Source organism: Bactrocera dorsalis, chromosome 5 (assembly GCF_023373825.1).
Source record: "Bactrocera dorsalis isolate Fly_Bdor chromosome 5, ASM2337382v1, whole genome shotgun sequence".
Taxonomy (NCBI): Eukaryota; Metazoa; Arthropoda; class Insecta; order Diptera; family Tephritidae; genus Bactrocera; species Bactrocera dorsalis.
The window spans coordinates 9,125,323-9,188,040 of record NC_064307.1 but is presented as its reverse complement, the minus strand read 5'-3'; the positions used below and the strand labels follow the sequence as shown (position 1 = coordinate 9,188,040).

Here is a 62,718-nt window from a genome sequence, read left to right as displayed (position 1 = left end):
ACTTTCAAATTTGTTGTTGTACACTTATCGGCAATATGTTGTTTGGTAGCGCTGAGTTCTTGAGTGCATAATTCAAAGTAGACTAAAATTATTCATAACAAGAACAAACGTTAACTTCAGTTGCACCGAAGCTGTTATACCCTTCACGAAGAAAAAAGTTCCCGCACAAGAACTAGATTTGATGAACCGTGAATTTACATGGCAGCTATACGAGTTTTCTGTACTGGTTCAATAACGGTGGTTATGACAAATGAGCAGCTACTTGGACAAAAAAAGACAGTTGGATATCTCATAAACTGTGGAACTTCTATATACAGTGAGACAGTTATGGTTAAATCGACTCAGCTAGTCACGCCGATCATTTATATACAGTATGCTTAAGGAGTTACATGGATTTATTCCATTAAAAACCAGTTTTTTTAAATTTTTTTTTTTGTAATTTTGGCAGACACTTTTACAAAATTTCCCGACATTATTTTTTCAAATAGTTTTAATCGCAAAAAACACGTCTTTAAGCATTGCATCTCAAAGACCTGTGTAAAATTTCATGAAGATCGAAGATAACCGACTTTAAAACACACATTTTTGAAAAAATTGCGTTAAAAGACGTCGAAATCAGCCTAGCTAGCCTCGAGCGCACAAGTTATCAAGGCTGTATCTCCGAAACTATTACTCGGATCAACTTGAAAATTTAGGTTAATATTCTATAGATGTTTTAGAATTTAATAAGACAATAAAAAAATTACATTTTTTGAAACCCGCAAGCCCATGTAACCCATTAAGGTGCAAAACGTAAACCACTGAAACAGGATCCAAGCAATTATATATGTATATGTATAACTCATACATTGACCGACATATTCGACATATGATTTGTTAGAAAAACGAGGTTTCGAAGATTATATGTATGGATTATACGGGAGTTGGGGATAATATTAGGCCGAATTCATCCATTTTTTCCAATCTACATACTAATAATATGCCTAATAAAATGTTCCCTGAGAAACATTAAGATACCGCACATCCATCCATCACCAATCATTTTCATTGAGATAACTCACATGTTTGCCGATATAAGTACTTGTATGTGATATAAAGTCAGCTGGAAGTTCGAAAATCTTTATATTAAGTATATGGGAGCTAAAGGAAGCATTAACCCGACACAAACCATTTTTGATACACACACATACCATTGTCAGGAAAGGATTTTCTCTGCATTTCAATGACATACCTCACACATCGCCCGATATTGTTGATCAAAAGTCAACTCTAAATACTGAGAGCTCCAATTAGTTCAACATATTCGGTACCTAGAGGCTTGAACAGTTTTCGGCCAATTTGGATTATATCTGGAAATAGTGCGGCATACTTAAAAGTCACTATTCGTACAAAGTATTATCTTGTGATATTACCTACGTCTGGATTTATATACTAGAAAGTGAGGGAAGCAAATGGAATTTAAAATTGTGCTATGTGGGAAATAAGCGTAGTTGCAGTCCGATCAACTTCAATATGTGATTTTACCTAAAAGTGGGTACAATTTTGTCGTTGGTTCCTTAAAGCTTTCTCGTACCATCTCGGAACTAAAATTGTATGCCTCAGGAGTTTTTAATTATTGATTTATCGCTCTTCTAGTAGTTTCAATAGTACCGATATTTATGTCTTTCCACAATTCCGGCCTTTTTAGGCGGATAGCGTTACGCAAACGACGCATAACGTTCAAATAATATTCCTTGTTGACTCTTTCACCGGTTAAAGGGAATTCATAATGCACAACACCACGATAATCGAAGAAAACAGTCAACATGACCTTGATTTTTGAGCGACTTTGGCGCGATTTTTTTGGTCTCGGCTCTCTTTTGGCACGATATTCGCTCGATTGATCGGTTGTTTCGGGGTCGTAAGCATAGATCCAAGTCTCATCACCAGTTATAATGCATTTCATGACACCCTGGTAGTCGGAAAGCATCGTTTCACACACTTCAACGCGACCCCTTTTTTTTTTAAAATTCAATGTTTTCGGTACCAGTCGAGATTTGACGCGCTTGAGGCCCAAAACATCCTTCAAAATGATATTGGCTGAGCCTTTCGATATGCCAACTTCATCAGCAAGGTCTCTAATTGTTAATCGACGGTTTTTCAACACTATATCTTTGATTTGTTGAACGTGAGCTTCGTCGGTTGAGGTTGATGGTCGCCCTGGACACTCTTCGTCTTCGACACGTTCACGGCCAGCTTGGAACTCACTTTACCACTTGTAAAAAAATTTTTTTAGACATAGCCTCATCACCAATGGCTTTGTGCACCATCCTCAACGTATCCAATGCAAATTCTTTGCACAACAAATTTCGACATCGCAAAAAACGAAAAACTCACTTTTAGCTACTCACAAAACGACACGTATATCAAACACTAATGAATATTTTGACAAGAAATTTGACATAAATGTGACTGACAGTACTACAAATCTTTCGACGCGCGCAGTTTAAATTCAAATGTCACCTTACCCTTCATCCTGTCACCCTTTTTTGGGCACAGTAATATTGGGAGAGTGCGGAGTTATCATCCGATTTCATCCATTTTCACACTCTTAATAAGAGTTCTTTGAGAATGGTCTCAAGCAAATTAGTGGTCTAGAAGGATTTAAAGGCGGGGCCACGCCCACTTTTTCAAAATTTTTAGCTTACAGGTGGCCCTAGCTATAGTGATCCTCTGTGCCTATTACAGTTGTCTTTCTTAATTTAGTGCTTATTTATGGCAATTCATATGTTTTCCTTTAAACCTTAAATTTATAAGTATACAGTGTAACATACACATTTGTCCTTTACATAATAGTACGTACAAAAGAACCACTCCTCAATTAGCCCAACCCAAGCTTGTTTTATGCTGCGTTCACGTGTTTCCCGAACCACGCCTTTAGGGTTAACACGTGTGTGAATCACGTTAAAGAAATATACAAGTATATATCATATAATATTATGCATACTTGGAAGAAAAATTATAAATCAAAGATCATTTGCGCTCATTAACAAATGCAGATAAAGATGCAGATATGAATATAAATACATATATGTATGTACATATGTATGTACAAATATAAAAATATGTATATTTATGTGCAATTATGTGCGCATTTATTATTTTATAACTAGCCATCCTGTGACACTCCCTAATAACAGCAATAACAATTTTTTTACCAACATACATACATACATACATACTCGTGTGTTTTTTGTTATCTACAATAACTTTAATTTTGTTTATCCGCTATGTGAGCATATAGCGTAATATATTCAGCCATGCCTGGTACATACAAAGTAACAGAAGCACACCTCTAGCCACACATACATACATACTTATGTATGTCTGTGTATGTAGACACAGTGTGGTTAGTAATGAAAGCGAAAGTTTATTTGGACTGACATCGCGTCGTCGCGGTTAATTTTACGCTGCGCAGTTGCTATCTTTGTACCATACATACTTATCGCTAGTGTGGCCCGCTGTGCGATAATTGACTAGTTGGCACTAAATAGATGTAAACAAAGGAAAAGGTAGGCATAAGTTTACGCTTTGACGTACTTATTAGCATATGTGTGTGTGTTTTTATAGCCATAAATATTATAAAAGTAGTATTATCTATAAGCACTCGTATCAAATCTCAATTAACTGTCTAATTTAACGCTTATACATACATACATACATACACATAAATAATATGTAGATAAACTTACCGATATAAATTTTTAAGGAAAGCATCGACGATAAGGAGTTCCAAAAATAAATATCAACTTGATTTGACCCATTATTGGTTAATGCTATAAATCTTTTATATACTATTATATTATGTACAATATTAGAATTATATAATGATTCATTAAACATACACTAACATATGCAATAATAGAAATTTACTTTAAATCATAATTCGACCAAAAATTTTAAGTGATTACAATACATTTAATCTATTCATCCTATTATGGTTTATCGATAGTATTCATTGCATTTTTGACTTTCAATTTGGTCACAATTGTGAATCTGAATTCAATTGGCAGTTATAATTCTCTACATAAATGTAGGATCGGAATTCGTACGGAAGAAAGGCCTTTATACCCAAAGTAGCCACTAAAATCATTCGAGGGCACTAGTCAGAGATACTAAGCTCTCTTGCCTTCCCTTAAACACTTGCCTGACGACCTTCAAGCACCATATCCTTAACTTTTTTCATATTTTCATAGGCTTGTGCTTTTTTCAACATTCGCAAGGATCCCGTCACGAAATTTGGTTAGACTTGCGACAAATTCGTTGTTCGATATTTTTTATGCATTGTAAAAATCGCAACGCACTACTCAGATGTACCGACTTAAGCAGCTACTGTAAACAAACTAGTTGACAGATTACGGTCATATCAGGCGTAGTAGTTAAGGACGGTCCTACCAACTTAGCAAAATACATTTTTTTGATATTTCACTTACGCGGGAAATTTAAATTACAATTTCTTGGTACTTTTTTCTCAACGAACTTCTCGAGCTCTCAGTATACAATTTCCGATTTTTATAATCAGAACAAATTACATATATTAAGTTTACCACGAAGTTTAGAGACTCTATAAAAATATATTTGAATGATCAAGGTGACAAGCTGAGTCGATTTATACTCCTCCTATCTGCCGTCTGTCCGTCTGTACATGCGAGACTAGTCCTTCAGTTTATGAGATATCGATCTGTAATTTTGCACACCTTTTCTTTCCAAGTCCACCAGTGTGTATACGTAACTTAATTAATATCTCTCTAATAGCTTCAATTGCTTTGTTCTATAATTAGACACAATGACTCCTATGTACATGAAAAGGTGATAACAATTTTGTAAATATTGACACTCATGCGCAATAGTGAAATTATGTATTCATATGTACATATGTATATGTATATGTGTACTCACGTATGTTAGTCAACATGCTTTTAACAATTACAGGTGATTATTGAAGCCGATAACTACGGTAGTCATAGTATTGTCATGAGTAGATCAACATTCAACTTTATCTATGTTGCTTACTGTGCCCACTGTTTATCAACATTTTTCTAAATTTTTTTTCTTTTTAGAACAAGCATTGTATTTGTTATCACTCGAATTGTGTTTGCGAAAATGTTGTTTATTTACTAAGTACATATTTTCGAGTACCTGCAAGATTATATCTATTTAAAAACATACGTGCATAGCTTCACCAGTATATTCTGCTGGTAAATGCGGAAATTGTTATTCTAATTCTGACACTAATAAATGGAGATGTTTAATATATACATATATTATTTCATTTTATATAAAAGTTCACTAAACATTTAGGCGTAAAGATCTGACCGATTCCGACATATCTACAGGGTAGGCCATTTAAAGTTGACGCATTTGTTTCTAAAAAAAAAGAACAAAAGAAAACAATGTTTTTTGTTCATTTCAAAAATAATTTATTTTGGTCCAAGGGGATTTGTTTCAGCTAATATTTAAAAATTAGATCGCGTAAATGGGCACCTTTAGCTTTGACAGCTAAATGCACTCTTTTTTCGACATTTTCCATGACTTTGGCCAATGTTTCGGATGATATGGCGGCTGTTTCACGTCGAATGTTGGCTTTCAGTTGAGCTAAGGTCTTTGGCTTATTAGCGTATACCTTGGATTTCAAATAACCCCACAAATAAAAATCTGGTGGCGTCAAATCTGGTGATCTCGGTGGCCAGTCAACATCACCATTTTTCGATATCAGCCATTTCGATGGCCCATTTGCCAAAATTAAGGCGTCGCGGATAATCAGCTGGGTTTAGTTTTTGTGCCATTTGAATTTTATATGGAAACATCTTCAAATCTTTATGAATTATGCGTCGGAGAGTGGTGCGAGAGATGTCTAATTCCTGAGAGCGGCGATAACTCGATGTCGATGGAGTCTCCTCAATACTGGCTCGTACAGCTTCGATATTTTCATCAGAACGTCTTGTGCGTTGTCTGGATGCATGACTGGCATTACTGAGATTACCGGTGTTCACAAATTTTGCGTATAAAGACTTAATTGTGTTCTTAACTGGAGCACTTTTCACTTTATTTTTTTTGCGAAACGCACGTTGAGTTAACACAATTGAAAAGTTATTTTGAATATAAAGCTGAACAATTTCAGCGCGTTCTTTTGGAGTGTACTGTTCCATGGTATAAATTGTCTTCGAATGACGCTTCTAACGCGGTATGATATTAGCCGATTTGTCAGCGCTGTTAAAAGTTACAGCGTTGCCAGATGGGTCAACTTTAAATGGCCTACCCTGTATTATAGTTTTGTTCACATAACGGTTGTTTGTAAGTCCTAAAACTAAAAGAGTCAGATATAGAGTTATATATACCAAAGTGATCAGGGTGACGAGTAGAGTTGAAATCCGGATGTCTGTCTGTCCGTCCGTGCAAGCTGTAACTTGAGTAAAAATTGAGATATCATAATGAAACTTGGTACACGCATTTCTTGGCTCCATAAGAAGGTTAAGTTCGAAGATGGGCAAAATCGGTCCACTGCCACGCCCACAAAATGGCGGAAACCGAAAACCTATAAAATGTCATAACTAAGCCATAAATAAAGATATTAAAGTGAAATTTGGCACAAAGGATCACATTAGGGAGGAGCATATTTGGAAGTAATTTTTTTGGAAAAGTGGGCGTGGCCCCGCCCCCTATTAAGTTTTTTGTACATATCTCGGAAACTACTATAGCTATGTCAACCAAACTCTACATAATCGTTTCCTTCAGACATTTCCATATACAGCTTAAAAATGGAAGAAATCGGATAATAACCACGCCCACCTCCCATACAAAGGTTATGTTGAAAATCACTAAAAGTGCGTCAACCGACTAACAAAAAACGTCTGAAACACAAAATTTTACGGAAGAAATGACAGAAGGAAGCTGCACCCAGACTTTTTTTAAAAATTGAAAATGGGCGTGGCGTCGCCCACTTATGGACCAAAAACCATATCTCAGGAACTACTCGACCGATTTCAATGAAATTCGGTATATAATATTTTCTTAACACCCTGATGATATGTACGAAATGTGGACGAAATCGGTTCACAACCACGCCTTCTTCCAATATAACGCTATTTTGAATTCCATCTGATGCCTTCTCTGTATAATATATACATTAGGAACCAATGATGATAGCGGAATAAAACTTTACACAAATACGGAATTTGAGCTGAGGTATCCCTTGTGGAAAAATTGTTGTGATCGGACTATAACTTTTCAAGGTCACTGATATCGAACACGAAGAACTCAGTGCCTAACCTAACCTAATTTTTTACCGAAAATATCGGCAAATCTCTCAGAATTTAATTCTAATTAATTTTACAGCAAAATAAAAAAAATATGTAAATGACGGATAATGAAATCTCGATTATCATTTTATCATGCGAGAGTATAAAATGTTCGGTGACACCCGAACTTAGCCCTTCCTTACTTGTTATAACACAATTTGTTTTAAGCCGAAAAGTTCACTGGGCTGACTGTCGATTTGACTCCGGTGTGAAATGCTGCAGCACTGTTTCATCCTATCGATTCGCTTTTATTTCGATAGAACAGCTTCAAGCACTCCACAGAGTCATCAAATCGTTGTTGTTTTGTTGGATTGTGAGCTTGCGCGGCATCCACTTTTGCACAGAGCTTTCGTATATCCATATACATACGTCTGCTTTTGAAGTGTCATCATTTATAATTTTGTAGACACTGTGGTAATACATTGCCTTCTCCAACTGATCCCTCCAACGGAGTAGCGGTCTTCGTCTTCCTCTGCTTCCACCGGCGAGTACTGAATCGAAAACCTTCAAAGCTGAAGTGTTCTCTTCCATTCGAATGACATGACCTATCCAACGTAGCCGCTGTCTACAAATTCACTGAACTATGTTAATGTCATCGTTCCAACGACAGCCATAACTCCACAGAACCATTCTCTCGAAAACTCTTAACATCGACTCATCAGATATTGTCATCGTCCTAGCCTCTGCGCCATATAGCAGGACGAGAATGATGAGGGACTTGTAGAGATTGATTTAAATTCGTCCATTTTTTCAACGAAAATGCAACTAACTCTCTAAAAATTTTTAGAATTAAATGGAAGCTAGCAACGAAGTTCACTAACTCGTGAACACCTAATTAACTGCATTAACCGGATTAACGCTGCCGTCTGTCAATGCTTTTATAGAAGATTTTATTTTCCCTATTTATCTCTCGAATTATTTTATCCAGCAATAGATTGAAGAAATTTCACGGTGGGGAGTCTCCTAGTCTGAAATCTCGCTTGGTATCGAATGGCTTGGAGAGATTTTTCCCGATCCTTACGGAGATTTTGGTGGTGCTCAACGTCTGTTTACATAGCCGTATTAGCTTTGCGAGGATACCAAGTTCAGACATAGTGACTGGCCCTATAACAGCTTTTTTTCGTGCTGTACAAGGCGGCTTCGCAAACGACAAAGAAGGGATGTGTTCGCGGATATTTTCCAAGATTTGACGCATGATGGTCGATACTAGATTTTCATGATCTAAAGCCACACTGATGCGGTCCAAACAGTATGTTGACGGTGGGCTTCAGTTTTTCACACACTTCTTTCGATAAGACCTTGTAAGCGATATTAAGGAGGCTTATATCAAGGTAAATAGCGCAAAAGGGGGTTGGAGTCCCTCTCATTGTAGATTGGGCAAAGCACACTTAGGTTTCAATCGTCGCGCATGCTTTCACCCGACCATATTTTGCAAAGAAGCTGATGCATGCACCTTGGCAGCTCTTTGCCGCCTTATTTGAATAGCTCGGCCGGCAATCCATCAGCTCTTGCCGCTTTGTTGTTTCTAAGACGGGTAATTACTATTTGAACATCATCATTTTCGGGGAATGGAAAATCTATTTCATCGTCATCGATTGGGGATTCGGGTTTGCCAACTCCTGATGTTATGCCTTCACTGCCATGTAGCAGGCTGAAAAAGTGTTCCCTTCATAACTTCAGTATGCTCTGAACATTAGCCACTAGCCACTAGATCACCATTTTGGGACCTATAAGAGCATGCCACACCCCTGAAATTATTATTTTTCCTCTTAAATGCTTTCACCTGAGCCGCAAACCATTTCCTAGCCGCATATAAGAAATAAAACAACAAATTTAACACATTAGTAGCACTGGAAGTATTTTCACATGTATGTACATATGTATGTATGCAGATACGAATTAATGTTAATTGCGGGCGCCTAAACACGCCACAAAGCACAGATGGGTGGATGGGTAGTAATGGGCAGAAACCGTGAAATGTGAAATTCAATGCTCTACTTCCTTTGGATGTTAAGCGAATGCGTTTCGGCGTGTAATTAAAAGCAAAATAATTGTTTGTAATTTTAACAGCTACAGCTACTTGCCACACGCACTTGCGCTTAACACAAGCAAAATACCAAAATTTCTGCATACTTGCATTCGAAAATGACAAAAAATTCCGCATTGAAAAGCAAAAGCAGGCAAGTCGAGACAATTTCTGCTTTATTTTCTGTATAATATCTCGGTTTTAGTGAAACTCCCACTCAAAGCTCAAATATATTTACATATATACGCAGTTTATTTGTATGTACATATATGCGAGGCGATAGTGAAAGTACTTTCGAGTTCGCTCTTTCCTCAGTACAAATGCTGCATATTGATGGATAATGGCGCGCAAGGCAGGTAAAAGGCTAAACTCTGTTGCTCCATTGCTTAGCCATACACACACACACACACCACCCTACATGCATATGTAAGTACTCATGTCGGGTTTCTGCTATGCAGCCGAAATATCAATAACGGATATGCAAAAAACAAAAAAGCACAAATCAATCAAAAATTTTATTTCGTCACAGTTTCGTATTAGCATTCGTTTTCGATTAGTTTCATTTTCCGTGGTCAATAATATTGTATGTTTGGCGCCACGATGGTCAATGAACTGATCTCGCTTGTGTTATTTAGTTTTGTTTTTATTGCCTCTATTTCATTAGCGCAAACAACAAATATGATCAATGCAGTAAACTTTAGATTTATATAGGTGCATATAAGTTTATTAATGGTGTTAAGGCTCATATATTATTATTAACATTTTTGGTTCTCTGTAACAGTGGCGGAGGAGGCACATGGGGGACATTTAAGAATCTCATTTTGTCTAGGGGCGATTTCACTTCCACTGGATGCCAGGCTGCAAAACCATCGAGGGCAATGAGATGGAGGACGAGACTGCAAAGAGTGGTGTACGCCTGTCATTCGGAAACATCATTGACATTGGTAGAACCATCCATTGTGTTTACGAGGATCTATACAGAAACATGGCAAGTAAGGTAGAAATGTGTTGAAATGATCTACCGGGGTGCAAAACTACAAAAGTCATTTGTAAATGGTAGTTCGGAATTATATAAAGTTCCTGCTACTGATGGAAGGGACTGTAGGAGCACGATTGGTGCACTCACTGGTCACAGTCTAGTGGTGGCACACGTCTACAGAATGAGGCTGATAGACTGAAATTAATGCAGGAAATGTCAAAAGCGAGGTATCAGCGAAATAAGAGCACTTGTCGTGCATTAGCAATGCAAGACATCAAGCATTTGGGGTTCAATGGTATGAAACATTGGAAAGGATATCCATAGTTAAGCTGCAGAGCTTTCATTTCCAGAGCTGACATCCTAACGTATGACTATTTCTCATGGACTACGTAACATCAATACAACTGACTTCGCTAAGGATCAAAACTGGTCTGTACATGGCTCTTTACCTTCCCAGACTAAAGTATCCTTACGCGCTGCTTTTTTGTCTAAAATTCTTTTTGTAAACTACAAAGTTAGCATTTTAAATTCTTACAAGAGGGGCTACGGGCCCTCACTCAACTGGTTTAAACGTAATTTTCAGTGCTGCCAAGTTTTGGTATAATTTGTTAAATTTGCTACTCTGCAGCGCTGGGCGAATCGAAGAGAGCTATAATATGTTTCGTATAAACAAATTTAGACAAATTATTTTTAATTACCTAGTTCTCCAAACTATATTCTAACCATTTTCGATTCATCTCATCTCATTTGGCTTAATGTGAACTCACCTCTCTGGTCAAAATATCAGAGCATGAGTTGCTTTTAAGTATAATGTTATGAAGTTGATTTCAAAAAAAGAAAGTATTGGAATACCGTATTATTATATTATATAGCTGTCTGCTATTGTTTCTCCATTTGCCTAATCAGTTTATTAGATTTATAACAGTTGTGCGTTCGTTTCACTACTCTTTAAAGCCTTGAGCAACGGAAACTACTCATGTTCTTGTATTCGACTTTACAATTCTCCTTGAGAAAATATGGTTAGAATAAATTGTCTCTAACACTACATGTCTCCATATATGTATATGTTTTGTTTGTCGGAACGTGTTATAAGACAACTTAGATTATCTTCATCAACTTATATCAAAGCATGTGCGAGGAATATTTTGTTTTTGTTTCAGATTTTATTATAACCGAATATATTCCCTTATAGTTGTTTTTTCTGAGAACTCTAATAAAATCTATTATCAGAATTACAAAACTCGAAACGACTCGTATCAAGATCCGCATGTTTTGTTTCGTTTCGAAATTGGTCGTTTTTGAGGGATATTTGCACACTTTACTTATTTTACTCTGAAAAAATGTTTGCCCTCACAAAAACTATTGCATTTTCAACAGCAATTTTAATGAAATATGTATTTATTTCCGGGACAGGTTTTCAAACAATGTCACTTCATGCAATCGATCATTAGATTGTAAGAATATACGTCGAATATAGTCCACAGCGATTGTGTAGTGATAAATATTTCACACTTAAACACAAAAGAAGTCAAGTAATTGTTTTTTTTTTTAACGAAAAATTCGTTGAAGTTAATGACCTAAGCTGATATTGTCAACTCAAAGTCATTTTTATCTTTCTTTCAATCTTTTTATTACCTTCATCCAATGTTAACGGAAGTTTAATTATCCATACAGTCGCTGGTTCAAAAATTGAATAACTGAAAAAAAAGTTTTTATTTTACAGTAATATTATTCAAAGTATTGTGTCTTTTCGGTAATCCAACCCAAAAGAATTGCGCCGAGTGAATCATGCCAATTTTGAACCTTGATTTTGATTCTGATTTAAACCGTCTTCTAGTGAGACAAGGGTTTGTGCTCTAGTCGCAATTTTCGGGCGTTTTTTTGCCAATTGCTCGGTTCAATTAATGAGTTGTTGTCGGCAGCGTAACATTAACCCATTAATGCTTTCACATGGTTTTAAAAACTCAAAATACAGTATGCCTTTCTGATCACACCAATTACAATGCATTATCTTGGCGTCATGGATACTCGGGCTTTCTCGTTGCGTTTAAGGTCGTCATAATGAGTCCATTTTTCATAATCCGATAGAAAAAAACTTCATTTTATGGTGATCAAACAGCATTTCTGACGTGCAAAATCATCTTTCTAAGCCTCTAGGCTTCAATTCATATGGCACCCAATAATGTTGCTTTCGCATGTTTTCAGCTGCTTTAAGGGGTTACATAGGTTTCCTCGGGTAAGAAACAGCATTTCTCAACAATTTTTTCTCATATAAAAAAATTAAATATTTTATTAGAATTTTTTATTGTTACAAACATACACTATTAACAAATATTTCTGAAATTTTTGAAAAAAATATTTTAAACTCTACCATTGCGACGCCATTTCCGGTGACCCCACATCAAAAAGATGCGCCCGCGTTGGCAGGATAACTCCTTACAAGATCATCTAAAGTGACAAAATACGTGTTTTAGTTAAAACCTTAACATAGAACTTAGACAAAGAAAAAAACTTAAAATTGGATCTTTGGCAGACATTTTTACAAAAAAAAACAAGAAAATTTCAATGAATATTTAGCGACTTTTATTTCAAATAGTTGTAATCGAAAAAAAATCCGTCGTCCAAGACCTGTGTAAAATTTCATTAAGATCGGTTGAGTAGTTCTCGAGAAATCTTGCCAACCGACTCCAAAAACATAGTTTCGAGAAAAATACGTTTAAAGACTGCGCACATAGCCTAGCTAGTCTCGAGCACACAAGTTCTCGAGGCCCTATCTTCGTAACTATTATTTGAAAATTTATGACAATATTCTAGAAGTGTTGTAAAATTTAATAAGTCAATAAAAAATCGATTTTTGAAACCTCTAAACCCATGTAACTCTTTAAAAGTGGTTGCTGGAGTGACACTTAAAGATTCAGTGAGCTATTCTTATGATTGGCAACAATCTTCAGGGCAATCAGTTCCACATTTTCAAACTTTGTAGGCCGCGCAGGACGTTCTCCGCCTTCCGAGATAAAATCATTTATCACGTTTTTAAGTCCTGCATACCACTTGGGAGGTTCGCTCAGCAGGATCATGTTCACCATAAACTGCCACCAAAGTACAATGGCTTTCGGCTGATGTTTTCTTCAAATTAAAGCAATGAAGTAGAACTCGCCGCAAAAACACTTTGATGCGTAGTTCTATACAAGGAGACTCCTTCAAAATTCATTAAAATAGTAGATGAGCTTTATTACCAATACTTTCGTGTCAAAATTGTGTTAGCTTCAGAGTGCTTTGCCGATATACATATTTGGGTTTGGATCCATTTCCAGGAAATTTTGCAGCATGCCAAAGCACTTTAGTTGTCCATACGATCACCGTTGTTGTTATTGTTGTTATTGTAGCGGCAGAATTCTGCCGACAGTCCTTGGCCGGATAAAACATCCGGGTGCGTTTCGGTTACGTAGACCCGAGTGTCGTCGCAGCAGCTAACCTAATCGAAGCCTAAAATCGTTACCTATCATTCGAAAATGAAAAAAAAAACACTTAATTTTTGGTAGTTTGAAACTTTATTTGTAATGGTTGTGATCTCGTTCCACTTTTACAGTTCCACGTACTTGAACGAATCGATCGATTTAACGACATTTCGATTTTCTGCTTACAATCTCGTTTACTTTGTTGATTATATTGTATCGTATGTATTACATTGTATGGGCGTATGTATGTGTGTGTATGTGTGTATTTGATTTTCTATTTTGCATTTTGCTTCTGGCATTGCATTTCGCAGAATTAGTTTAACTTTTTCTCCTCCCCCTGGCGTGCTTAACCACATTTATGTAAGTTACTACTATTTCTTTTTCGTTTTTTGTTTTTGCATTGCAAATTCTATTTGTTGCAACAATTATGAGACATTTGCAAATACTGTTTATGTCTTTATGTCACCAGCCGTTCACCACACATTTATGTTTACATTCTTATCATTTTTTTTATCTAAAAGTGCATAGTTTATGTTTTCAAATGATTTGCATTAGAGTTTTTGAGTGATTTCAAGTAGCTAAGTTTGTATTTAAGTGAGTATGAGTTTGTAATGACAAAACTTTTTATACTAGATTTGCTTTCGTATGTGTAATTCATTTAATTTCAACTTCTTCGTGGACACACACTTACAAATATACGAGCAGGTGTCACAAGTAAAATGTGTTATTGAAGAGAAAGCAAAATGAAGGGGAGAAAATATTATTATTTTTATTTTTATATTTAAATTTATATTGTGTATAATAGTAATATAATTTTTTTTCATTTTTTATAGCACGCTATAAAATATTTCTTCTACAATATTTTTATTATAAAAAAGACAAGTTCAAATCAAATCCAGTCACTTGAAATCGGTACGTTGCAGACAGACAGGTTTACTTAAGTTTAAGTGAAAATTAAATGCGCACAACAAGTAACGGGACACTTGCCATGTTTCCTATAATAATCTCAATAAAGTTGTATATATATATTTTATAGCAAGTATAATAAACTTTTTGCTTGTCTTTTCATTTAATTATGACAATAGAACATTCATAAGTATATATTTCATGTGAGCATACCAATTTTTGTGTGTCTTTTGAACTAGAAAACAAAGTTAATATTGACACTGTAAACATTTTTGTTTTTTCTTTGTTTAATTTTTCTTCAATTTTTATTATTTATTACCTTTTTATTCATTTTTAGTTTAGCTTAACATACATAGCGTATAGTTTGTAAATATATACCGCAAGTGTGTTTAATAATAGATAATCATATTGATAACATACAACAGTTGCGTTATTTAAAATGCATTTTTCGCATGGGTTCGTGTTCATTATTATATAATTTTTTTTTTTTATTTTGTTACAACTTTTCTTGGACAAAATCTATTTTAGTTATTATTCAAGTATTATAATATTTTTTTGTTTAATTTTAAATGGCAGTTTAAAACCTTCCAACATGCTCCTTAAATGCTTACTGTATATTACTGCTTTCAATTAACTCGTTACGGTACTTTTGTTTAATATTTTAATGCTTTTTGTTGCAGCATTTTATTTGAAATTTTTATAATATTCATTTATTCTTTTTTCGGAATTTTTTATAACCTTAAATTTTGTTTAATTAGTTTGTATTTCTAAGGTTTTTATATTGTGTTAAATGGCGGACAAAAAATAAACACGGCAGTCATTTGAAAAAGCACCTGCATTTTTGTATTTACTACTTGAGCAATTTCATGCAAAACACAAAAAGTGAAAATTATTTATTTAAAATTTAAAAAAAAAAAATACTTCTTCGTAACTACTTAGCATGCTCACTCGTTTTTAAAGCCAAACGCTATGTTTTAACCCACGAAAACAACCTTTAAGTTTCCACTGATATATTTTTACTCTAAGCACATAATTTTTTGAAGATTATTAAAGAAAAATCTGCTGATTTGAAACAGCTGTTTGCAATTAGACTTTTGACTGCAGCTCACTATTATTTTTTTTTAACCAAAAAGTTTTGAAAATACTTTTGTGAAGACTTAAAAAAGAATTTACACATCTTGTTTAAAAAAAAATATGATGATTTATTATTTTTAACCTAAAAGTTTTGAAAAAATGTTTTTGAAGATTTAAAAAACAATTTACATTTAATTTGAAGAAAATGTGTTTGAAGATCCAAAAGACCAACTAACATAATCCGTGAAATTTTAAAAGTTTTTGGAAATTTTAAGAAAAAAATTAAAATCTTGTATTGTCTGATGAGTATTTGAAAGTTGAATTAATATTAATTTTATTTTTTTCTAATTCTCAAGTACTTTTTGTATGGAATGGTTAAAAAATTTCAAATTGCATTTTAAATAAATTCAGCAAACTTTTAGTCGAAGTTAAGCAGCTGTTCGAAAATAACCTCTAAACTTCAAAGTTAAAATTGTATACATTGCTTCTGAACGAATTTTTTTTTATTTGCACTCAGATATAAACATACAAGCTAGCTTCCCATTCTACTACGTATTTCTAATATTTTCGTCTAATTTTTTTTTGCTTTCCGTTTATTGTTTTTGCTTATAAATATCACCCTTAAAATTTACGACTGCTTTCTTTTTAATTTTTTTTTTACTTTTTAATTTTATTAATTATTATTAAATATTTGCTAATTGAAAAACTCCAATTTCCTGCACATTTTTTCCTGCCCTCTCTTTAACTCGTTCTCTATCTATCTGTCCCTCTCTCTCCATAGACTAAAAATGCAAAATACTTTAGGCGTATATAATAATATGCTCGCCGCTGTATTATCTAAATACACAGTTGAGTCGAAGCAGCTTGGACTATGTTCACACGAGGCATCTTTTGTCGCCCAAAACGGTTTTTGTAGGCGAGGAGAGACGAAGCAACCATGTCGCTCGTGATCGTGTGGCACACTTTACTACGCAATTCGTCACACCTTTTCATTTAAAAATTCAAGGTTGCAATAACGCTCGGTTCCAAATGAATATTTGCATTATCTTCGAAAATTTTAATTTTAACATCTATTTTTATATGTAATATGCAAATATGTATGTAAATATGCATAACACAATAAAAATGTTCTATAAAAGAGTGAGTAAGGATAAAAATTAGTTAACCAACAATATTTGTGAGCACCGCGTACCAGAATTTGGGCATGTGATATGGAAGAAAATGCAAAAAATTGTTCGACTCAAGTCGTCGGATTTATTTTGCGCATATGACGATTTCAAAAGCGATTTGGCCGATAATGAGCGACAAAAGAGTGCTCGTGTGAACACAGTCTTAGAAATGTCTTTTATAATTCCTGCAGTTTCGCAACTGTTTCGAATTTTAGCTGCTATTGTTATTATATTATGCTGCAGCATGCTTTATAACACCTTAACTCACTTTTAAATGCAAAATTATTCCTCGAAATTCTACAATTATTTGCTACGCATGCCAACATATTGCTTCTTTGCTTGTGGGCTGCAGCAAACTCCACCGAAATATGCGTTTGCCGGCTGCATAATTAACAAATTACAACTTTTGTGACATTTATTATTGCAAAAAGCAACGTTGCGCATCAAAATTGCTAAGAAAATAAAGAAAACCGCATTTTTAAACTTAATGTAAAAAATGATGTGCTTGCAACGTCGATGTGTCGTCTACAGCGTTTTCATTTATTTTGTAAATATAAAAAACATTTGGTTGTAATAATTAAAAAATTCGTTCATTTCATTATAAATGGTTCATTTCACAATTCAAATTGTTATTATTTGTTTTTTCTCCTTTGCTTGTACATTTATGTATACATAAATTTAATATATATTTAAAATCTAACACACTTGCAATTAATTGAATGGTGTACACATACAGTTTATATAAATGCTTATAATAAAATTTATGAATTCAATATTAATGGTATTATTTATTATTATTTTCATTATATTACTAAAATTGAAATACACGAATCGTGGCATGTTTAAAAATAATGTTGTGTGTGTGTGTCTCTGAGTACCTAGGTAAATATATATATTATATGTAGCTAATGAGACATGAACTCATCAACTCATTAAAAGTGTTTACAAAATCTAACAAATACAGTCTCATTTCACATATACAATACATACACATATATATTTTTGAATAACACTTCAATATAAAACTAACTAAAATACTTGAGATTATCGAAACTATTTTCGAGTATCTACTACATATGTGTGTATGTGTGTCGGGGGCGCTGGAATGAAAATGCATAATGGCTGTGTTTTATTTTCGTTTTTTCTCCTATGTTCTCTTTTTTGTTTTATATATTTATGTAGCTATAACTTTTCCACACGCTTTTCGGTTTTTGAAACCAACAGTATTTTTATGTGCAATCAAGAAATTGTTTTCACTTGCTTTTTGTAAGTTCTTTAATGTTCTTTTTTTGTATTATTCGCTAAAATATGCTTCGTTTTTGATTGTTTGTTTATAGTTTTCGAGAGTAGAAAAACTGTTGTGTTGTGGGCAAGTGTGCCGCGGCTGCCGCAATCAATTTGAATTCCACAAGTTTTTCAAAGTAGCAAAATCAAAAACAAATGCGTTTTAGAAAATACGCTATTAATAACTTTTGGACGCACGCAATGTGCACCTCATGCCACATTATTATGTTTTGTTATTGTTGCTGGGAGTCGTCTCTCGCCTCCGCTGCAACGGCACAAGCATTTCACAAGTGTTCAATTTGTCTCTGCTCACTGCTTTTGTTGTTATTGCATTTGTTGCTTATGTTTATGTTGTTTTTGTTGTTGTTGTTGGTGCTGCTTGCTTGCTTTACTTGTTTGTTGGCGACATTTTAAAAATGTATCTCAATCTGTATTACTTAGTCTTGCTCCGTGGCACCCGGATAGTAATATGGCGGTGGGCGTTCGTACTCGGAGGCAGGTGGTGCCATTGGTGGATTCTGGTATCTCGGTGGGCCGCCATCCCAATGCCTGCAAAAGGTAGACGCAAAAGAAAACATTTGAGTAACAATTTTATTCGAAATTCCAAAAAACACACACATATGTACATAGATATTTGTACAGTTTTATTTGGAGCAAGAAAATTAAACACAAACTTATGAGTTGCAGCGTGTCTGCAGCTAGATGTAAGTGGCTGTGGCGAAGAATGTTTGAAATGTTAAATATTAGTCATCGTGTGCGTGTCGTTTTTTATTTTGCGACACATACATACATACATATATGCGTTGCCATAAGCAGAACTGACAGACAAGTTGTAAAATGTTAATACAAAAAGCCTTAAACTGACAGTTTACGAATACATTAAGGCTTACGCTAGGCAATTTGTTGTGGCAGAATGAAAAATGCTTTGTCTAATGTTGATACTAATGTCTAGTGTTAGTTTAAGCGCATATTTGAAATCAAATATTTGCTTATTTTTGACGCAAAAGCGCGTATATTTTGATGATGATGATGGTGGTGGTGAGCTGATGATGATGATGATATCGTGGACACGTGAGGAAGAGTATTTATTATGTTTGTGCAGTAAGCTTTCTTACAGGCTGCTATAAAAACGTGGATTAGTCTAGTATTTGGACTATGTTTAAATTTAGAAATTTGAGCGATGAGTACAAATATTATATTAAAAGAAATAATTAAAATAAAATATTTTGCTTATGATACATAATTTAGAATAAAATTCATTTTCTCATTAATAGCCTAAATCAGTCGGCTTTGGCAAATAATTTGTTTTGTTTGCCTAACTGCGGAGTTCAACGAATAAACTTCAAGCATTTAGACTAAGTCTCATTTATGAAAAATTATAAGAATTAAGGAAAAATCTATGTTAATATGAATAAAACGTCTATTAGACATTTCGAACCCGCTAAATTTAATACTCCTACATATATTTTTTATTATTTTTTTTTAATTTTTTTTTTAACTTTTTTTAACTTTTTTTAACTTTTTTTAATTTTTTTTTTTAATTTTTTTGTTTAATTTTTTTATTTTTTTTTTTATTTTTTTATTTTACTTACATATATCAAATACTATAATATTTCAAACATTATTATAAGCGATATGAAACAACTTAACTTAACTTAACTTAAAATTCTGGCATAATTTCCATATTAAGGGACACATTTAGTGTGACATTAAAAAAATATATATTAACTTCAGTTGTACCGAAGGTAGAATACCCTTCACAAATAATAAAACAAGTTTTCCAATCAAGGACTTGATTTTGATCAGACATTCGTGCATTGAAGCCGAACGGTCATCAGAGGGTAGAGGAAATCATTGATCCATATTTCTTCTAAAATGAAACCGGCCATAATGTTACAGTCAATGTGGAAAGTTATAGAGCTTATTAATGACTTTTATCGTGCCTGAATTGGAAGAAGGCCCAAGCGATTTAATAACGCTGGACTACTTTTTTGGCGCTACGTGACATCGCTTGTCTATACAAATAAACCCGAGACGGTTGACATCTTCACTTGCACGAAATTATTTTTAAAACCTAATGGCAAAACCTTATCTTTATAATTAAACTAAATTCTTATATTATATGCGTTGTACTACTTCCCCCATGTCTAAAAAAACACGGTAGAGATTTCTTAGGTTTCAATCACGGAGAAAACCGGAATCATTGCAGCGATGAAAGATATTTTTAACGCCGTTAGAGGTCACGTGTATTTTGAAGAAGCTTTTTTCTTCAACATTTTTGTATATTTTTTGAAATATGACTAAATATGTATACCCGTAAATTTTAAAACGGTGGATACGGTATTTTTATTTCCAAAAATCGCCTATTTGAGGCTGTAACAGCTGTGCTTAATATGTATAAAAATACAGTCTACAACTACAGCCAATTAGTTTCTACCTATTACTAGCAAATAAATTCAAAAATAATGGTTTTTAAATGTGAACTTCCATGCTTCAAAACCTTGTTCAGTTAAAAACAAAACTGATTTGAAAACTTTTGTGTGTTCCTAAACGTTATTTTCATACATTTTTCAACTCAATTTTTTTCGCCCTAACGGTTGTGCAAATGTGCATAGCATTGATAAAAATAATTAAAATAATAATAAAAGTTACTTGCTGAATTAAAGGAAGTGGTTTTCTGACCACAAAAACCACAATTTCAAAAGAAATTTTTGAGTCCAAAATTAATGATTAGCAATAAGTGTACGTATGTATGTTTGTATGTAATAAGCTCACGTAAGCATTAGTAATAGCAGAAATAGAAAGAAAAGCAAATTTGTTAGAAACTAAGCTAAGCATATTCATTTGAATGTTTCGCACGCCGGTTACGAAACGTATAAGACACTCAAAGAAAAAAGTTTTTAAATTAACCAACGCACCACTATAACATCATCATCGAAAATCATCACCAACGTCAGTGTTATAGAACCTAATAGAAACCATCGCCCATCAATGATCTTGGCCTCGTATCAACAGAGCCAACAATACACTTAGCTCTAAGGAAATTAAGATAAAAAAATAAAAATATTTAAATACCAAAAAATTACAAAATAATAAGCAACTAACATATTAAATTACTAAATATGTAAAAATGCCGTACACGCGCATACAGAGCAAAAAAACATTACAGTTATGCATAGCAAATTAGCACTAAGTCAGCTGTTTAGTATGACAGCAGCCATTTGGAACGTTATATTTAACTATATTTGTAAATATTAGCTGATATAAGCGCACAACAATATTATTTGCATAAATTTATGCATTCAGCAATTATGTATATAGAGGAGTAAGCGGAAAGTAATGCGTTTAAGTTTAACACTTACTTGGGTGCCATGTCGCTGTAACGCGTGTCACGCACACCGACAGTTGGTGGCACGCCGTGCGTCGTGGAAGCGACTGGATCCTCGTAGTATTCACGACCGCGTCTACGGTCTTTGTTCTTTCGGCGCTTGTTCTTTGGCCCACTATAAAAAGTTAAAATGAAAGTGTATAGTTTTTTTCGCAAACAAACGCAAGAAATATGTGCTCAAATTGTAAATAAAAACGAAAAAAGTTTTCAAGCTAAAAGAAACAAAATAAAATTATAAAAATTTTAGCTAAAATATATTTTGTTATTCAAGTTAATAAAATGTTTATTAATAGTAGGTGCTAATGAATAATACGATGGATATCAATTATAGAGATACGATTTTCATGGTTTCAATATAGGTAATTGTTTAAACAAAATATTTGCGGCAAGCTAATTTCTTTCGAAATTATTGAAAAATTGGATAGCAATGTAAAATTAAATTTAAATTCAAAGAAGTGGAGATCTTTCTAATCTCAATTTCTTTAAACTTCAATAAGGGGTAAAAATTCATATTGAATAGAAATAGATACAAGACTAGTTATTGTAAAAACATCGAAAATATCCTTTTAGTTTCAAGAAATAATGCCACAATATAAATCCTTGAGGAGGAGCATAGTATATCATGTTATTTCTGACAAGCGGATTAACATAACCTAAAACCTAAATTTTTATTTAGTTAAAAAATTAAATAAATTATTACAGTTTGCACTTCTGTACGCTCATAGCTGCTCGTTGTTCTTTCCCCTAATCCAATACAAAATTGAAAATTTTGTTATATAAAGTGACAACATTCAAAAAAAATAACCTCAAATTTTTAACAAGCAGAACTTCTTGTAGACAATAAGTTACAAAAATTAAATTTAATTACATAAAATACAAAAAAAATTATATGCTAAACAAAAATAGACGAACAGAGGGCAAAATCACGATATATACAAAAACAAACAAATTGTACAGAAAAACTAAAGCAACAAATGTAATTAATATGTATTAAAACTGATGATATATTGAATAATTCACTTACTTTGCCAATGGAATATGATCACGTTCACTATATGCGTCATACAAATACTCCCTGAAAATTGGTAGTTGCAAAATGTTTATCAAATGTAAGACACAAACATTGTGAAAAGCAGTGGGCATGCAAGAGAGGACAAATGTGAATTAGAAGTCAAAAATAATAATAATAAAGAGATTTTAGTTTGGTAGTATTTTTTATTTTAGAAGATATATAAAAATATTATTTTTTTCATTTTTAAAGCATAAATAGCTAAATACATGCTACAAAACTAAAAAAGGAATGGTAGAAAAAATATTCGTTTCTTAATTATTATTTTTTTTTTTGTTTACTTCTAAATAGAAATATTATAGTGGTTATATTTAATTTACGCTAAGAAAATTATTATTTAATTATAATAAATATATAACAAAAGTTAGTTGGTGAGGTTTTCACTAGATTTTTTTATAAAGTAGGGAGTTAAAAGGGTTTAATAAAACCTAAAAAAAAATTATATTTTTGTTAATATATTAAAATAAAATAATAAAAAGTTAGTATGAAAAACTAACGGCATAATTATACACAAATTATCGCTACATATTAGGATTTTGTGTAAGCTTTGGCACTTACGATTCCACTAGTGGACCGGGATATGGGTCAGACTTCTGATATAAACTAGCCAATTTGACTGCCACCAGCAGCGTTGGCAGAAAGAGTACAACACACAAAGCGGCACCAGACCAGAATCCATTCTACAAAAAAGAGCACGCAAAGCATTATTGCAATTTTATACTTAAATTTGACCAACTACTAGCGCTTACCAATGGATCTACAATAGCACTACACAATCCCACCACACCAGAGTCATAGACATTCGCTAGCGGCGCACACAAGCCAATTTTCTTCTCCACTGCCACCACAACCATTCTCAAGTAGTTCTCTATTTCGCTGGCAAAATAGTGCGTCAAATTTACAGCGGTATTCTTAACGAATTGTCGTCCGTCCACGCGGAAGAATAACTGCGCACGCTCAATCTCACTGACCAACAACGGTATGGATTCGTGGAATGGACGATCCTTATAGCGCAAACTATGATCTAAATCATTGGCCAGCCGTATAAGTTCCACCGATTGATTCTTCATTGGTATTACCCAGTTTTGTTCGTAGGTCTCCAAATGCAATGCCTGATTGCGCAGACTAACCTGCACATCTTTCATATCCTCACTTTTGTCGATTTTCTTCGCGGTCTGACGCAATTCTTGAGCAATTTCTGTTAACGAATGTTTGGTGATGGTGTCGTTCAGATTGTCTATATATTGGGCGGAGTCGAAATTCTTCAATGCGGAATCGGCCAGATTGAGTATGCGTTGCTTATCCTCCGCACTTAAAATCTCGATATCGCTGTCGTCAAATGATATGCCATCTACCAGATCATCTAGTGTCTGATTGATTTTATATTGTGCTGGATAGTCGTTAATTTCGTGAATGTCAATGCGATTATGTATATGCAACACTTCGTAGATCGTTTGATTGCGTTGGCAGGCGGTGATCACGTGTGAAATGCGCAGTGGTGGTAAACCACCCGAGGTTGGTTTGCCTTTGTGTTGCGGTGGATAAAGCACATTATTTAAGTCGATCGAATTGTCGAATTGTGCGAATATTTCGTCATTTTGAGGGTCCCTAAAATGAAATGGAAAAAAATGTTAACAATCACATACTATTTTGTGTTTATAAAAAAGTAACTTACTTTAATGGAAGACATACGCCGCGATAGGCGATAAGACCGATCAAAAAGTGCACCAGTGTTACCAAAGCAATCAAAGACATAAAGAGGAAAATCAGCGCTACAGCCCTGTGTAGAGAAAAAAATCATACATATGTTAGCACAAAATATACATAAAGATTGGTATGATCTATCACTTACATCATCAAGAAACGTGAGCCCGAGCCCTTATTGCAGCAGTCATCGCCATAACCGTCCGGCCGTTTGCCACAAATGCCGCACAACAAAGCAGCCACCACGCAAAGCAAAATCTGCAAAAAAAAAAAAATGAAAAATCATAAGCGTGATAACATTTATTTTTATATTAATAATAAACAAAAAAATAACAAATGGTCCATGTGACTCACCAGTAACAATATTGAGCACACAGCGATGCCAAAGTAAAAGCGATATGGTCCATATTCCTCCAAATAGTCATCGGCAACACCGGTGTACTTTTTAGTATTGTCTTTAATAACTTGAGAAAGTTTGTTAAGCTCTAATTTGATTTCGTTTGAGGCGTGTTGGAAAGCATGACCTACGAAAGAAAATGTGTTAATTAGCAAACAAGGCATGAGTAATGCTTGAGAATGGCTTAAGTTGTTAAATCACACACACACCTGCTTTATTTATGGAATCAATTATTTTTGGCGTATATTTTGCAATTGTTGTATTGAGATGTACGCGCATTTGATTCAGTATATCACGTCCACGCTTGCCAGCCGAGGCTATGTCCTTACTTATCAGGTTATCCAAATTGTCGATGATTTCTGTTACATCCGGAAGCTGAGGAAATTTTAGGGCATTGATGATTATTTAAATTTATGTTCAATGGTACACATAACTGTGCTTTTAGTGTACAGGGTAAATGAAATTCTTAAAATTATGAATTTAGTTTGCTTTTAAAATTGTTTACCTTCGGAAAGTAGCGGTCTACCATCTGATAGCATTGAAATATTTCGGTATTAAAATTTCGAGCAAAAAAGTATTCTCAAATTCAAAGATATATTTTAGATATTTTACTAATATTTTTTTTTACCAAAATGATGAAATAAAAATATAAATATTTATAATTAATTAAAAAAAAATCATATTTTTTATTTACAAATTTGTCTCATTGATTTTGATTTATTTATAACAATATTTAAGTGAATTTAATTTAAAAAATAATAAATAATTTATATTTCATTATCAAAAAAATATTTTTTTAATTTGCATAACCTTACAAAACTTAATATTCTTTAATTGCTACATGTTTCCATATTTATAAAAAAAATATAATTAATTGATTAAATTTTCTTTTTATACGAAGTCGGTCTGATTGAATTCGCAGTGGAAAAATATAAATAAATATTTTCCTAATTAATTATTTAAGCCAAATCTATTAACAATATAATAAAAAATGTATATTTAATCATTGTTAAAATGATTTTTTTTCACAAAACTTTATAAAAATTAATATTTATTTAAAAAATATAAAAAAAACAAATAACACAAAACACTACTAGTTCCAAATATAACTAAAAAAATTTAAACATTGTTAGCAATAAACAAATATAAATTCGTTGCATACAATTTTTTATTCATATATATTTGTATTTTTAAGTTATTTGCTTTATTATTTTTATTACATTTAATTTTTTTTTTGTAATTTTTATATATTTTTTTTTGTTTTTACTAAAGTTTATTAACTAAGGTGGTTTATATTATCTCGCTTACCTGATCGTAGTGTATACCGTTAGCATCAAGCTTTCCGATCTCATACTTGTTGAGCACATCCTGACATGCTTTGTTGTTGCATTTGGTCAACATAACCAACAAATCACGCTTTACGCCACGCAAGCCTTATAAAAAAAACAGAAACAGATTAATTTATTAGTTTTTATAATAAATGCATACATAAATATAAACATATATACAAAAAGGCAAATAACAGTACAAACACAACATACCATCGCTTAACTGTGAAGCGTAAACGCGCAAATCGTTGGTGATGCTCTTCATCTTCTGTAATTTTAGTCTAAGCTCTGGCAGTTTTTCAAGAAAGTCTGTTAGATAGATGAGCGAAACAGCCATTGATTTCTGCTCCAACTCTTTTATGATGAAACTCGATGTTTCTGCATAAAAAAACAACAAAAAAAATTTAATTTAATATTAATTTAATTTTAATTTTTTTATAAGCAAGTTAAGCAAATTACCGCGCATAATATTGTCCAGCTGAATTGACAATTGTTTGTAGTTCGTGATGAGCACGTGATCGACCTGTTCCGATGTGGATTCCAGAAATTTGCGCGTGTCAACGCTGGCATCACGTACACGATTTGTGCTGTTCTCAATACCCTGTTGCATATAACTGTTCGTTGCGAATGTGACTATAACACCGAAACTGTAGACGGGCGAAAGAAATGCATACAAAACGCAAAAAGTTAGCGAAAATAAATACGGTGGGCAGGTTTACAGGAAATGTAAGCCACTCAACACAATACATTTCTTCCGCTCAAGTATTATATTTACATGCTTTGTAATCAATATGTAGGCATGTTTGTTTGCTTAGCATGTTTACTTGTAAATAATGATTATGTGGCGTTTAGAAATGTGTGCTGCAATTAAATATACGCTACTTACAGCAAACCTGTTGCCAATACTATAAGCAAGAATCCCAAGAACACACGGCGACAGGTGTCGTGTTTCTTGTCAAACGGCTCCGAGCGTCCGCCACAAGCACCAGCGCAGCGACAACAGCAAAAGCATAAACTAATTGAGGGGAAAAGCGCAAAAAGACATTTTACTTAGTGAGAACGCTTTCAAAGTTCTTGTTTTTTGTGTTTTCATTTATAGTTTAACTAGAATTTTTAAGAGAGTATATATGTATGACGTTGCTTACCCAACAACTGGCATTGTAACAATTAGTAGGCCAACGAGCAAGACAATTAGCCATATTAACCAATAATGTTTGACTAAATCAATCCATTCATTGCGTTCGACTTTCGGACCGAATTCTATATCGTTTTCCTTGACTACGAGGTAACCTATAAGAAAGGAAGAAATTGGTTTAGTAATTAAATTAAAATTTTTTAAGACAATAAATGATATGGAAATTGCATATTTTTATGGACTCGTAACATGTTTCGCCCAGCGTAATATTGAGTAGTCGAAAAAGTTTTTTAAAATCAAATTCGGAAAAGTTGAAAAAAAAGTTACAGCTGTTCAAAACTGAGTGAAAATAATGAAGAAATTCGCTATATTTTGAAATTTTCGTATAAAAAGCTACCAATGAAATTTGTGAAGTTTACGCAGACTATGCTGTGTAGCGCACCAATGGTTCGCTCGGTTCCGTTCTGGAAATTTCGATTTGTCTCTAGCGGAAAAATGGCAAAAAGTATTGTTAGTATAAATATAAAAAAAGTTGATGTGTGAAATACGAAAAGACTTTTTCGACTACCCAATATATTTCGTGCCTTTTACACTTTTCCAATTTGTGAAAATATCGAATACTCGGTTTTCTACACAAACTTGCCCCCCCTACACTTGTTTCTAATTATAAATGGCACTTAATTGAACTTAGCATGCGCTCACCTTCTGGCAGTGGATGTTCACCGGTGAAGAACCAAATAATTTTATGTGTGATTTCGTAAAGTGGCTGCATGCCACGCGCATTATAGGCGGTTGAACTGACGTACGTGACATTTTTATTCCATTCCGCGTAGTTTGTCGGCTTGAGATTCAACTCGTTGCCCAAATCGAACGCTTGCGTCTGGCTGGCCCAAGTGCTCAAGGCCAAGAGCACAAAAAGCGCACTCCAGCCCGAGATATGGCAACGTGTATGATCACTTGTATGGCGCTGCACTGTGCGATTGCCGGCTGTCATTGGCATTTTCACAGCTTTTGCATTTGTAGTTTTCAGTGTTTTTATTGTTTTTTGGTGCATTTTATGATCTTCGTATGTTTGTTGCAATTTCAGCGGGAGAAAGTGTAAAGCAATCACTTTATTTGCTAAGCATTTAAAACATGAATCCTTTGGTGTTTTGTTTCGGTTGGTTGTTGTTATTGTTATTATTGTTTTTGATTTTTCACTACAATGAGCAAATGCAAATTTTCAATACGACTTTTTCCGATGCTCTTGATTTGCTACATTTGTATGTATGTTGTTGTTGTTGTTATTGTTGTTTTTGTAGGTATACCGTGTAATTGATTCGCAAGTGCATGTGTGATTCAATGACTGTCTGACTATACGTATGACTGACTGATTGATAGCTTATGTTGCTGTAGATTTGGCACACACGAACAATGGATGCGCTCGGTATTCGCCGTTACGCTTCAGCAATTAACTACAAATTGCAAGTGCTGCAAAGAAATGAAGAGGAAAATCAGTTATTAATTAAATTCATTCGTTTACAGCAACCAATGAAATAATAAACTAATTACGTTTGTTTGTATGTGTATGTGGGTGTGTAGATAGCACCGGTACTTATGAGCTTACAAGGTATGTATTTCTAGTGGTGATGCGCACCAGTCTCAAGTGTCTCTTTAAATTTCAACGTGACACATTTCAAAGTAAAAAACCACGATGCACACGCATACACACGCGTACACACACCTACACAAAGACCTGCGCTAAATGATTTGTTGTTGTGTAATTGTATTAGTAACTTTTAAGCGGAAATTATTCGTAATAAATTTGAGAGGAATTTTTGCATTTAAATTTCTTGAAAGAAACTGATAACGAACGCGTTGGGAAAAACCAACAAATAAGAAAGTTTCGAATTCGGCCGAAACCAAATTTTGATAAGGAGTTACTCGCTTTCAGTGAAGATTGTGAAGTCATCTGTTGGAAACTTGCATCATGCGAATCGTTCATTCAACTCTGACGAGTAAGCACATCTTAGCTAGAAATTAAATTCTCGTTGTGGTGAGTGATGTAAATTCGTTCTTTTCTCTGGGTATTTGATATGATTCAAAAGTCATTATTACATTACATTATTTTATAAAGCCTTGCAATTATATTTGAAAAACAAAAACAATATTCACTTATTGTTAGGGAGTTTTAAACAGAAATCGTAATATTTGTTTTCACATATTCCGACAGTGTGTACCTTTAAAAATACCATATTAAAATTTTAAATGAATATTTGAAATATTTTTTAGGTTATGGCCTTCAAAAGCATAGCCGCTCAGTTCTCGAAACAGCATATTCGAATTTGATGCAAGGATTACTCGGAGATAATTTATCTGCTCAGTATCACTGTCAAGTTTTCTCAACATGTTCTGTGTATAGGTCTCTTTGACCTGCCAGTTTTGTGATCTGATCAAAAATATAATTTTAGTAGCCGAAAAAGTATTCAAAAATTGTACTGTGTATTTTTAAAATAATAATCTTAGCGATATTCTAGACACTACGGGCACTTCTTTGTTTCACTGACACCGGAACATTTTGTACTGTGTCTGGGGCTTAAAATTTTTTCACTAGACGCTCAATTGTTCATATGACAGGATATAAGTTTTAATAACTAAGACTCGTTGTCGGATCGGTTCATCTTTCCATGATGAAGTGGCAAATCTTACTGAAAGGAAATGTCAAAAGAGCGGTAAAAATACGCCGTCGTTTGCTGTGCTATACAAATTTCAAACATTTGATAAGGTAGTTTATCTTTGCTTCCCAAATATTTTTTCCAGACAAGCAAGGGATTACATGGGTTTTCGGATTTCAAAAAATGGAAGTTTTTATTGTCTTATTAAATTCCACAACACCTAAAATATTGTCCTAAATTTTCAAGTTGAACCGAGTAATAGTTTCGAACATACAGCCTTGAGAACTTGTGCGCTCGAGGCTAGCTAGGTTAAGTGTGGCGTCTTTAAAAGCGCTTTTCTCGAATCTGTGTTTTTGAAGTCATTTGGCAAGATTTCCCGAAAACTACTCAACCGATCTTTTTGAAATATGAAATTTTTATATAAGAAAAAATTGTTAAAAAAGACTGTTTTTTTACCAAAGGAAACCCATGTATCCCGTTAATATACATTGAGCTATAAATTGCTTCCGCATCTAACGTATTTTCTGGACCCACTCTCTGGTGACTTTTTATGGTTCTCACATTTCAAGAGAATGGTCGCTGGAAGCAAATATTGAAGGAGACATTTTTAAGGAAAAAGCATATAAAAACATAAAATAAAATTCTTTAAGAATATCACTTTAAAATCACTGATAATAAAAATTCCCTCATACTCATCATGTGATGCAATAAAGACACATATACATACGCATGCACATCAAGCTTTGTCCGCAGCAGAGCATATGAAACAAGCAACAATTTTATTGTCTTGTTTACTCGGTAAACAACAACAAACTGGGTGATTCCCTGACTGACCGGCGTATAATATGCGTAATAAAGGTAAAAAATACAAGCTTCTGTAAATATTTGCGCACACATTTTGTAACTGTAAGTAAGTTTGATGGAAAGCGATTCATAAACACGTGTTTAAAAGCGTAATTATGCAACTTATGAATGTGTAATAATACAAAAAAGGCGCCTATTCTACTACATACATATATGTAAATATTTGGGCAATCACACCGTCCGCTTGACTTTGGCGGCCAATTAAGTTATGCATTGTCTATATGTACTTATATGCACGTGTTTGTATGTGATTAAAAGTCACAGCTTTAATTCAGTTACAAACGCATCATAATTCAAATATTTAAATGTAAATATATTAAGTAGAAATATGTAAATTCACCCACATGAATGTAGATATGTATGTATGAATGTGTGCTCATAGTTGGTGTCATTCACATTGAAGAATAACTACTTTAAAATTGTCACCAATCAAATTGCTCCCTATTGTTGAACCTGAATGAATCACTTAAAAAACGGCAAAGCACACACATACGAGTACATGCTCACACACAGAAGTACCAGCCGATCATACATACATACATGTACCACACTTAGATACAACAATTGAAATAATCATCAACGGGAAAAAAGATCATTAGTAGTGTAGCCACTCTCTTTCATTTATCTTTGTGATGCAGAAATTGTGGTTTCACACATACATATGTAAAAGCATAAAGGGCGTTTCAAAAAGGGCAATGCATAACTTTAATTTTAAAGCGAACTTAATTGGAAAAACGGGTTTTTTCATATTTCGATAGGTTATACCTTTAAAAATAACATACTTTAGTCGATGGCTCGCATAATTTTTGAGTTACAGTCTTCTAAAGTGTAGCCGCTTAGGTTAGGTCAGATCAGGTAAATAGACAGATATTCGTGAGACCATGATTAACCCCATTTGGGTCTGCTAAAGACGCTTGTCCGTTATGTCCGAACTACTAAGTACGTACATAAGTACGGATCAAAAGGACGATCGTAAATCTAGAAAGCACCTACAGCCAGTACAAATTTATTGAGGTGGCTAATATATACTCCAGCCAAGTGCTGGTTGCTGACCAACGTTTAATAAGCGTGCGCGAGGTCTAAAGATTCAGCACCCGAGTGCACAAAGACAGGGGAACCCTTGCTCGCTCAAATCCTTTAGACTGTCACACTAAGTATGCTAGTTATATAAATAAAACTATTAAAATATCCGATTGTCAGTGATAGTTATGACAGAGGTCACTGTAATTACGCTTTAAACTTAGAATAGCGCTCTTATTGGGAACCCCTGTAGTATATATTTATATTAGGGTAGGTTGATTTATTTCAAAATGTAACTAAAAGTTATAAAAATTTGTGAACAGATTTTTAATAATATAAGCTTTCAACCGCTTCAAACACAACAAAATTATTGCCAAATCGAACAAATAGTTGTAGAAATCAAATAGACTGATTATTGATAAACGAGGAATTGCCCTCTCCTAACTAGCCCCAGCATATTGATAAAGTCCAATATTCTGGTGGGTGCTACCAAAGCAATGTGATCTCTATTTGAAAACATGGATCCAAGAGCCTTTAATCTAAGTCTGCAGACTGTTGTACAGTCAATTAGCAGGTGTTCTGGTGTTTCAGGCTCCCTGTCGCAGAACCGGCAATTTACGCAAGAAGCTAGACCCATATTGTGCAAATGCTTCTTCAGCTTGCAGTGGCCAGAGTAAATGTCGACCAGTAGTCTGAGTTTATCCCTAGGGAGGTTGATTGCATATTTAAACCAATGCCAATGTCTCTCTCTGCCTACGCCTTCTTCCTTGCGAAGCAGCTCCTTTATGATTTGGGACCCACTTCAGTGAAGGGTTCAAGTCTTACCATGATAGTGGATGCTGCGGAGCGAGCGAGCCCATCAGCTAGTTTGTTCCCGACTATACCTTTGTGAACGGGCAACCAAATGAGATGGGCATGGTTTTCTTCCGCTAGGCTATTCAGCACTTCTCTACACTCCTGCATTAGTAGCGATTTCATCTCACGGGAAGAGACTGCTTTAAGTGGTGCTTGACTATCGCTCGTATAGTATATAGTTGCGTTGGATGTTTATCTCTACGCACTGACTTATGGCAAAAACTTCTACCTAAAAAATGCTCGGAAAAAATTCCCACGGGTATGGAGAGTTCGGTGCGTTTTCCTGCGACATTTTCGTCTTGTCAGTGTGCCACTTGGTCATACTATCCCTAACCAATAGCTTGTGAGTGGAATCATTCCATTCAGCCTTGCTGCCAAGGGTAACCCTGAACTTTTTGGTGAATTTAACCCTTTTGATAATGCTGTCCCATGGGAGAAGGGCCAATGGTATACTTGTAGTACCACTTAACTATTTCATCCGCTGAGACTAGATTACCTTACTTCTGCCACACTTTTCTGCTGAAATTTGTGGTAGTTTGTGTTTGGCTTCCTGACCGCTCACTAGATGAAGCGGTGTGAGCTCAAGCATGACTTCAAATGCTGCATTAGATATTCTCCTATGTAGCAGATCACTCTATTTACCATCTCACTTGAGGGAATTGGACGACGAGATGTGATCATCCGACTTTACTTTATATTGGGATGCAAAGTAAAATTTAATGTAAGTAACGTCCAAATATGAGCAACATTTCCAGATTCTATTCAAAAGTAGTAAAATTATTGACGAACTTAATTAAAATTTTAGGTGTTATGAGGTCTTAAAATAAAACATATATTAATATATGTATATTTTTTTGATTTCACATTGCATAGTTTACATAATTTGCAATAATTTTATGATTTCAGAAAGATATTTAAGTCGATATGGATAATCGTTTAAGGTAAGTCATACCAATGACCAACAAAAAATCAGGTCAACCTAATGTATTTCGGCTTACCCACATTTTTAGATATAAATGGTCCTTAATACTGTAAATGTGCAGCTTCGCAAGCAGACAAAACGCACATTTATGACACTGTGAGTTATGTTATTATTAATTTATCATCTGCTTCCTAAAATGTTACAAAAGCATGAATACATAGAAACATGTGTTCGAACCTGCTCTCTCTTTGGCTTCCAAACGCAAACGATTGCAACCATATATATGGTACATACATACATACTAACTCGAATCGAAGGGAGAAAGAAAGACTCAAGTTAGTGGCTTTTGCTCAGCAAATTGATGAAATGAAAACGCAACTAATTGAATGTTTCATATTTGCAACGAGATTGCAAACACACATGAGCAACCCTACGAAGGGTGTGGTGCGAACATTTATTATTCATTTTTACCGTTTATTTATTTTATTTTTTTAAAAAAAAAATATGCGTAAAAACGAAAGAAGTGATAAACACTTCTTTGAAATAATTTCAATGCCGTCAACGTTCGCTAAAAAACCTTTGTTGGAAGGAAAATTTTATGATCAGTACATTTCCAAAGCTTACACATCCATAATATGATTCAGTTATAGTTTTGAACTTATTACTAAGAGAGTTGTTATCGGCAATTAAAGTAAGAAAACAAATTTATTTAATGAACTCAAACGTCAATAACAAATTAAAAAAATAATAATAATAATTAATTAATTATAATAAAAAAATATTAAAACAAAGAAAGGAAACTACGCTGCTTAAGCCCGAAAAGATACATCCGTTTTTTAATTAAAAATTGTCGTTGACTAATTAAATATATTCCAAGAATTTGTATCCGATATTTTAGAAGTATTATATTAACTATACACACATATATATATGTATATATACTTGGCTATTGATAAGCAAATAAAGCGGATGCCACTCTACTCTTGATAAATAATAAAGTACTTTCTATAATTAAACAAACAAATTGTGTTGTTGTTTTAACGGTTTCGCCGAAAAAACAGCCCTTGGTCGGTTAAAATCCGAGTCAATTCCGGTGCGTAGAACCGGCTGTCGTGGGAATTGAACAAACAAATTATTTATCTCGGCTGTTGACAGTCAAAATGTAGCGTACAACAAAGGCAGTGTTTTTGGAATCTCTAAAGCCAAAAATATAACCAATTATTGTTTTAATCAAATATTAAAAAAAAAAAACAAAAACTATTTATATTTTGAATTATCCTCAGCTAAAATTTTGTATTAAAAAAACAATTTCGTATAAAAAAATAATATAATTTATTAAATAATAGAGAAAACATTTTGTGTTAAAGCAATTAAAATAAGCCAAAAATACATCATGCAAGAAATTGAAAAATATATGTACTTATGTGAATCCAGTTTTTGTTATTCAACTAACACACCCACGCTGAAGAGCTGCATTTGAGAAAGACTGGCTTCTTCAAGGTGAAATTTCCTATTTCATTTTCCTAAGCTACACTCAGATTGGCATAAAACTCGTGACTCATTTTTTGGACAACAGCTATTCAAATTTAACCGTGAATATTTCTCTAGTAATAAAAATTTTGTTTTAACAGCGTAAAATCTACTAATAAAGGATGATGCATTTAAAGGTTCCCTACTTTTATAAAGAAAAAACACAGAAAGTTCAAATTTAATGGGGAATATGTATTATCATTCGAAATAACATTCTTTGGCATCTATTTTTTGAAGATTATCTCTTTCAAATGTTTGCCGCGGCTACGTCTCGGATGATTCATCCGTTGAGTTCAACTTTCGATGACTCGTTCGAGCACTTCGACTGGTAACTGTCGAATGACTCGCGTGATGTTTTGTGTCAAGGCCTGAATCGAAGCCGGATTGTCCACAAAGACTTAAGATTTTACATATCCTCACAGAAAAAGGTCTAAAGATGTGATATCACACGATCTTGGTGGCCAATCGACCGGCCCAAAACGTAAAATTATCTGTTCACCGAAATATTCTCTCAATGAATCCATTGATTGATGCGATATATGGGAATTGACGCCGTATTGTTGAACCCAAATGTCGCCGAAATAGCGAGCTTCAAGCATAAAATAGTCGGTTTTTTTGAGCAACGGACGCCATTGGCGGGTACGTTCTCAGTGGCATTGTATTTGAAGAAGTATGGGCGGATGGAATCATCGTGCCTTCTTCAGTTGTTGTTGTTGTAACGGGTACCTAATCCTCGTTAGATTGGTAAGGTTAAGATAAGTTGTCGTCGACGTCATCCAACGGAAGGTTGAATAAACGTGCTGTTTTAACGGGTTCGAAAGTTGAGATGAGTAGGGTTAGCAGGGCATGCAAAGAGGTAGCCAGTGTCATGCGGGGACTCATTGCATGCTGGACATACATTAGATATGTCAGGGTCTATTCTGGATAAGTAGGAGTTTAACACGCTACAGTGTCCAGAACGATGCTACGCAAGGGTCACTCTCGTTTCTCGCGGCAATTCAAACTCTTCGTCTGCGATAGGTGGCGGTTTGACTCCGAGTACGCCATCCACTGGAAGGGAGTCAGTGAAAGTGTTGATGACTCCACTGTGAATGGCGGTCTGGCCTATTGTCTAACGTCGTCGACGTAATTGAAGAGTGACCTCTTGATATTCCTAGCAGGCGGTTCCGCTCCAAGCAGTTGACTGGCGGGGTGATTTCTACGAAAGCATCCCAGCAGGAACTACCTGAAAAGGAGTTCGTTCTGCTCCTAAACTGGGAGCATATGGACCTCACTATGTATTCGATAGGAGAGATCAAGAGGCATCCTGTCGTAGTTCGAGGTGCAGTGCACTGATGATCCATCAAGGTTTATAGGGTCTTCGATGTTTCCTGCTGGAAAACTTTTCAGGGTATAAAAGGGAATTTGGAGTACTGAAGAGCAAGTACTATTACTATAGAAATATTTTTATATACTATGTTCGTATATACATATATTTAATAGCAGTATCAATTTTAGTAAAAGCTATACCGTTAGTAGAAAATATATTGACATATGTGACATTCACACATTCTTTTATGCGGCCGTCTTCACAAACAAAGACACGAGAATGGGCACAACAACGCATAGATATGAAGAACGATCTAAAAGATAACTGTGTTGAAAGTTGTTTTTGTTGATAACTTGTAATAACGCTAGATGGCGAAATCAGACGCAAGAAGACAAGGTTACTCACCAGAAGTCAAACCAAGCATCGCGATTGTATTGTGAACTGAACTTGTTCAAGAATTGAAGAAAATGGCAAAAGGCAAAATACAATGCCAAATTGGAGAATAGAATAATAGCAATGAAAGCAGAATGTTCATCAAGAATAATGTATCTTTATAAATAAATAGTACATGTGTTGGCTTATGTGTGCACAATAAATAGCAGACTGGCGAGTTTTTAAAGATACAAGACCAAATTAATGCAATGTGTTATTATAATTCATATAAAGCTGCATGCATACGTGTACATTTATTTCTTTGTGCATAAGTATGTAAAGATTAAAACGCAAAGGCTGTCGAGTGCAACAACAAAAACGTATGCATTCGTACACACTTTCAAAAAAACAACATAACTTCGTCCACATGTACACAAATTTAGGTTTGTGTGTGTCTATTAAATCCAGTCTTAAAGAAAAATCATGCACACACAGAAACCAGCCGACTTGGGAATTATCGTTAATTAAGGCAACACATGTACCACAGATGAATCATACCCGCCAATTTGCCTTTTGTTTATTAAAAACGTTTAAAGAAATAGACGTCACCGCGGTACTAAGCTAACAACACGAACCAGTAGTTTGTACATATGTATGTATGTACATATTTTTTCTAATATACATACTATGTATGTATATGTCTGTTGAAAGAAGGACAAGCTCAAAAAAAGTTGCTCATATGAAATATGGCGGTTTCTAAAATTGCTTCAAGAAAAATAAACCGCGATAATAAAAATGTATTAAAAATTTATTATGATTCCTACCATTAAAATTACTGGAAAGACCTTAATACTTAAATTAAACATCAGATGTGCTAAAAAGTACATATATATAAATGATCAGCGAGACGAGCTAAGTTGATTTAATCTGTCCAGTTTTTGAGATATCCATCTGAAGTTCTGCAAATGTCTTTTCTTTTCAAAAAGATACTCATTTGTAAGAACCGCCGCTATTGGACCGCTATAGCATATAGCTGCCATACAAACAGAATGATCGGAATCAAGTGCTTGTCTGCAAAACTTGGCGAATCGGATTACCGATCAGAATCGATTCCTTTTAAGTCTTTTGTATCGTGAATAGTATTATAGCTTCGGAATAATATTACATTAATTCTGTCGATTTATGCTATAGGGTAGGGTAAGAAAACATTAATACATAATTTTTCGATAGTTACTATTAAAAATTTGATCAGAAACCTTTAAAAAAAAAAAAAAAAAACTAAAAAAAAAAAAAAAAAAAAAAAAAAAAACAATTTCTCCAAGTAACGGGTGTTTTTTTTTGAGGTTAGGATTTTCATGCATTAGTATTTGACAGATCACGTGGGATTTCAGACATGGTGTCAAAGAGAAAGATGCTCAGTATGCTTTGACATTTCATCATGAATAGACTTACTAACGAGCAACGCTTGCAAATCATTGAATTTTATTACCAAAATCAGTGTTCGGTTCGAAATGTGTTTCGCGCGCGTGTTTTGTTCAGCGATGAGGCTCATTTCTGGTTGAATGGCTACGTAAATAAGCAAAATTGCCGCATTTGGGGTGAAGAGCAACCAGAAGCCGTTCAAGAACTGCCCATGCATCCCGAAAAATGCACTGTTTGGTGTGGTTTGTACGCTGGTGGAATCATTGGACCGTATTTTTTCAAAGATGCTGTTGGACGCAACGTTACGGTGAATGGCGATCGCTATCGTTCGATGCTAACAAACTTTTTGTTGCCAAAAATGGAAGAACTGAACTTGGTTGACATGTGGTTTCAACAAGATGGCGCTACATGCCACACAGCTCGCGATTCTATGGCCATTTTGAGGGAAAACTTCGGACAACAATTCATCTCAAGAAATGGACCCGTAAGTTGGCCACCAAGATCATGCGATTTAACGCCTTTAGACTATTTTTTGTGGGGCTACGTCAAGTCTAAAGTCTACAGAAATAAGCCAGCAACTATTCCAGCTTTGGAAGACAACATTTCCGAAGAAATTCGGGCTATTCCGGCCGAAATGCTCGAAAAAGTTGCCCAAAATTGGACTTTCCGAATGGACCACCTAAGACGCAGCCGCGGTCAACATTTAAATGAAATTATCTTCAAAAAGTAAATGTCATGAACCAATCTAACGTTTCAAATAAAGAACCGATGAGATTTTGCAAATTTTATGCGTTTTTTTTTTAAAAAAAAGTTATCAAGCTCTTAAAAAATCACCCTATAAGTAAGATCTCTTAATTGCGATGGGAAGGTCTTCCGCAACTACTGGCCGGAAAACACTGAATAATTGGTGGTGGAGATATGTCATATTCCATAGTTGTCCGATTTGAAATTATCAATTGTTAAAATGCACCTTTGTATTAAATTTCATTCAGATATCTCAAAAACTGATACATATGTACAACACTACTAACTCAGAAAGATTTATATGTTTATGTAGTTTATTATCATAAGTATATTACGGAAAATATGAAACACACCTTAACATCAGAAGCTTTTATTACCAAGTGCCCAATTCTTTTACTTTTTATTTTTAAAAATTATAGCATACAATTTTGATTAACCTAAATTATATATAAATTCACAATAAAATACTTAAGATAAGATAATCTAAAAATTCCAAGAAGATGACCTTACCGACACTATTTAGATTTAGGTCAGTAAATATGTACATGTGTGCTTGAAAGTAGTTTATAGAAATGTATGTATGTGTTTGTGTTGTTGGGAAATTTACATTTAGATTTAGATTTTTTTTCCGGCGGATATAATTGTATGTAATCTTAATCCGGAGATTCTCCCCTATTCAACCGTACCCCTTTTAAACCTGAAATCGTGAGATGATGTACTAAAGCTAACCCAAATTAATTTTTGTTCATAAAATAGAAGACACAAATATATTTGATTTCTTATTTTTTAAATACACCATAAATCACTTAATCCATAAATATGCAAAAACTGTTTAGTTGTTGATCGCTCTGATTTGGACTGACACGTTAAATATTTTTTGTTTATTTTGGGTTCTTATCAAAACTCTTCGAATCAGAAACAAACAAGTTGATTTTATTGTGTTTACAGTAGTAAACATTTGCAAACATTAGCTTTATTTCTAGACAGTGGAGATATCAACTATGGATAAAGCGCTGTTTGCGTACACACACACAACTCTTGTGCGTGCATATGTATTTCCGTTTATTCCGAGGATATGGCATAGAGCTGTTCCACTCTCACACAATTGGATTATCGCGAGTCTTGGTGAGAATAAAGTGGCAAAGATACGAGCACACTATGCCATTGGGACGAGACTGTGGTTTAATATCAATATCTTTTAATTCATTTGGAAAAACACTGAGCTTAAGTGCAGATTTTTTAGGTAAATAATTTTCTAATCAAGAATAGAAATCATTTTATTTTTTTAATTTTATAGAAATTAGTCAGGAAACATGTTATATATTTTTGTTAGCATAATACTTATTACAAAAACCAAAATATTAGAAACTGTCCACATGTAGACACACAGCTATGAATGAACTGAAGTCTCGTTAAAAACACAAAGAACAAAAGGTAGAACCAAGAAACGATTAAAAATATCATAAACCCAGCGGATGTGTATGCCTACTTATGTTTTACAGATTACTTTTTTTCTTGAATTATCTTTTAATACACAGTTTTAGTCTTAGCTGGGGGTCAATAAAATTTCAAGTACGTTCGGCAACTTAACACAATTAATTTTACATATATTCACACAATCTCATTTCTGCAGATTAAACAACATTCTCACACGTATTACTTTTACATTTAATCACATATTATTTGTTTAAAACTTGTGCGTTTTTCGTGCAACATTAATTCACTTCATTGCTTTGATTGTTTACTAAAACACCAAATAGGGGAAAAATCAATTTGCATATGTATTGTTAGCAACGACAATGCAAACAATAACGAAAAACACTTTTCTAATTAAGTTAAACTATTTTCCACGATATTTTGATCACAGAGATTCAATTCACATATAATTCATTTGAATATTTATGATTCACCTTTTGTCTTAAACCATTCTTTTTATTTCCAATAAATAGTAGTTTACACAAGAAACTTTCACATCCGCGCCGCGGAATACACCCACATTACTCTCCGAAAATCGGAAAATCGGAAAAAAAAACGTCTTCCCCAACCGAAGCAAGAACTTCCACTGAAAACGAAAAAATTCACTTTCCACAATTTGCCCAATTCCCATTCTTATTTCGAAATTCATTGTCCACAGCGAGCTGCCAGAGTGTGTTTTGCGATGAAGCTATACAAACACAAATGTAGTTACTTCATAAAAATAACACATTTGTCTGTAAGCTAGCACACCCATAAATATGAGTTGTTTTAAAAATTTAATTCAGTTGGTATAAATTAAGCAATAATTATTATGTGCAATTAAACCGAAAAAGTTAGCGTATTGATCTGGCAAGCCGCCTTTTGAGCAGCAATGAATTCAGAAAGTGTTGGTAAATGGTGCCAGTAATGAAAATTAGTGCTGCCAAACAAACTTTTCTTATACTGTCAGCGTTTACTCTCTCAACCGATGTAGTTGAATACTAAACCATTTTGAAGAAAATAATAATTATTATAATGCACTCAATACCTATAATGCACAATATATTTGAAATGTAAAGTCGGTTTTGGAAGCTGACTCTTTTCTCATAAAAACATCAACAATTGTTTGCAAAGAAATCTTAACAACACACACTTCAAACCACCAATCGGTTAAGTCACCGGTTAACTACCCAATAGTGCTAACAGATATTTTTGTTAAAATCTCTATGAGCTCTTGAGGCCCAATTGACAATTATAACAGGAACTCTTGTTTTCGTTCATCCCTTTCTTACACAAAGGCCCTATAAGTTACGCGGTGTGTATGTGCTAGTTCCGCGCTGATTCTTTCAATGGATAAGAGTTATAGAACCGTGACCTACGGTACACGGTCCTATTTAGCAAAGTTCTGGAAAAAACTTTTGCAACCTTCGCATATTTGACAATTTTTGCTTAAAGAAAGTGACGGTCTGAAAGGTTTTCACAACAAATACCCTTATCTTAAATTTACATATATATAAATCGCAGTATATTAAGTCATTTTTTTATTAAAAGTTAATATATGAATAGAAGTATTTACTTCCAATCCATTCATCCCGTTATCCGTCGACTCTTCGACAATTTCTTCCAGGGTCTCACAGACATTTCTCATTCTTTTTTTTGGTCGGCTGCTTGTCATTGAACTGGAAGGTCCTTTCGTCATTTTGGCAGCATTTCTATCGCAAACGCATTTCCTAAAAGAGGATGTTGCGAATTTATTATCATTTGCTAATTGTTGTGCTCTTTTGGAGCGCATTCCTTTAGAAGTTGTTGGTCTTTGCGGTTCTTTGATCTGTTTAGGTTTAAGTATAACTCTTTTCTCCGGCTCTGTAGATTCACTGCAGATATTTGCTTTAAGTAAAAGACTGTTAGCTTGTTGCAGCATAGCAAAGTTAGCGCTGCCGTCGTCAAGGCACCTTCGTCCACAGCTTGGCCCCTGCTTGTAAGCTGCCCGCGCTGCTTTGCAGTCGCATCGACCATTCGAAGGGCCCGACCTTACGGAACCTTCGCAAAGAGATTTATATAAGCGACGCTGCATCTCATCCATTACCGAATCAGTATTCCATCTATCATTCCGTCGGGCTGCAGCTCCTGATCCGCTTTGCTCGCACGAACAGCAACTGCCCCTGGACGTACCAAATAATCTGGCTAAGTAAAGTGCTATGGGAATTAACGGCAATATCAGCCATATCAACATCAAAAAAGCACTCCACGAAACATTCTGCAAATAGTAAAAAATAACTCACTTAAAAGAAGACAGTTAAATACGCCTAAACACTGTACCTGTAAATCTGTATGTGCATCACAGTCCTTTTTCGTATGATCAGCTGACCTAGACGAAACTTCGCGACATAAAGTAACTTCATTAATCGCCCTATCTGTGGCCATGTTTACATAACCGTCAAGTTCTTTGGCGTACATGTTGTCCAAGCCCGCCATTATTTCACTCAAGTCATTTTTACTTTGTTTGAATAAATTGTTTTTCAAATTCTCGATGCCTTTTAGACATTCACCGGTAATTTTGGCATAATTTTCTGTATAGAACTCCACGACCTTGTTGCAATAGCTGGCTAAACGCTCGGAACTTTTATAAATTCCACTCTGTTTGTATTCGTCTATTCTGCGCTTCTTTAAGCTTCCCAAATTGCACTGTGACAACATCTTCACTTGATTATCGGGCATATCGCCATCGACGTACCTTATCATTTGTGTGTAAACCTCAGTCAAGTGTTTGGGGTCAGTTCTATTCTTAATATCTTCACACATGTTTTTGAGATCGAGGGTTTTTGACATTCTCGCGCTTTGCTTGAAACTTATTGTGTACTTATGTAATTCCGCTGCACTTGGTTTCACATCTTCAGCAGTACTCTTATTTGAAATATTTACCTTTATTTGTCTATCGACATGATCATCGAGGATCGTTTTAAATGTTCTTTCGTCTAAGCAAGTGTCTTCAGTATTTGCCAAGGCGCGTTCGTGTTTATGTGCGTCATTTCTTGTAGTACAAACGCTGTTATAACGGCCAGCACCATGGACAAAATGCCACAGAAATGGATACAACACGAGTAGCAGAAATAGGAACATCAAAAAAGCTGCGCTATAAATGAAAAGATGGAGAAACATATCAATAAGAGTTACAAAGCTCATAGCCGGTACTTACAATTGGAAAAGGCAGGAGCCATTTTCTTGATTACAGCATCTAGCTTCACTTCTGTAACGTTTACCACAACATCTCAGCAGCAACGCTATTAATAATACAACAGTTATCTGGGAACAGAAAGAGAGAGTAAAAAACTATTTTCAAAAACGGATTTCATGCTGTAAGTAAGGATAATCAATAGATCTGCGCGTTAAAGTATGTTCAACAATTTTGAACAACAGTAACATAGTTTCGAAGAAACGTAAAGTGTTCACTCCGAGTAGAGTGGATCTTAAACTCTGGAACTAAAACCGGTGTCAAGCTTTGACTTTAAAGCTGATGCCGAAATAGGTTTAATTGTCTAAATTGCAATAGTGACAGTCGACAATATTTTAGAACCTAATAGAAGAAATAGTAAGTTAACTCTGTGTTCTGTTAGTATGGTTTATATTAAAAGCCTAGAATTTGATGGGAGATCACACAAAACCAACTCTATCAAAATCGATGAATTCAGACACAGATGGCTTAGACCATCATCGCACCTTTTGAATTTTATGCACTCACCAACAGCAGAAGTGCATAGCATATTATGTCCAGTATAAAAATCACTAGCGGCTCTTTTGCCTTATCATCCTCTTCTTCCCTTCCACCCCTTTCATAATCTGCATCGTCGGTGTCATCTCCACGCGATCTGCTGGCAAGTGTCGTTGAAAGCGATCGAAATTGACCACCTTACACCCCGTAGAAATTGAAAATGAATAGTTGAAAGCCAGAAAATATCCATAAATCACACAAAATTTCAAAATACTCACCTTTATCGTCCAAATTCTTTGTTATTTCTAGAAAATACGGAGATAATGCAGTTTGGGTCCTACTTTTTAAATTCTCTGGCCCGTTTATGGTCGTGTTGTAAAGCTTCGAAAAGGAGTAAAAAAATTTGTCCAAAATGCTGAAGATGCGATAGAAATCCAAGAGCTTAAATAGGGATAAATATCTGTTCAATATATATTAATAAAATGGTATATATGCATATTTCAGATATAAGATATATTAACCTTACATATTTGGATGAATATACAATGTGTTGTTGCCCGGTAAAAGATGCTTACCTTTTCCACTTGTATCGTTTTTGAGAGAAAGTTAGGAAAATCTAATTCTTTTAATACTTTACGACCATCATCGGTTTCAGCCATGAACATCGTCATATTTCGATAGAAAAAATGCATATCTATATAATGAATATAAAAAAGAGTATTATATAATATATGAATACTTAAGAAATCACTGTTAGCTAATGCCGATCGAGCGAGAGTTTCCAAAACAAATTTTCGAAATAGGTTAATATTCGTTATAGAACTTTCGTAATTGTGCGTTAATTAATACATATGTCGATTATCTATGAGATATATGAGATGACGCAATCGGTTCACAAGTTCGCCTCGAACCTCAAACGTGCACTATATGGAGGTCAAAACGTGAGGTGTGAAAATATTACTAATGGCATTATGTTATCTGGTACAAAAAGCGTGGTATCTTTGACTGCTATCAAAGTTAGAGCTACTACTGGGCGTTGGGGCCAAATTATTCATTATTATTTTGAACAGATATCTCGTTTTGATAACACTATTTTTAGCCCTCCAAACAGTAAAGAGTGTCAAATGTTTAGACTCCCTGTGCTCCTTTAACCCTATTTCACTCAAAACTCTTAGAGTTATACGGTGTGTATGAGTTAGTTTCCGCGATAATTCTTTCAATGTATTGGAGTTTCGGTGGCCATCACTTGCTGTGCTGATTCTCTCTAACAAAAATGGCGACTGTTGCTTGGTAAAGTGCAAAAAGTTGAGGATTGGTCAATATTTTGTCTCGCTTTGCTTTTCTGTGACAACTTTTATTTAAAGATACATATACATACGTACAGTCACTCCATTCCAAGACTCCCAAACACAATAGCTCAAATTCATTGTTGACCTCTGCCACGCGCTTATTTACATCGGTTATATTCTCAGCAGGCGGGCAGAGAGTTTTCGATTCGTCGCTTACAACATCAGTTGTTCCAGTCCAATTGCGAATTAAATCTAAGTTATAAAAAATCGTATTATACTAAAGAAAGAAGAAACAGAAAAAGTTCACTTCGACTGCATAATACCCTTCACAAATACAAAATTTTCCTTACAAGAACTTGATTCCGATTTTCAGAAAGATACCTTATCAAATATTAGGTTGTCAAATATCCTCTCCGTCTTTTTACCTTTTGAATTTCGCGGCTATGTATAAAGCGCTACAGAGCTCGTATTTGGCAATACTATATATCTTTGATAGGTCTTGACATAACCTACAAAACGAGTTTGGATATTGCGTTCAACAGTAATAGACGTGTAAACATGGAGTTCACGAACGCCGAAATTCGCGCCATTTTAAAGTTTTCTTCGTTAAAGGCAAATCCGGGGCATGGCACTATATCACTTCGAACCGTGGAGGAATGGTTTTGACGATTCCGAGCGGGTGAAAACGACACCATGGAGAAGCCAGTCGACGGCAGACCTGTGATGACGAATACCGATCAAATCATAGAAAACATCGAGTTAGACCGGCATGAGGCATCTCGTGATCGCCCAAAAGCTGGGAGTTAGTCACCAAACCATTTTAAACCATCTGCAGAAGGCTGGATACACAAAAAAGCTGAATGACGCAAAAATCGCATGATTTGACGCAAAAAAAAACCTTCTGGACCGAATCAGCGCCTGCGGTATACTACTGAAACCGAACGAATTCGACCCATTTTTGAAACGGATGGTGACTGGCGACGAAAAATGGACATATAGCCCGAACATATGTAGCGCCAAATGATTACCATGTCCATGGCGAACGCCCTTGCTGGTGTAAAGTTGAACTCAAAAAAGGCTTATGAAAAGTGGCTGTCCGAGTTCTTCGCAAATAAGGAGGGGGCTTCTACTTGGGGGGTATTATGAAGTTGCCGTCTATGTGGAAACAGACTATATAAATCCGATCACTGTAACACTTTTTATAAAGCATTGAATAAAGAGCAAAAAAGCGGAAGGGAGATATTTGACAACGTTATACTATATGTATAAGGCTTTGCATAGAAGGACTTGATTTTAATTGGCCCGCTTATACAAAAGTTATATGCTATAGTGGCCCGATATCGAAGGTTCCATACATTTATCGCAAAGTTCTTGAACGGAAAACACGTGTGCAAATGTTCATGTCGATATCTCAAAAACTCCAATATACAAACAGACAGACGTAAATCGACTCAGCTTGTCATGCTGATCATTTATATGTATAGTCTCCGATTCTTTCTGGGTATTACAAACTTCGTGGCAAATCGTATATATTGTTCAGGGTATAATAATTGTTTTACGAACCATTAGCTGAATCACGCGCTTGCGCTTGGAACTCCTCATAATTCAAACCGAAAACGTGATCTAATTTCCGAGAGGTCGCGGAGAAAGGGAAATCATCTCTTGCTTTTGAATTTTTATCCTCTTGCATGCGCCTTTTGGAAACCGTGTTTTTTATAGCCATGATCACAAAATAGCTTGAATATGAAGAGAGAATTCGATAATAAAATTGTGATAAATTTATACATATTCAAATTTACAGAAGTCCTGCGAGTAAAAAGAGCATCAACAGCGTTAAAATGCAGCGCACACATCTTTGATTACTTCTCTCAGCATAGTCTCTGATGGGATTTAGATAACCTTTGCAGCGCAAACACAAATAGATCAGCCTGCAATTTAAGCGTTCGATTTTACTCGGCTTGCGCACATAATAATCGTGTACATACAAACACAAACATGCAACTTACCCAATCAGCAGTACCGCAATAATTATGATTAACATGGCCATGGCAATTCCGAAAGTTTTCAATATCGCGCCCCAATTTTCACGATCCTCTATTTGAAGTAATTGCGGATGTGCATATATATCAAACTCTTAACGGTTAGATTTACATACCATACGCCAACGCCTTTGTGCCGAAATCATGAACGGCATGTCCTGCCCATTTCGGTATATGAACAGTTTCGTTTACGTTCTTGATCTCGTGATGTACTCGCCTTTCTTCGGGAATTGGAGTGTACCTAAAGTTACTAACTGGCATTTTAAATACAACTATTCATCGATAAACTATTTATATAAAAAATATGTTTGATTGATTTAACGTCTTTATTTCAAAATAAAAATAAAATAACAACAAAAATCAGTATTGTTATTTACAAAGTTTATTCCAACGAACGGAATATTCCAAAAAGAGCTGTGAATATTTTTGTAAAACAAAAAGCAACAAGTAACTGGCACACAAACAAAGAGGCGTGATAATGAACACAAGCGCATAATTACTTTTTTTAAATTATTTGAAGTTTGTGTGGCGATATTTCCATCTTTGAGCGAGTAATGTCCTCCTGTTTGTTTCCCCTTTCCGTCTATGCAGTTGTTGTTGGTGTAATAGAATTGAACATGCACCACAGGAATATTTAAAGTATGAAGTTGATCCGGATAATAGCTTTGAAGATATGAGCTTTTTTGTAAGAATTTTTTAACTTAGTGTAGTCGGCTCCTAAAACTTGTGAAGAAACTTACTCCGAATCGACTGGGCCGATCGACTTGAAATTTGGAATGATATATGAATAAGTATTTGTCAGGTACTGATCGAAGGAATAAGGTTTTTGATAATAACTGCGATTTTTAAAGCCAATGTAAGGTAAACATTTTTGCACAAAAAGTACTCCGCCGCGTAAAAAGTAAAAATTTTGACTAGTCCTTCGTTTATAACCTGGACTCATTTAATGTAATAATCAATTAGGTTGGCTTTTATATATGTTGAAAATTTTTACCAGAAAAGCCTTTCTCACGAAGGAACAACTTTTTTGAAGATCATCCTGAGGATCGGTTACAGTATCAAGGGAATGAATATTTTTCGAAATGAATCGCCGTTTTTTGAGGTACCATATTCTGTAAATCTACATTATTCATATTTATATATGTATTCAATAAAATGCTTCTTAAAAAAAATTCTGGTGGATATAACATAAAAGGTTGGATGGATTTCGTCAAGCAAAAAAAAATATTTTTTATTTTCATATGAAAAATGACAGTGTTGACAGTAGAACAGATCATCGATAGTAAAAAGAAAGAAATATGTGCTTTAGTTAAGACCATAAATAGGTATTAGACGACGGTAAAACGAAAGCTATTACTCAGATCAACTTGAGTCCTTATTCGAAAGATGTTATAAAATGAAGTAAGTCAATATATTTTTTAAGCCTTGAAACCCAAATAATAAATTCGAGTTTGTCCTACACAATAGACCTATGATTCATAATTATTTTTTTATAGTATTATTCACATATCTGTTGCTATTGTTGTAAAGGCCTAAAACATTCGTCAAGTAATTTGGAGGAATGCTGCCGGTATGACAGTCCTTCGCCGGATCAAAATACGAATCCGTTCCAGTTACGTAGAGCCGACTGTCACGGGAACGAATTCAAATACCGCTACTACTATTCCTAGCAGGTAAGTAGTTAGGTTTTGCAAGAAGATATTTTTGGGAAATATTTGCAAAGTTGGATAATTTCACATAACATTACAGAATAAACAACAACACAAATATAGTGTCTAATAGGTTAGTATAGCAGGTTAATTGAGATTCTAAGATCGAATACAACTCTCATGTGGTTAGTAGTGCACTTATCGGGTTGTAAACTATGTTTAAAAGCATAAATCCAATATAAATTCAGAATATTAAAGATTGGATAGAACATTCCTTTACAAAAGAAAATTAGAACTTATAACCGGGTTGTCAAAATTTTTAAATTAAAAAAAGAAAAATTCTAAAATTAAATTTTTAATTTTATTCGCAAATACCATAGTCACAAAAAAGGCCCCTGCTTGTAAGCTGCCCGCGCTGCTTCGCAGTCGCATCGACCATTCGAAGGGCCCGATCTTACTGAATCTTCCCAAAGAGATTTATATAAGTGACGCTGCATTGCATCCATTACCGAATCAGTATTCCATCTATCATTGCGTCGGGCTGCAGCTCCTGATCCGCTTTGCTCGCACGAACAGCAACTGCCCCTGGACGTACCAAATAATCTGGCTAAGTAAAGTGCTATGGGAATTAGCGGCAATATCAGCCATATCAACATCAAAAAAGCACTCCATGAAACATTCTGCAAATAGTGAAAAATAACTCACTCAGAAATACGCCTAAACACTGTACCTGTAAATCTGTGTATGCATCACAATCCATTTTTGTACGATCAGCTGACATAGACGTAACTTTTCGACACAAAGTAACTTTATTAACCACCCTATCAGTGGCCATGTCTAAATAACCGTCAAGTTCTTTGGCGTACATGTTGTCCAAGCCCGCCATTATTTCACTCAAGTCATTTTTACTTTGTTTGGATAAATTGTTTTTCACATTCATCATTCCATTTAGACATTCACCGGTAATTTTGGCATAATTTTCTGTATAGAACTCCACGACCCTGTTGCAATAGCTGGCTAAACGCTCGGCACTTTTATAAATTCCACTCTGTTTGTATTCGTCTATTCTGAGCTTCTTTAAGCTTCCCAAATTGCACTGTGACAACATCTTCACTTGATTATCGGGCATATCGCCATCGACGTACCTTAGCATTTGTGTGTAAACCTCAGTCAAGTGTTTGGGGTCAGTTCTATTCTTAATATCTTCACACATGTTTTTGAGATCGAGGGTTTTTGACATTCTCGCGCTTTGCTTGAAACTTATTGTGTACTTATGTAATTCCGCTGCACTTGGTTTCACATCTTCAGCAGTACTCTTATTTGAAATATTTACCTTTATTTGTCTATCGACATGATCATTGAGGATCGTTTTAAATGTTCTTTCATCTAAGCAAGTGTCTTCAGTATTTGCCAAGGCGCGCTCGTGTTTATGTGCGTCATTTCTTGTACAAACACTGTTATAACGGCCAGCACCATGGACAAAATGCCACAGAAATGGATACAACACGAGTAGCAGAAATAGGAACATCAAAAAAGCTGCGCTATAAATGGAAAGATGGAGAAACATATCAATAAGAGTTACAAAGCTCATAGCCGGTACTTACAATTGGAAAAGGCAGGAACCATTTTCTTGATTGCAGCATCTGGCTTCACTTCTGTAACGTTTACCACAACATCTTAGCAGCAACGCTATTAATAATACAACAGTTATCTGGGAACAGAAAGAGAGAGTAAAAACTATTTTCAAAAACGGATTTCATGCTGTAAGTAAGGATAATCAAGGATAAGGTCTGTGCGTTAAGGTATGTTCAACAATTTTGAACGACAGTAACATAGTTTCGGAGAAACGTAAAGTGTTCACTCCGAGTAGAGTGGATCTTAAACTCTAGAACTAAAACCGGTGTCAAGCTTTGATTCTAAAGCTGATGCCGAAATAGGTTTAATTGTCTAAATTGTAATAGTGACAGTCGACAATAAAAATTAAAAGCCTAGAATTAGATGGCAGGTCACACAAAACCAACTCTATCAAAATCGGTGAATTCAGACACAGATGGTTTAGACCATCATCGCACCTTTTGAATTTTATGCACTCACCAATAGCAGAAGTGCATAGCATATTATGTCCAGTATAAAAATCACCAGCGGCTCTTTTGCCTTATCATCCTCTTCTTCCGTACCGCCCCTTTCATTATCTGCATCGTCGGTGTCATCTCCACGCGATCTGCTGGCAAGTGTCGTTGAAAGCGATTGAAATTGACCACCTTACACCCCCGTAGAAATTGAAAATGAATAGTTGAAAGCCAGAAAATATCCATAAATCACACAAAATTGGAACATGTTTACCTTTATCGCCCAAATCCTTTGTTATTTCTAGCAAATACGGAGATAATGCATTTTTAGTACTACTTTGTAAATTCTCTGGCCAATTTATGGTCGTGTTGTAAAGCTTTGAAAAGGAGTAAAAAAATTTGTCCACAATGCTGAAGATGCGATAGAAATCCAAGAGCTTAAATAAGAATAAATATATCTGTACATATGTAGAAATTCAGTTTTTACGGAATTAAAGTTCACTTTTATATTACGTATGGCTTTATTCACAATAAAATATAAACGTATCACTTAGATTTATGTAGGTCATCCAAAAGTCACCAAATTAGCTCTGAGCATCGCTACGCTCAGCGTTATAATAAAGGAAAAGGAATAATAATTAAAGTCACCAAATTCGCAGCGCATCTGCTATACTGGATGTTGCAATTAACAAGGAAAAACACTTAACTCTACAGAGTGTCTTTTATATCGGCACGGAAATTTTTACTGCGTCCGGCGTTACAATCCGGAATGGCCATCATACTTATCTCGCTATGATGGACGCTAATAGCGCAAACAGCCAAAAACGTAGACCCGTGGCCCGTGGCCCGTGTCAGCTGATACGACCTATCTTATGGACGCGCAATGTAAGTGAACAGCAAAAAACGCTACTACCTTCTCTTTTTGCAGTAGGATGCCCTTTAAGTTGTTTTAAGAAAATTTCAAACATCCACTATTTGACTTTCAGATAAATGGTTACCAGAACGAAAACGTTGAAACCATCGTTGTGCGGTGGAAATGGAAACTGTATCGGGTCCATAAACTGCACAAATTTTATTGGCGGCTTGAGATGCATTTTTGCCTTTATCGTAGTAGTACTGTAAAATATGCCGTATTTTCTCTTTATTTTGCTCCATGTTTGCGACGCTATAACTCACGAACGACTTAAAAGAAACGACAATCAATCAAACACATGTTAGCGCGTGAAATGAGCTTTCCAAAAAGGTATAGCATGACCCGATTCGACGAATAAACTACCAACTAGCGAAAATACCGCAAGACTTTTTTTACAACCAATATTTGGATGAATATTTAATGTGTTGTTTTTCATTAAAAGTTGCATACCTTTTCCACTTGAATCGTTTTTGAAAGAAAGTTCTGAAAATCTAATTCTTTTAATACTTTGCGACCATCATCCGTTTCAGCCATTAATATCGTCATATTTCGATAGAAAAAATGCATATCTATATAATGAATATATACAAAAATATTATATTAATTTAATATTATTAAAACACTGAAGAAACCACTGTTAGCTAATGCCGATCAAGCGAGAGTTTTTCAAAACAAATTTTCGAAGTACATAGGTGAAAATTCATTATAGGCCTGTCGTATAAGCATACATACTATATGATGACGCATTCAGTTCACAGCTTCGACTTATTTGTAGCTCTTCAAACAGTAGAATGCCAAATGTTTAGACTCCCATGAACTTAGTATTTATTTTTGAAAAGAAGCCGGTAAATTGATTCTGTGGCGAATCTTGCAGGTATTACCTTCCACGTCTGCAAGCTATCTATCGGTTAAGTGACCATTTAAATACCTAATAACGCTAGCAAAAACTTCCGTTAAAATTTCTATGAGTTTCTTAAGGTCCAATTGACAATTCTACATTTTGCTTCCCGTCGAAGTGGACGAACTAACACAAAAGCATACATCGAACTTGAATGTCAAAGCAACTATCTGAAGCAAAAGTTCTATGTGACTCAGCCAATAAAATGCCGTGAATCGTATTTACGATTTGGTAATCTAACGCCGTTTTCAATTTAATAGACCTCACCCGTAATTACCGTACAGTTACAACTTATATTTAAATGTATACATACGTACAGTCGCCCCATTCCAAGACTCCTAAACACAATAGCTCAAATTCATTGTTGACCTTTGCCACGCACATATTTACATCGGTTATATTCTCAGCAGGCGGGCAGAGAGTTCTCGATTCATCGCTTACTCCGCCCGTTCCTCCAATCCAATTGCGGATTAAGTCTAGTTTAACGAAAGAAAAAACAAAACAAGTCAACTTCGGTTGCACCCTTAACAAATACAAAAGGTTCCTTACAATAGCTTGATTGCGATTTTCGGAAAAATACCTTGTCAAATATTAGGCTTTACATACGAGAACTTGATTTTAATGGGTCCGCTTGTATAAAAGCTATATGCGATCCGATATCGGAGGTTCCGATACAATTATCGCAAGCTTCCTGAAAGGAAAAACACGTGTGCAAAGTTTCATGTCGATATCTCAAAAACACGTATGTATATACAAACAGACAGACGGACATGACTAAATCAATTCAGTTCGTCATGCTGATCATTTATATGTATAGTCTCCGACCCTCTTTCTTTCTGAGTATTAAAAATTTCATGGCAAACCGTATATTGGTTTGTCAAAAAAGTCTTATTTGCTAGTTGGCGCTGAAAGCGCGTAAGTTAGTTCTAGTTTTATTCGTCGCATCGGGTCATGCTATACCTTTTTGGAAAGCTTATTTCACGCGCTAACACGTGTTTGATTGACCGTCGTTTCTTTTAAGTCGTTTGTGAGTTATAGCGTCGCAAACATAGAGCAAAATAAAGAGAAAATACGGCATATTTTACAGTACTACTACGACAAAGGCAAAAATGCATTTCAAGCCGCCAATAAAATTTGCGCAGTTTATGGACCCGATACAGTTTCCATTTCCGCCGCACAACGATGGTTTAAACGTTTTCGTTCTGGTGTAGAGGTGATCGAAGATGCGCCACGCTCCGGAAGGCCTGTCGTCGAAAACTGCGATAAAATCGCTGAATTGGTCGAATGAGACCGGCATAGTAGCAGCCGTAGCATCGGTCAAGACTGGGTATGACTCATCAAAAATTCATTTCAATAAAAATAAAAATAAAAAAAATTCAATAAAAATACCTCAAGACTTTGACAACCCAATATATTGTTCAGGGTATAATAATTGTTTTACGAACCATTAGCCGAATCACGCGCTTGCGCTTGGAACTCCTCATAATTCAAACCGAAAACGTGATCTAATTGCCGAGAGGTCGCGGAAGAGAAATCATCTCTTGCTTTTGAATTTTTATCCTCTTGCATGCGCCTTTTGGAAACCGTGTTTTTTATAGCCATGACCACAAAATAGCTTGAATATGCAGAGAAAATTCGATAATAAAATTGTGATAAATTTATACATATACAAATTTACAGAAGTCCTGCGAGTAAAAAGAGCATCAACAGCGTTAAAATGCAGCGCACACATCTTTGATTACTTCTCTCAGCATAGTCTCTGATGGGATTTAGATAACCTTTGCAGCGCAAACATAAATAGATCAGCCTGCAATTTAAGCGCTCGATTTTACTCGGCTTGCGCACATATTAATCGTGTACATACAAACACAAGCATGCAACTTACCCAATCAGCAGTACCGCAATAATTATGATTAACATGGCCATGGCAATTCCGAAAGTTTTCAATATCGCGCCCCAATTTTCACGATCCTCTATTTGAAGTAATTGCGGATGTGCATATGTATCAAACTCTTAACGGTTAGATTTACATACCATACGCCAACGCTTTTGTGCCGAAATCATGAACGGCATATCCTGCCCATATCGGTATTACATTGACGTTCTTGAAATCGTGAGATATTCGTTTTTCTTCGGGAATCGGAGTGTACCTAAAGTTACTAACTGACATTTTAAATACAACTATTCATCGATAAACTATTTATATAAAAAATATGTTTATTGACTTAACGTCTTTATTCCCAAATAAAAATAACAACAAAAATCAGTATTGTTATTTACAAAGTTTATTCCAACGAACGGAATGCTCCAAAAAGAGCTGTGAATATTTTTGTAAAACAAAAAGCAACAAGTAACTGGCACACAAAAAAAGCGGCGTGATAATGAACACCGGCGCATAATTACTTTTTTTAAATTATTTGAAGTTTGTGTGGCGATATTTCCATCTTTGAGCGAGTAATGTCCTCCTGTTTGTTTCCCCTTTCCATCTTTGCAGTTGCTGTTGGTGTAATATAATTAAAAATACACTACACAGAAATGTTTAAAGTGTGGCGAACATTTTACAAAAAAAAAAAACACAAGAAAAATGCTCACAAATGCAAAAGATTCGGCACAAGTGTTGATTTTGATCGCTCGCTGTGCAAAATTTCAGATCGTTATCTTAAATCTAAGTATAAACAGGCAGATGAGCATGGCTAAGTGGACTTTTATATATTGCATATTTAATGGGATTTTTTTATCATTCCTTCTGGGTGTTAAAAACTTGATGAAGAGAGTTTGTTGGTTGATTTCACCTCAAAACGAAAGTATGAAGTTGATCCGGATAATCGCTTTGAAGATATGAGCTTTTTTGTAAGAATTTTTTAACTTAGTGTAGTCGGTTCCTAAAACTTGTGAAGAAACTTACTCCGAAACGACTGGGCCGATCGACTTGAAATTTGAAATGATATATGAATAAGTATTTGTCAGGTACTGATCGAAGGAATAAGGTTTTTGATAACTGCGATTTTTAAAGCCAATGTGAGGTAAACATTTTTTCACAAAAAGTACTCCGCCGCGAAAAAAGTAAAAAAAAAATTTTGGCTAGTCCTTCGTTTATTACCTGGACTCATTTAATGTAATAATAGATTAGGTTGGTTTTTAGATATGTTGAAAATTTTTAGCAGAAAAGTCTTCCTCATGAAAGAACAACGTTTTTGAAGATCATCCTGGGGATCGGTTACATTATCAAGGGAATGAAAATTTTTCGAAATTAATCACCTTTTTTAAGGTACAAATTATTGTATTAAATGAAATGGCTCTTAAAAAAAAAACAATCTGGTGGATATAACATAAAGGGTTGGATGAATTTCGTCAAGCAAAAAAAAATATTTTTTTTTCATATAAAAAATGACAGTGTTAACAGCAGAACAGAACATCGATAGTAAAAAGAAAGAAATACATGATTTAGTTAAGACCACAAATAGGTATTAGACGACGGTAAAACAAAAAAGGGAAAATTATATTTTTGGCAGACTTTTTATGAAAAAAATGCAAATTTCCAGACTTTTTAATAGCTGTATCTCGAAAGCTATTACTCAGATCAACTTGAGACTTTATTCGAAAGATGTAAAGTGGAGTAAGACAATATATTTTTTATGCCTTGAAAACCAAATAATAAACAATAGACATATGATTCATTATTATTTTTTATAGTATTATTCACATTCCTGTTGCTATTGTTGTAAAGGCCTAAAACATTCGTAAAGTCATTTGAAGAAATGCTGCCGGTATGACAGTCCTCGCCGGATCAAAATACGGGTTCGTTCCAGTTACATAGACCCGACTGTCACGAGAACGATTTCAAATACCGCTACTACTATTCCTAGCAGGTAGTTAGGTTTTACAAGAAGATATTTTTGGGATATATTTGCAAGGTTGCATAATTTCACATAACATTACAGAATAAACAAATATAAAGTCTAATAGGTTAGTATGGCAGGTTAATTGAGATTCTAAGATCGAATACAGCTCTTATGTGGTTAGTAGTGCAATTATCGGGGTGTAAACTATGTTTAAAAGCATAAATCCAAAATAAATTCAGAATATTAAAGATTGGATAGAATATTTCTTTACAACAGAAAATTAGAACTTATAACCGGGTTGTCAAAATTTTTAAATTAAAAAAATAAAAATTCTAAAATTAAATTTTTAATAATAAAAATAAATTTAATTTTAAATTTTTAATAATAATAAAAATAAATTTAATTTTAAATTTTTATAATGGTGCCAAACATTTTAGATTAAAAATTAGATTATAGCAATCGGAAGTAAAAAGAGAAGAAATTAAAAAGTTTTATTTTTCCATTGTAATCAAAAATAAAAAAAAAAATAATAATAAAATTAAAAATTTAATTTATAATTTAAAGATGTAATTTAAAATTTAAAATATTTTTTATTAAAATAGCAAAATTTTAAAATTAAAATAAAAAAATTACATTTTTAAAATGTAAATTAAATTTTTGCTTTTAAATTCATTTTAATAAAAAAATTTAAACTCAAAATTACATTGTTAAATTCTAAATTAAAATTTTAAATTTAATTTTTTTTTTAATCTAATTTTTACCTAAAATGTTTGGGAATAAAATTTAAAAATTATTTACAATATCGATTTTCGTGATTACAGAATAAAAAATAATAATTTTAATGTTAATTAAATTATTTTTAATGCATTATATGCAACCCTGGTTAATAAGTTATTAAAGACTTGGACTCCAGGGTATAAACTAAGCTATAGACTACTGCAGTCGTATATTTTTTCATTATTAATCTTATAGTGTAACATAAAAAAATTATAAAAGAATATAAAAGATATGCAGTTAGTTGTGAAATATACGAAACCAGCCCCACATTAACAACAATAACAATTTTTAAGATATGCAATCTGCTTATCGCACTCGTTCTCTTTGTTTTTATTATATTCCAGTACAACGCTAAGTTTAAGGTTTCACAAAAATATTTCAACTCTCATTATTAAATTGTACATTTGAACTTAGTGGAGTAGCCACCTAAAGTGAAAAAATAACTAAAACAAATTGCAAGTTATGCGAACGTATATGCATACTGTTGCTAATTATGTAACTAAATAATTATAGCACAACATCGTATGTGGGGACGTTGGGACAATTGCGTATTTTACAAATTTATTAATCAAAAATTGGGTTTTAAAAATAAAACCATAAACAAAGCTCAGAGCTCTTCTTTCTTTTAATATTCTACAATTGTTTTTGTGATTTTTTTGTTTGTTTGTTTCTTTTATATACAGCACATACATACATACAGAACGAACATGCATACATGCATTAAAAATACATTTGCTCTTTTTAAATTAAAGTTAAAAATTATAAATAACTTCAGTATAGGAATTCATTTTGTAATTAGCTTAAAATTTAGCATCTACAAAATAAAAAAAGTCAGCACTTATTTAAGGTTTTTTTTAGATCTTTTCTTTTCTTTTTATCCTTTCCTCTGCTTAGCATTTCACAAATTCTTCGAAAAATACGAAAACAAATATGTCCTTTTTTATATTTGGTTTTAATTTACTAAAAGCTACAATTGTGCCATTGAGTCGGATCGCATTAGGGGTGCTAGTGGACTCGTCGACTTGTTGCCGCACTCGATTTCATACTGCACATCCACGGAGGCACCTGAAAATGCAACAATAAATGCAATGTGAATATGTATAAATGTTGTTTTTTTTTTGTAATATTTACGCTTCTTTTCACTCGAAGTTCGATTCACATTGATATCATTGTGTTTGTCTGGAATGTAGATTGCAACCAAAATCGCCAGTATTACCATAAGTGCGCCAATAGCGAATGGTGGACCTGGTATCAATTCTGTGTATTTATTACTGTCATTTTGTACTGGGTCATCAGGTTTTCCCAACATGTCATCGTTCAAGTCCACATTGAATAAATAGAAAATTACACCAAATAAAGCCGGTCCCAAGCCATTGCACAGACCACGCATGCCAGTTACCATTCCTTGAACGGCACCTGTAAAGAAGGTAGATATTAAACGTATATTTCAATAAAAGATCATTCAAATGAAGGGTTAAAGAAGTTCTATTGTGTTTAATAACAGTAGTCGCATAAATAGAGACATACTATACTAGTTTTGAGTACTAATTATCGAAAATCTTTTTTGTTAGGAAATTAAACTCGAACTTATTTGTAATGCAAATCTCCATTAGAGTACACTCTAGTGCAAAAATCTGATATAATTCCAATTTTCAACAATTTTATACGAGGCAACTACGGACAAATTTTTCAGATCGGACCACTATCATAGTGGTATTGCGGCTGTCTGACGACGCACCTAGACGGTTAGAAGTCGGTTTTGGAAACTAATTTTGATAATAATATAACCACCTCCACCTGGATTATTTGGTTTAAACCCACCCTCATAGATGCTTATCTCTCGCCGTTTTCCCACTTTTCCGTAGAAGTGAAGGCAATATTCCGCATATAGCTACCATGCAAACTGAATGAACAAAATAAAGTCCAAGCAATATTACCTGTGAAGGGTATTATAGCTTCGGTGCAGCCGAAAGTGACGTTATTTTTGTTTCTGTTTTTTATTATCGCTACAATAGCAACATTAATAAGCTTTCAATTATAAAAATACCTGAGACATCCGCCATTTAATTTAAATCAAATTATAAAATGCCCGAGATAAAGTATTCACCTTGTCTGTCGGGGTGCGAATGAATTGAAACAAAAGCGCTTATCGCTGGATAAGTTATCGAACCGAGTGCGGCCAAAATGCCAGCAGCCCACATCATCCTGTAATCAAATACAACAAAAATTAATCATTTTAAAGTAAACACACACACAATTTCATTAGCAACTCACCAAGACTTACTGCCAAGTCCATACCAAAATAATTGTAACATTTCTAGTACTAAACCTAAAATAATAGTATTTTTTGCACCAAATACCCTGTAACAACAAAGAAACCATGAAGATATGGTATTAGAGCACTTTGCTTACATAAACGATGAAGCAACAAAAACAAAGTGGACAAATTCAAATTTTATTATAGCAGCAAAATGCAGAATGCAAGTCATGCTCTCATACTCACCGCATTAGATAACCCAAAGTCACTTGCACGGATATGCTCAGCGTACCAACAACAGCAATGAAAACGGCCACTTCCATTGAATTGAAGCCCATTTTCAATTTCAAATAAACAAATATGCACGAGTATTGCCCCGCCTCAGGCAGATATGACAAAAGCACAGCGACACATTGCATTAGTATGGTCTGATCAGAGCCTACCTTCCGCAGCGCCTATTCATTATACAAATTACACCAAATTAAAGTCATTTAATATACATCTTTCCACATACACATATGCACACATATGTATTGTATATACACGAATGCTAGAATATACTATTTGCGGCTAATACGCATTTGCTACTCACGGAAAAGGGATCAGCCTGCTCCCAGCTAATGGGCGCACCCCAAGATGAAGGACGTATTTTTTCTGGCAAGCTTTCGGGCACGGCCACCAATATGAAGAAAACATCTAGCACCGCAATGGCGGTGGCCAGCGCAGCCACTAATGTATCGCCGTAGGTCTCCATTAGTAAAGCGCCGAGTGCGGGTGAAATTACCTAAAAAAAAGTATACAAAGTCGTATATAATAGACGCTTTAGCTTTAATTAAGTTTGCCACTTGTCACACACATTTCTAAGGTATTCATCAGCACAATTAACATATACACATACATACATACATACATGAACATGTACACATACCAGACTGGCGGCGAATGTAGCTGAAACTAAGCCGTACGCACGCGAACGCTCCTCAACGGTAGTGACATCAGCCACATAAGCGAACACCACGGAAAATGTAACTGCCAGCGCACCACTAATCGAGATCATTGCGAAGAACCACCACGAATTGATGGCCATCAGCGGTATTGGTGCGCACGTAAAGAATACTGTGATGAGTAGGAAAAATTTACGCCCCCAAATGTCCGAGAGTGCGCCCACAAGCGGTGCACTCAAAAAGGACAGTATGCCTTTAATGCCCATAACTAGTCCGTTCATGAGGAACGTGTGATCGGGAAATGTTTGATTCAGGGTCTGAAAGCAAGCAAGAAAGTAACGGTTGATTAGGGTAGGAAAGCAGATATTGTGCTATACAAAGTCATTTACATTTCATACATACCGATATTACTGGCATTGTTAAAAGACCCCAGGCGAAGAATTCTAAAAATATTACGATCAAGGCGTGGTAGACGCTGGGCTCGCCAATGCCGGAACTCTGCAATAAGTGAGAAATGCAAGTATTAAATATTTATCTAAACGTATTTTGGTAATAAATTATCTTTATATATGTACATACTGAGCGATAAAAATTATTTAAGGAAAGCAATGGGGTTGGAACAGAGCGCTGAAAACAGGAAATAGAAAATTATGGAAACCGATAACCATAATAGTTGAGAGTAAAAGGATATATTAGGTTGTCAAATATCTTCCTTCCGCCTTTTTGTCTTTTGAATTTCGCGGCTATGCATAAAGCGCTACAGAGTTCGTAGCTGGCAATACTATACATCTTTGATAGGTCTTGACATAACCTACAAAACGACGCTATGCATGATTTGTTTGGATATTGCGTTCAACAGTTATAGACGTGTAAACACGGAGTTCACTAACGCCGAAATTCGCGCTATTTAAAATTTACCTTCGTTAAAGGCAAATCCGCTAGAGAAAAAAACCTTCTGGACCGAATCAACGTCTACGATATGATGCTGAAACGGAACGAACTCGACCCATTTTTGAAGCAGATGGTGACTGGTGACGAAAAATGGATCACATACGACAATATCAAGCGAAAACGGTCGTGGTCGAAGGCCGCTGAATCGTCCCAAACAGTGGCCAAGCCGAGATTGAAGGCCAGGATGGGTTTGCTCTGTGTTTGATGGAATTGGAAGAGAATCATTCACTATGCGCTGCTCCCATATGGCCAGACGCTTAATTCTACCATCTACTGCGAACAACTGGACCACTTGAAGCAGGCGATCGACCAGAAGTTTTTCGCAAATAAATAGGAGGACTTCTACGAAGGGAGTATTATATTATGAAGTTGCCGTTTAGATGGAAACAGATTATCGAACGGGGGTAGACGGATAGAGAGAAAACTCCGTTCTCATGAGTCAGGTAACCGAAACGGACCCTGGTTATATATCCGGCTAAGAGCTGTGAACTCGGCAGAATTCTTCGGGTACAACAACAACAACAACGGGCATGACTAAATTTACTCAGCTCGTTAATCATTTCTTATCATTTATAATAGTGTATATACTTCATAGGGTCTTGGATGTTTCTGCTTCGGTGTTAGAAACATTGTGCTAAACTTAGCATGTCTATTCAGGGCATAAAGCCATCGAAACACATTCAATTTGTGCAACATTATTCTAAGCCGAGATACATATGTAATTTTTGCGGAGGGCTTGAAAGTGGTTTTCATATATCCATAGATAGATATTTGATACTGTGGTATTGCACTGCGACTTAGGGTCTATTGTGCCCTCCATACTAGCTCTTGATTCGCATTAAGCCCCTGCATAATTATTGTTCGATACAACATCGGTAAATTGATTCCCATGGCAGCCATTTCACATTACCGGATTAGACCCGGTGTTTTTGTACCAAGTGAACTTTTTTTTGGCAAGTTTTCAAATATTATTACTAATG

At 34.7% G+C, this 62,718-nt stretch overlaps 3 protein-coding genes across 14 annotated transcripts; all 3 read right to left on the bottom strand.

The window, feature by feature from the left end:
• Positions 1-14,174: 14,174 nt before the first annotated feature.
• LOC105231381 (prominin-like protein) lies at positions 14,175-41,018 on the bottom strand. 8 transcript variants are annotated; one of them, XR_007422807.1, is made up of 18 exons: positions 40,857-41,018; positions 27,957-28,724; positions 27,265-27,409; positions 27,006-27,134; positions 26,579-26,766; positions 26,333-26,497; positions 26,100-26,224; positions 25,297-25,320; positions 25,001-25,166; positions 24,749-24,918; positions 24,543-24,652; positions 24,366-24,470; positions 23,440-24,298; positions 23,249-23,370; positions 22,646-22,696; positions 21,596-21,736; positions 21,152-21,268; positions 14,175-18,782 (listed from the first exon to the last, which is right to left on the bottom strand). XR_007422807.1 is itself a non-coding variant. In XM_049457044.1 (17 exons), exons 2-17 carry the CDS (start codon positions 28,306-28,308, stop codon positions 18,671-18,673), a joined length of 2,964 nt encoding a protein of 987 aa, XP_049313001.1. In that variant the 5' UTR covers positions 28,309-28,724; positions 40,857-41,018; the 3' UTR covers positions 14,175-18,670. The 8 variants fall into 8 exon arrangements, 7 of the variants coding, with proteins under 7 accessions (XP_049313001.1, XP_049313005.1, XP_049313003.1 ...); XM_049457044.1 differs by lacking the exon at positions 21,152-21,268; XM_049457048.1 differs by lacking the exons at positions 21,152-21,268; positions 21,596-21,736.
• An 855-nt stretch (positions 41,019-41,873) lies between these two features.
• LOC105231379 (uncharacterized) lies at positions 41,874-56,236 on the bottom strand. Of its 5 annotated transcripts, XM_049457053.1 has the most exons (12): positions 55,118-56,205; positions 47,555-47,679; positions 47,406-47,493; positions 47,199-47,327; positions 46,963-47,135; positions 45,493-45,651; positions 44,686-44,804; positions 44,389-44,551; positions 44,141-44,307; positions 43,598-43,704; positions 42,721-43,534; positions 41,889-42,658 (listed from the first exon to the last, which is right to left on the bottom strand). In XM_049457053.1, exons 1-12 carry the CDS (start codon positions 55,135-55,137, stop codon positions 41,930-41,932), a joined length of 2,793 nt encoding a protein of 930 aa, XP_049313010.1. In that variant the 5' UTR covers positions 55,138-56,205; the 3' UTR covers positions 41,889-41,929. The 5 variants fall into 5 exon arrangements, with proteins under 5 accessions (XP_049313012.1, XP_049313011.1, XP_049313010.1 ...); XM_049457055.1 differs by lacking the exons at positions 42,721-43,534; positions 43,598-43,704; positions 44,141-44,307; ... (5 more) ...; positions 47,406-47,493; positions 47,555-47,679 and adding exons at positions 49,818-50,628; positions 50,692-50,798; positions 51,182-51,348; ... (4 more) ...; positions 54,646-54,774; positions 54,853-54,940 and having other exon boundaries at positions 41,874-42,658; positions 55,002-56,227; XM_049457054.1 differs by lacking the exon at positions 47,555-47,679 and having other exon boundaries at positions 41,888-42,658; positions 55,002-56,206.
• Positions 56,237-57,871: 1,635 nt separating this feature from the next.
• LOC105231378 (hippocampus abundant transcript 1 protein) lies at positions 57,872-61,285 on the bottom strand (the record flags this gene model as incomplete). Its single annotated transcript, XM_049457076.1, is given in 8 exon segments — positions 57,872-58,651; positions 58,718-59,002; positions 59,694-59,791; positions 59,861-59,947; positions 60,090-60,298; positions 60,436-60,627; positions 60,772-61,104; positions 61,190-61,285. Coding segments are annotated over 8 exon segments (1,398 nt in total), but the record flags the coding sequence as incomplete, so codon positions are not given.
• Positions 61,286-62,718: the final 1,433 nt, after the last annotated feature.

Bases quoted from the DNA above. Each gene is read 5' to 3' on its own strand.
- LOC105231381 (XM_049457044.1), bottom strand. From the start codon at position 28,308: ATGCACCAAAAAACAATAAAAACACTGAAAACTACAAATGCAAAAGCT. The intron at 27,135-27,264 runs GTAAGCAACGTC...CCCCTCAATTAG, and splicing joins GTTACAATGCCAGTTGTTGG to TTTATGCTTTTGCTGTTGTC. The intron at 18,783-21,595 runs GTAAGTGTTAAA...TACCTTTTGCAG, and splicing joins TACAGCGACATGGCACCCAA to GCATTGGGATGGCGGCCCAC.
- LOC105231379 (XM_049457053.1), bottom strand. From the start codon at position 55,137: ATGTCAGTTAGTAACTTTAG. The intron at 47,680-55,117 runs GTACACTCCGAT...TAGTAACTTTAG, and splicing joins ATGTCAGTTAGTAACTTTAG to GTACACTCCAATTCCCGAAG. The intron at 44,805-45,492 runs GTACGTATGTAT...TTCATTATATAG, and splicing joins AGTCTTGGAATGGAGTGACT to ATATGCATTTTTTCTATCGA.